This window comes from Leguminivora glycinivorella, chromosome 20 (assembly GCF_023078275.1).
Source record: "Leguminivora glycinivorella isolate SPB_JAAS2020 chromosome 20, LegGlyc_1.1, whole genome shotgun sequence".
In the NCBI taxonomy this organism is placed as follows: Eukaryota; Metazoa; Arthropoda; class Insecta; order Lepidoptera; family Tortricidae; genus Leguminivora; species Leguminivora glycinivorella.
The window spans coordinates 8,083,122-8,148,724 of NC_062990.1; the positions used below are offsets into that span (position 1 = coordinate 8,083,122).

General features: G+C 39.3%; 4 protein-coding genes and 1 long non-coding RNA gene across 6 annotated transcripts; 4 read left to right on the top strand and 1 right to left on the bottom strand.

Annotated features, from left to right (window-relative positions):
* The first annotated feature begins 1,151 nt into the window (after window positions 1-1,151).
* On the top strand, window positions 1,152-5,373 carry LOC125237041. Its single transcript, XM_048143974.1, has 2 exons — window positions 1,152-4,216; window positions 5,126-5,373. Exon 1 carries the CDS (start codon window positions 3,611-3,613, stop codon window positions 4,157-4,159), a length of 549 nt encoding a protein of 182 aa, XP_047999931.1. The 5' UTR covers window positions 1,152-3,610; the 3' UTR covers window positions 4,160-4,216; window positions 5,126-5,373.
* A 437-nt stretch (window positions 5,374-5,810) lies between these two features.
* LOC125237197 lies at window positions 5,811-7,495 on the top strand. Its single transcript, XR_007178305.1, has 2 exons — window positions 5,811-6,175; window positions 7,374-7,495. It is a non-coding gene; the product is annotated as an uncharacterized LOC125237197 (long non-coding RNA).
* Window positions 7,496-7,869: 374 nt separating this feature from the next.
* LOC125237092 (thioredoxin domain-containing protein 5 homolog) lies at window positions 7,870-16,423 on the top strand. Of its 2 annotated transcripts, XM_048144048.1 has the most exons (9): window positions 7,870-8,508; window positions 8,866-9,040; window positions 9,423-9,542; window positions 10,480-10,553; window positions 11,167-11,341; window positions 12,559-12,681; window positions 13,472-13,536; window positions 13,916-14,090; window positions 16,070-16,423. In XM_048144048.1, the coding sequence occupies exons 1-9, from the start codon at window positions 8,444-8,446 to the stop codon at window positions 16,232-16,234; spliced, it is 1,137 nt and encodes a 378-aa protein (XP_048000005.1). In that variant the 5' UTR covers window positions 7,870-8,443; the 3' UTR covers window positions 16,235-16,423. The 2 variants fall into 2 exon arrangements, with proteins under 2 accessions (XP_048000005.1, XP_048000006.1); XM_048144049.1 differs by lacking the exon at window positions 12,559-12,681.
* An 833-nt stretch (window positions 16,424-17,256) lies between these two features.
* Window positions 17,257-33,490, bottom strand: LOC125237143. The gene is made up of 10 exons (XM_048144119.1): window positions 33,444-33,490; window positions 32,712-33,110; window positions 25,451-25,619; window positions 23,046-23,165; window positions 22,348-22,412; window positions 21,229-21,403; window positions 20,039-20,161; window positions 19,043-19,086; window positions 18,326-18,500; window positions 17,257-17,804 (listed from the first exon to the last, which is right to left on the bottom strand). Exons 3-10 carry the CDS (start codon window positions 25,508-25,510, stop codon window positions 17,595-17,597), a joined length of 972 nt encoding a protein of 323 aa, XP_048000076.1. The 5' UTR covers window positions 25,511-25,619; window positions 32,712-33,110; window positions 33,444-33,490; the 3' UTR covers window positions 17,257-17,594.
* Window positions 33,491-33,663: 173 nt separating this feature from the next.
* Window positions 33,664-37,149, top strand: LOC125237144 (thioredoxin-like). Its single transcript, XM_048144120.1, has 4 exons — window positions 33,664-33,851; window positions 34,601-34,801; window positions 35,693-35,864; window positions 36,914-37,149. The coding sequence occupies exons 1-4, from the start codon at window positions 33,808-33,810 to the stop codon at window positions 37,112-37,114; spliced, it is 618 nt and encodes a 205-aa protein (XP_048000077.1). The 5' UTR covers window positions 33,664-33,807; the 3' UTR covers window positions 37,115-37,149.
* Window positions 37,150-65,603: the final 28,454 nt, after the last annotated feature.

The window sequence follows — 65,603 nt, forward strand, 5'->3', positions numbered from 1 at the left end:
TTGGCAAGAAAGCTCATCTGATTGATGCCCACTATGCTACATTATACAAAATCGAAGCGGCAAAAAGCAGCGCAGAAGATTGTAGAAGAACTTTCAACGAGGTGGAGCGCAATCTTAAAATCCTAGAGTCTCTTGACGAAAACACCAACCACAACCATCTTCGTTTCATGATTTTGGAGAAATTTCCTTCGGATTTAATATACGAAATAAAGTTGAAAATTCAGAATGAGTCCACACAAGAACTCCGGGAACAATTGAATAAAATTATCACTGCAAAGGAAGATGCAGAGAGAATTGCTGGAAGGAAACGATCACATGAGGTAGATGACAGCACTGTCGGTACCCTGCATGTGAACGCAAAGCGTGCGAAGAGAATGCATCATTTCCAACAGGGAAATAATACCTCAAATACTCAACATTATCAAGGAAGTACTAATAGAAAAGGACTAAATAGAAAAGGAAAATTTCAAAGGGCCAATGAACCCAAAAAAGGAAGCAAACCGAGCGTATCTAATGTTGCAACATCTGCTAACAGATCTGCAACTGTTAACCCAAAGGAAAAAGGGAAAATCTTAGGTTGTATATTCTGCAACGGCAAACACCGCAATTATACGTGCCAGGACGCTTCTACTTTAGAGGAAAGAAAGAAGCGGTTGACCGGAAGATGCTTTATATGCTTTAGGAAGAATCATCTTGTAAAGGACTGTAAGGAAAACTGGACTTGTAGACTTTGCCCAGGAAAGGAAAGGCACAACATGGCCTTATGCCCTTCAAATTTTCCAAAGGATCCCAAAACAAAGAAACAGTCTTGACTATTTCAGAAAGAGGAATCACCACTCTACAGACAGCTGTTGTTTATGCTAACCCCTTAGGTGATAAGAATAATGTATTGTGTAAATACCGTTTAATTTTAGACCCAGGGTCTCAACGTTCTTATGTCACATTTCAAGCGGCCAAGGAGTTGAAGCTTCCAGTCGAAGAAGAAAGTCTCTTGACAATTTTCACCTTCGGTGAAGATCCTCCGAAGGAAATACATAGTCCTATAGTGATTCTACAGTTAGTAACTAGAACAAATAAGAAGATAGTTATACAAGCTAACTGTGTCCAACGCATTTCAAGAGGATTCATCCCAAATGTCAAGTTACGGGCGTACCCGAGTCTTATGTACTGGCGGATGATGGTTCTGTAAGCGGACAGGTGCAGATTCTAATCGGAAACGACTACTACTTTAACATTATTTATGAAACTAAGATACAACTAGATAGTAACTTGTTTCTAGTGGATTCTGCCCTTGGATGGATAGTCAGTGGCAAGACGGAACCACAGCTTGAAGAGGAATCATATGTAGTGACTTATGCTCAAACTTGTATTGAAACGAAGCTTCATCAACCAGATTCACCTCTTTGTGATGGAGACATTAAAAACCTTTGGGAATTGGAATGTATAGGAATTTGTGATTCACCTAAAACAACAAGAGAAGAAGAAGCTATTAAAAATTTTAATGAAACTACAGTAAAAATTAACAATAGATACACGGTAAGCTGGCCATGGATAACTTATCCGCCTGACTTACCTAATAACTTTGGAATCGCCTTTGGGCGTCTGTCAAGTTTACTGAAGCGCATGGACCAAGAAACCTTAATGTCATACGACGATACATTTAAACAACAATTAGCTAAGGGTATAATAGAAGTCGTACCCACATCAGGAACGTCAACTGGTAACGCTATTCACTACCTACCCTTCCATGGAGTACGTCATCGAGGAAAACCTATGCGAATCGTGTATGATGCTAGTTCCAAGAGTAACAAGAACACCAAGAGTCTGAACGAGTGCTTATACAGAGGACCACTCATGCTTGAAGACCTTACAGGGTTACTCATCAAATTCAGGACACATCACATAGGATTGACGTCCGACATAGAAAAGGCGTTTTTACAGATGGCATTACACGAGAAGGATCGTGACGTTACCAGATTCTTATGGCTTAAAGATACCTCTAAACCAGTATCTCAGGATAACCTACTTTACCTAAGATTCTGCAGAGTTCCATTCGGCGTGATATCTTCACCGTTTCTACTGAATGCGACTATTAAAGAACATTTAAATAATGCAGAAGATCAGCATGTCAGGCAGAAAGCGAATGACATATACGTAGACAACTTTGTTTCAGGCTGTAGTACTACAGCTGAAGCAATAGAGCTTTACAAAAGTTTAAAAGGATCTTTTCAAGATATTTCAATGTCACTCAGGGATTGGAGTTCTAACTCCGAAGAATTCATGAAGATGGTCCCTGATACATGTAAAGAAAACAAGATAAAAGTACTTGGCTTAGAGTGGGACATAAAAAAGGACACCCTCCAGCTGAAGCCCAACCTCCAAGAGGAAGCAGTCACAAAAAGAGGAATACTGAAGACTATCGCATCAATTTATGACCCGTGCGGTTACGCGGCACCTCATACATTATCAGCTAAACTTTTTCTGCAAGGACTTTGGAAGGCCGGAGTATCTTGGGACTCACCATTATCAAGCGAGCTAACAGAAGAGTGGAACATCATCCGACAGAACCTAGAAGTCATAGGAAAGGTATCGGTGGATAGATGTTACATGAAGACACCAACGGAAGCGAATTACCAACTGCACTGCTTCACAGATGCTTCACTACAAGCCTACGCAGCATCGGTGTTTCTAGTCTGTGGCTCGAAGAAAAGCTTTATCATGGGTAAATCCCGTCTGATACCAACCAAGGATCAAGATAACCTCAAGATACCCCGTCTAGAACTTCTGGGAGTACTGATAGGCTGTAGACTGATGAAGTTCGTCCTTAAGTTTCTGCAACAGAAAATAGTAAGACAAGTCTTATGGACCGATAGTCAGATTGTCATCGAATGGTGTAAGTCTAACAAACTACTTCCTCCCTTCGTTGCCAGACGAGTAGAAGAAATCAAGACAAACAAAGACCTGGAGATAAGATATCTACCATCAAGCTTGAACCCAGCAGATGTAGGCACAAGACCCCTTCGTGCAGAGGAGGATAAGGAGAAATGGCTGAATGGTCCGCAGTTTATAACAGAAGATCCACAGAAATGGCCAACCACATCCGGCAGTGAGCCAACCAGTTCTCTTCTGACAGGGGAGGGTCTTGGGTTCCAAGAAGACATAGAGATGGTCGATAAAGAAGATCCAGTTGTTAATGTCAACCCGATGAAAACGGAGGAAATTATAACACCAAATGAAGTGATAGGAAATAATCAGTCAACAGACGACAAGCTTCATAAATTAAAAGAAATTCAAGCTAAATATTTTCCTCTAGAGGTAGAAGGAAAAGAAACCAATCTAAGTCGAAACTTAGGAGTATTCAAGGACATTGATGACCTATTGAGATGCAAAGGTCGTATGAAAAACGCAAACTGGTCGTTCGACAAACGATACCCTATACTCATACCAAAAGAGTCAGATTTCACGAAGGAAATTATAATGAAAACTCATCAAGAGAACAAACATGTAGGTGTCAGCCACACGCTTGATAAAATAAGAGAAATGTATTGGATTCCTCAAGGAAGAAGTAAAGTCCAACGGATATTAAAGGGATGCCCTGAATGTATGAAACATGATGGAGGACCTTATAGACTACCAGAAACCCCTGCTCTTCCTAAAGAGAGAGTCAATTACAGCTCTCCTTTTACGTACGTTGGAACAGTGTAAACAAACGTCACATGAAGAAAGCGTAGAAGAATCTGTACAGGTTCCTGACGTCCCACATCCAACAAGAAGGGACGACGTGATGAAAGAATCCACTAACGACGTTCTTAAGACTTCTGAGCAGAAATCTTATCAATTAACAGAATTAAACGAGTCAGAAGAAATACCGTCTGATTCAGTCTTATTAGAGCCTGCATCTAGTCAGTTACACGAGCCTGAGCCTAAGTCCATACCCGAACCAGACCCACTCGCAGTCAAAGACATGACGTTCTGCGAGAACACTGATCCTGAAACGCACCACCTAGAGAACATCGCGTCGGCTGAACATCACGACGAGTCCAGACCTAAGAGAGCAGCGGCGCTTCGTGCTCTTGAGAAGATTAAGGAGTGGACCAGCAACTTAGTCTCAGTTTTGCTGCCTGTAGTGGGGAGTGTCGCGACCAACGCGAAACTATAGAGCCCCAAGAATATTCCCCTGCGGCAACACTGGCGGCGCCCTCTGGGTGGAGCCATAGTAAGTATCTCAAAGTTGTCAAACTACGTGCCACGTAGACATTCCACGAGGCGCGAGAAACGCGCCAGTACTTAAAAGTGTAACACACAGTGAAGTGATCCACGTGCTATCCAGATATTGCAGAGACGACTAAAGCTAAGTATTTATTTATACTTGGTGGCTCACAGTGGTGTAATGGTATCTCTTACAATTGTTTCCATATCTAACTAAAGGCTATTACCTCGATTATCTTAGTAACAGACAAGGCGCACTAAAGGTGCCGGTAAGTGACAGGTAGACACACTTAGAATAAGCATGCATGCTCAATCATGGTGAGACCGCGGCGTGCTCGGCTCAGCCCGGGGGTCGAGGTCGCCGGGGGTCGAGGGGCACGTCGGCGGCGTACCTGGCTCAGCCCGGGGGTCGAGGTCGCCGGGGGTCGAGAGGTACGTCGACGGCTCACTGTTCTCAATCCTGGTAAGACTAGATCGCCAGAGGGTGAGGTGCAAGTCCACGGCGTGCTCGGCTCAGCCCGGGGGTCGAGGTCGCCGGGGGTCGAGGGGCACGTCGGCGGCGTACCTGGCTCAGCCCGGAAAGACGAGGTCGCCGGGGGTCGAGAGGTACGCCGACGGCCCTCACTGTTATCAATCCTGGAAGACGAGTTCTCCAGAAGAGTCGGTATGATAGGTACGAGGGTGTTGACAGTTCAGCACGTCCTCACACCCGCCGAGCTCCAGACAGACGTGCCGTAGTGTGGCGGTACGTCTCGACTATCCACTTGGGCGTGTAGGCGTCCGAGGAAGATGTATTTGGTGTACCCTGTCAGGTTGAATAAGATCAATCCTTAGTATGAGTAGTATGACGATGATGTATGTTCTAAGGGACGGTTGTTAGGAGAATACCATATTCATGAGCACTTAAAACCCACAGATCACGGAGTGACAATCAGCCGCCGTAACATAAAAGCAAGCGAAGCAGATCAGAGGCTCACCTGGCCCCGAGAAGGTTGGGACAGCGTGAGCGTGGATGAGGAATCATCTATAGAAATGTCAGGTATGTATACCATGCATTCTGTTTGGTGGTCAGTATATATATTGACCACACACACACAAATAAGTTGCCATCCTTCTCCTTTACGGACTCGTAAATGTACCGTAGGCGGCTAGGAGAGGGGTGGCGACAGTCTTCGTATGTGCAAATGTGATACACTGACAAATAAGTAGGTACCTAAAATCAATCAAAAGTCGCGAGGTCTGTAGAGCCCTAACAAAACGCAGTAACATCTGGCAACACAGACTCAGGGAATTACCCCAACATCACTATTCGTAGCGTACTCTGGCAACACTGACTCGTGGAATCCCCTAGCAGTGTAAACATCAAGCTAGGAACATACTACGCGGACGTCCGTCGTAAATCGACCGCGACCGCGACCGATCAGTGTGCACGGAATAAAACATCCAGCGAGCCAGATTTCGATCGGACGTCCATGCGCTCAAGGCCACGTCCACGTCCGTCGACCGATAGTTTGCACGGTTATATGTAATTTCATTGTCCAGATTCCCGTCCGCGGTCGATTTACGACGGACGTCCGCGTAGTATGTTCCTAGCTTCATTGCATAACAGAAAATAGGTTCATAGTCGATCTTAACCCAAACATCATTGTATTTACGATTTCTAGGAAGTAACTTAACAACGTGTTATTTTCAGTATTTCTTGAATTTTGGTCTAAGTACATCGTCCTACGTATACTTTTGCCACAATTACATCATGGGCAATTGTTGCGCAGCATGCATTGTTCAGTGCGTGGCCGGTTTCGTTGTGTACACCGGGAAGGGATTATGGTTATTGGCGAAACTGGGTTTCATAGCTACTGGCGTGGTAGCTGGTAGTTTAGCAGCCCTTGCGATGTCGTTCTTTGGAAATGTGGAGGCCGGGAGTGTCATAGCGGCTGCTACATCGATTGGTATGAAGATGTGACAGGTAAGGTGCTTAACTTCGTTTATATTTGGTTTGGCCAAGGATTTTTTTCATTTTCATTTATTTATTTATAGGATGTTTTATATAGGATTTACAATCTTCATACTAACAATCGTACCTCAATTTTTTAGCGCCACCTATTAAATACTATCATAACTACACTGATGATGCCTACAAATTTACTTTTTTTCAAAATATGTATTGACCTGATATCATGATAATTAATTAAAGAAGCATGTCATTTGTTCTTATAAAAACATGCAAAAATATTTGGGGAAAACATGATTATGGCCACTTCCAGGCTGCCAAACAGCGCCATCTAGTTTTAAGCCTAAAAAGCCCATTTTGTATGGTCTTTGTCTGTCCCGGTATTATATCGTCCTTGGTTTGGCATAATTTTGTTCAATCGACTACAAAGAGATCCATCCACTTTTTCACCTTTCTGCATTGTAATAAATATCTTTTCACCACATCAACCGGTAAAGGCTTACTTTGCTATTCGAAAACAGATAGCAAAATTGCATTTTATCCACAAGAGTGCAAAGTAATTTCATACAAATTTTAACTTGATGTCTTGAGCTGGCTGGTATAATTTACGTGTAAATGATGATTTCGAATCATAAATAATTGATTAGATTGATAGATTTGATTTAGTTTGATGTTTTATAGTCAGTAGGTATTTTGTTCGTGTTGGTGTGGTGAAAAATTTTGTGTTTCACTCGGTGGCAAAGTTTGTTTAACCTACGTGCCTTGAAACCCTCGCAACGCTCAAGATTCCACTTTTTGAACCACTCGCTACGCTCGCGGCTCAATATTGGAATCTTTCGCTTGCTCGGGTATCAATATTGGCACGTGCGGTTAAACAACAACTTTGCCCCCTTGTAAATGCAAATAACTATTGTCGGTTGTACGCTTCGCGCATCTTATTTAACAACAACTACCTAATAACGGTTAAATGACAACTTGTAAAACAAATAACGATTACAAGTCAAGGGGGCAGTTGTTGTTTAAGCGCACGTGCCATTATTACGAATATTACGATACCCGAGCAAGTGAAAGATTCCAATAGTTCAAAAAGTGGAATCTTGAGCGATGCGGGGCTTTCAAAGCATTAAGAATAAATAACAACTTTGCCCCCTTGTAAAACAAATAACTATTTTATACTCTGTCATTTTTTTAAAGATTATTTTCATTGTTTCAGAAATTCCCTTCACAAACCGTGGAAAATCATTTAAGCCTATTTTAGCTAACATAAATAAATATGTCAGCTGATATGTTGCGGCTAGTTTTTCATGTACTTAATAAACTTGTGTTTAAGTGTGAGATATTTCTTATTCCGCCTCTGTTTCTCTTTAGACTACTGATGTGCCGACGGAAAGTTTCCAAAATTCTGAAATTTTCACATAGGAAAACTTCGGAAACTTTCCATACTTTCTATGGACAATACCTAGTACTTATGGATGGAAACTTTCCATTTCATAAATTTAAATTCCCTTTATTTTTCGTGAAAGTTTCATGAATTTTCCAAGAAATTTAAGATTTTTTTGGAAACTTTCCGCAACTTGTACATCACTACTTTAGACTAATACCTACACGATTAGATAGCAATAATATAGATTATTTAAAAAAAACAAACACAGTAGGTACCTACAGTCGATTACAAAGAGACGTATCTACCTAATACATAAAAAAAAACATTTAAAATTATACATTTTTTATGGCACATTTTGAGATTAAATGGTATGGTGGATGTAGGTAATCTTGCGAAACCACATTTCAGAATCTCACTCACTCGGGATGGGACTCAAAATAAGAATCGAATCAAAACTAACTTCAATCTCTCGTTGCACAAATAATCTACTCTTCTCTACATGGTCAATGCTTATGTAATGAAACTATATTTTCAAACTAAAGATCTTACAAGCCTGTCTCATGTTCTGATGTTGACATAAACTATATGACAAGAACAAAACTCGTACCACTGGTGATCTGATTTTTCATAACATCGGCGGACATTTATTGAGTACAATTCGTTACAGTCGGTAGTAAAATAGTTACCCTCCTGAGTCACCTACGTTTTGTTGTAGGTACATTTTTTTTAACTGTCATTAAGTAACTGAAAGTTAATTTTGAAACAAATGCTTCAGGGTCTCATAGACTATTAATAAATTTAGAAAAATGTTGTCAGTGGCAGTAAGTTAAGTGCCTAAATTATATAAATAGCTATAAAGTGTTCCTTAGTGTTGAAAGTAGTTTAAATTTAATTTAAAAATGAAGCGGGAAGTGTTACTGATGGTCCTTATTTCGTACGCCGTGGCTCAGCTTATGATAAGACCGTAAGTATTTTAACACTTTCATTATTTTATTAATCACTTTCTTATTTTAATACATTTTATATTAACCTAAGAAGATGCCGTACATCTAGCTTAAAATAGAGGTATTTGTGGCGTTGTATGCTGGCAAAATTCTCTAGATGTATCGCAGCTCTTCAATAACCAGTTAAGTGACCCATGTGCTAAGTGGGATCAATGTGGAACGGAAACAGTGACCCTCCTGCACCCCACTATTTGGGTAATTGTGTTATACATTAAATCGAGTGAGCCACTGTATCCGGCTCTACACCGAGCCACTGTTCCCTCTTTAACCTGTAATTTTTGCGTAAGTAAAATATGAATTCTTACGTCACCTTTCAGAATCAAAGTGTTAAATGTAGAAAGCCACTCCGACTTACACGCAAAACTAAAAGATGCTGGAGACAAACTGGTGGTGATAGGGTTCCTCCCACGCGCGTGCCCGCACAGCGTGAAGATCACTCCACAGTATGAGAAACTGGCATTACAGTATGCCCACTTCGTCGTGTTTTTGAGGGTAAGTTGTTTCTTTTTCTAATGATAATAGTTGTTGTCTGTGGCAAGCTGGTGCTTATGTTCAGTTGCTCAAAGGCTGGAAGAAATCTCTTCAAGGTTAAAGTTCGCCTTTGTACACACTCATTGTATTCTCTGTGTTTTATGTAGGTACACTATAAAACTACTTGAAATTCACTGTGAGCTGCTGATCGTATCATAACAATATCAAAATATTAAAAGTTGTTAAATCAGAATTGGCTTATGAAATAAGAGTATAATTAATTTCAAATCAAGATCCAAATATTGTTCATCTGGATACGACTTACTTAGATATGACAGTGTTGTCAATTCAAAAGTAATGTATTTGTATCTGTGCACCTTTAATTTTGCCCCATTTTCCCCAGGTATATGAAGATCATGATGACATTTTCGTCAAGTATGACGTGAAGTCGGTGCCAACCTTCATCTTCGTTAGGAAGAATGAGCCATTGAACAAACGTACCAGTAATATTGCTGATATTATAGTAAGTATGATCAAATGTATAACTAGAATATTATATAAGGTCCTAATTTATTAGATGCAGATATTTTTACAGCTGATAGTACTCGGTCTCTGGAGTATATTAAACCGTGAAACATTATAGCTTTTACGATTTTTTTTTCTGAGAAAACGGAAAAACAAATTTGCTACGTAAAAACACCCTGTTTATGTGATTATTAAATGAAAACTCATTGAACAGATTCTAGTACCTCTTTTACGTACCACTTAACTGTAACTGGCCACTTCAATGACATGTGCAGTTTTCCCGTCGAACCTTTATGACATTTACAACAAACAATTGTTGACATGACAGACAGTGTTATTGTGACATGTGATAATGCACATGATGATTTTTTTTAGACGAAATTATAATTAATTTTTTTGTTAGGAAAATGAAATCAAAAAAGTTACATGAAAAGATTTCTTAATTTATATTTAAAGTTAATTATTTTAATGTAAAGTATCATGTGTTAAAATATCTGCAACTAATAAATTAGGACCTTATATAGTCATAGACTTATCGGCGTAACACAAGACAGGTGTGTAACACTGTACATATAAAAGAAAAAGAGTAGGACCCAGAATACTACCTTGTAGTACGCCGAAAGGAACTGACGTCAGATCACTCAGGTGTTCACCGATTTTGACAATTGGCTTCTTTCCGTCAAGTAGCTTGTAAACTATCTCAGTGTTATCCCTCGAAAACTGTACACTTCTGGTTTTCTCACTAATATGGGGATCGAGACCGTATCGAAAGTTTTGGCTAAATCCAAGAAGACTCGGGCACAGTTGAACCACTAGTCAAGTAGATTGAATAGGTAATTAAATAACAAAAATTTAACACACACGTTAATCTTTTAACTATTCCGTCTAATAGTTTTTATGGAACAGCCTGTACTTTGAAATATGTTTGATTTCAGAGTGTAATAGAGGCAGTGAAGGCAGAAGACCAACTGCTTAACACGCTTAACACGACACAGACTTTGGACAATGGGTAAGATCGCTTTCGTATTTTATTCAACTAAAGGGCTCCACAGACGTACATAGCCGATTACTTGCATGCCTACTCATAAGTGCTGAAGGTTAAAGGAAGCACAAGATCGGTTCAACAGCATCTTGTTCTTAGGACAGACTAAAATTCTCACGCCCTTAAATCTCATACTAATATGCAAAACCAGCATCATTATATGTTATTATTATTACAAGAACTGGTGAGACTCAGTCATTTTGGAAATTCACCAGTTAATATAACTTGGAACTGTTGCCGTTAAAGTATAAGTAATTTTACGGGAGACGTCGCTACAGGTCCCATTGACCGTGGTGGAAACCATTGCTAGCTTGGTTGAAGTCTTGGTGGCTCTGTTGGCAGAGCGCTGGATTATTGATCCAGAGGCCTGTTCAGTGACATCGATTTCAGACGTTTCTACTTGTCAAAAAGTTAAATTACAAAAACTCTTTCAACTTGCTAGTAGGTACCCAGAAGGGCTTGAAGTATGTACTTAGTAAACATGTCTGATTCCAGGATAATTTCCCTTGGATCACTGAAATGAGATTGCTAGTAATGGTAGTTTTAAATTTAAAGTAGATCTATGTAATCTGTTTTCCAGTGGCGTGCTATACGACGTTGAATGCCACGATGATATGAAAGGTCGGCTCGCAGAAGCGAAGGACAAGCTTGTGGTGCTAGGGTTCTTGCCGAGCTACTGCGCTCACAGCTATATGATGATACCGGAGGTTCAGGAGCTTGCTAAGAAGTATGCTAAGACCACGTCGTTCCTTAGGGTTAGTATTTTAAATGAATCACTCGAGAAACGCTTGAGGTTAACATATCAGTGCGTCTCCGAATCTTTAACATTAGCAAAATTACCGGCAAGAACGCAGAACTGTGTAGCATCTAGCGTTATTTGGCTAGTTTTTAGTATTTTAGGTAATGAAAGACCAACCATAACCTACTGCCTAGCTAAGGAGAAGCTTGCGATGCTAGGGTCCTGTCAAGCTAACTGCGTACACAGCTATATTACGTATACCAGAGGTTCAGGAGCTTGCTAAGAAGTATGCTAAGACCACGTCGTTTCTGAGGGTCAGTATTCTATATGTATCTCTTCTTCTTTAAATCCTGTTACCCTCTGCTGGGGTGTAGGGCTCGAATCATATTCCTACACTGACCCCGGCCTTGTTTGGGTAACCTCCTCCCACCCTATCCCTGGATATCAGGATTCCTGAGGATATGCCCAATCCAAAGCCATTTCCGTTTTAGTAAGTATATCCCAGCTTTCATAACTTCCTTTCTAGAGGGAAAACCATACTGGAGTAATGACCCTATGATTCATGAAATTATACTGTGAATCCATATTAGTTTTGGACTATTACTTACATAGAGCCTGTTCGGAAAGTGAAGAGTCATGGAGTATATTGGTCCCCATACATTTCACAACTTTTTTTCTGTACTGACTAATGATATTGAACTGGTTCAAAAAACAGACTGATGATTACTGACCTTTCCTCCTGCACTAGATATTATAGGACTACTACAGGATTAAGCTCAATGACTTATTTTATAACAATTATACCAATTACTTATTTTATACTTAATGACTTATTTTATAACAATTATACCAATTATATTTACCTTCTTTTTAACCGATTTTTTTACCCAGAACAAAGAAGATCAATTTTATTGTACAGAGTTACTATCAAAGTAAAATATGTGTAATCACAGTGCACAGACTGCCATCTCTCGACACAGGCTTAAAACTTTTAAACCTCCGTTTGGACAATTTGGCCCATATTCTTAGCTTGATATGTGCATATGTGTTAAAATGTCAAATATTAATATTCGAGGCCATCTAGCCGAGCGTCCCCCAAAGGTGTAACGCCGTCTAGGCCACCGTACCTTTTTCAATATGGTTCTGAGGTATTTTTCTTAGACTGTAGCTGTCTATACCGAGTTACATATGTCTTTGCCCAGAAGAAGGTTCTATATTTGGGTTGTTTTTCAGATCAAGGAAGACCATGACGACATCTACGAAATATTCGGCATCCACACAGTACCGACGTTTATCTTCTTGCAGAACAAGAGGAAACTGCTCGTCCGTACTGGCGCCAGCGTCAAACAACTCGCGGTCAGTTCTCTAAACATTTGCGGCAAACAAGCATACGGCTCGTCTGATGGGATCCAGAGTCCATAATCTATGGTCGCCTGCAACTCCAGTGTGCGTAGCTGAATGCACAAACGCTCACGATAATATCTGTTTCGTAGCTGTCTATCTCTACCGCTCCTGCGTATTGGCGCGACAGAGGTACAACTGCATTTCTTTCGGCGTCTGGCGTCGACGATTGCCATTTGTCCACGCCGATAGAGCTTACAGGTTTACAACCCCAGACAGCTTACAGCAGTTAGCATCAAATGGGTTACTAGTGCGATAATTAGCACATTTATTGCTGCACAAGGGTAGGTACTTAACCAACGTTGCCAACGGCTATCGCTCTTCTGTAGGGGCGTAACGAAGTCTGTTCCGATTGTCACGTAGCGTCAATGATTTTCACTTCGGCTAGGTCGGCCGGTTAATTTCTCTGATATAAATATGTACAGCAGAAAAGTACGTGAAGCGATTGAAATTAGAAAGCATCGAAATTTCAACCAAAATGAGGGGCAGGGAATTTCTTCTTTGTGGAATCCAGTAATAATAGCAAATGTAAGCGTGAAAAAACACCTATTGACACACCGGCTGATATCGTGAGTGTTGTAGTGTGTAGGCAAAGTGACAACCCTAGCGCAAAAGTGAATAATCAAGAACAAGTGCGGGTAGTTCGAGAAACTCGCGCGGCTAGAAGATGTTGATGCAATTCCTCGTCAGTCTACCCGTGACCACGAACATAATGTGATGTGACAGTGTTATGTCCATCTTACAGGATACGGTGGAGGGTATTCTAACTGGCGACTACACTTCGACTACAACTACCACAGAGGCGCCAAAGTAAGTCACATCATTGTTTATCACTTGACTTACAACTTTCTCAAAATGATACAATATTATATACATCCCCCAAAATCCCAGAAAAAATCTCGCTCTCTAAAGTACGCCCGTGTTTGCATTTTTTATTCGGTATGGCCCATTTGACTCGGCCCTGGACCTTCCATACGAGTATCTACGTGCTTGCACCTAAATGAATATGACATCATCCTGGACACACATTTTCCCTAACGACAATACATACATATATGTATAATTGTATATAACTGATAGCCAGCTGGTGAGCAGAAATATGAGATGTGATATCACATGTCTAGAATGGACCTCCATTTTGGAAGCTACCACACCTCAGTGCTTATTTTTCTCTTCAATATCTTTTCAGGAGCCACATAATCGACGTAACCAGCCCTCAAGACTTGAGGCAGAAGATAGCAGCCGCCGGTAACCAGCTGGTCATCCTCGCTTTCATGACCAAATGGTGTTCCAAGTGCAAAAAGATACACCCCAAGATTGAGGCCATGGCTGATGAGTATTACGGCACGGTGACATTTTTGAAGGTTTGTACTAAATTCATCAGCGTATTAATGGACTTATTCCGCTAAGGGCATGTGGTCTTATAGTCATAACCAAGTTATTATAAGGCCTGAGTCCTCCTCCTTGCGTTATCCCGGCATTTGTCACGGCTCATGGGAGCCGGGGGTCCGCTGTGACAACTAATCCCAAGATTTGGCGTAAGCACTAGCTTTACGAAAGCGACTGCCATCTGACCTTCCAACCCAAAGGGTAACTAGGCCTGTCTAGGGTTGAGTGTCACATATGATGTGTAAGTGTCTACTTGCACATCATATGTGAGAGAGAAAAAACATATCTTCTCGCTCTCACGTATGAAATTCTTTATCTGTGCAATGCAAGTGCAATGGACTAATATGGTGGCGCCATCTGTCATAACCTTTGAGAGTGCCTCCTCATTGAAGTTCATACAAGTGTCCTGAGTCGACGCTGCATAGGATGGACGCACGCCGCCCCGCCGCACGTCCCACGTGGACCCTAAAACTATTTAATCCTTCTTCTTCTCTTCTTCTTCCTCCTACCCTTATCCCACGTTATGTGGGGTCGGTACAACACGTCTTCCTCTTCCATTCTCCTCTATCTTTCGTCATCTCAACACTCACATCTTTCTTCCTCATATCCTCTTTCACACAATCCATCCAGCGTTGTTTGGGTTTACCCCTCCCTCTCCATCCATCAACCTTCATCTCCAACATTCTTTTGCCTATATGACATTCATCCCTCCTCATTACATGACCGAACCACGCCAACCTTCCACTCCTCATCTTTTCCGTTATAGGCGCAACTTTCAAACTTCCCCTAATATACTCATTCCTGATCCGATCCATTCTGGTCACTCCACACATCCATCTCAACATTCTCATTTCCGCTACGTGCACTCTCCTTTCATCCTCCACCTTTGTCGCCCAGCATTCAGATCCATACAATACAACAGGCCTCACAATCGTCTTGTAGATTTTCCCCTTAAGTTTAAGGGGCATCCGTCGATCGCATGTTGTCCCTGAGACCTGTCGCCATTTCATCCATCCCGCATTTATTCTATTTTTCACGTCACGGTCGATGCTTCCGTCATTTTGGAATAATGACCCAAGGTACCGGAAGTCGGAGCAGACTGGTAGGTATACACCATCTAAGGCAATAGGGGAAAAACTGGATAGACCACCGAAATCGCAGAACATATGTTCAGTTTTGGTTCTACTGATTTTCAGTCCCACACTTTCCAGTCTTTCTTGCCATTTTCCCAGTCTGCTCTGGACCTCAAGTGCATTTTCCCCAACAAGAACAATGTCATCGGCGAACAGCATACACCAGGGTGCTTCCTCCTGTATGTCCGATGTCAGAGCATCCATAACCAGGAGGAACAAATAAGGACTTAAAGCCGACCCCTGGTGTAGACCTACCGCCACATTGAACTTGTTGGTGACTCCAGCTTCAGACCTGACGTGAGTACTAGCTCTATCATACTTAATCCATACTAATATTATTGCCTGTGTGGTGACGGTGCCTGTGTGGTGACGGGTTAAGAATTTCACCACCCCCTTTCTTCCCGTGGGTGTCGTAGAAGGCGACTATGGGATATGGGTTAAATTGTGGCGTAGGCGAGAGGCTGGCAACCTGTCATTGCAATGTCACAGTTTCGTTTTCTTTCAACCCCTTATTTGCCAAGAGTGGCACTGAAACTTTAGTAGTTTCATGTGTTCTGCCTACCCCTATATGGGATACAGGCGTGATTGTATGTATGTTGTATGTATGTATGTAATATTATAAATGCGATAGTGTGTGTGTGTCTGTTTGTTTGTCCGTCTTTCACGGCAAAACGGAGCGACGAACTATCGTGATTTTTGAAGAGGAGATAGTTGAAGGGATGGAGCAATGGAGAGTGACATAGGCTACTTTTGTCTCTTTCTAACCCGAGCGAAGCCGTGGGCAAAAGCTAGTTTACAATAATTCCTTTTGAATTCCGCAGATCGACGACGACATTAACACCAGAGACCTCTACGCAGAGTATAGAATCCAACGCGTGCCGACATTCGTCTTCATAAGAAACTCGAGGAAAATCAACCAGTACGAGGGGACGATGTACGACAAAATTAGATCGAGGATAGAACTGCAGGATTTCTTGAATTTTTGAGACTGAACATCTTCTTCTTCTAACTTGAGAGCTGTGCTCTTTGGAGCAATCTCCAACTCGTCCGGTCCTCTGCCAACTCCTCACCTTCTGGTACGACACGACCTGAACCTTTTCCTTAATTTGGCTGAAATAGTTTCTCCTAGGTCTTCCTCTTGCCCTCTTTCCTTCTACTTTTCCTTCTACGATGTTTTTGAGGAACAGGTCGTGTCGTAGCAGATGTCCAACTAGTACGCCTCTTCTGTTTTCTAATATTGTCTCTTTAATCCTATCTTTGAAGATAAGAACTTTAGAGATAAGACTAGCGAAATTATTATTAATTCAGGGTATATTGTTAAATAAAATTTGTATTTAAAAAGTCCTGGGTCATTTATTATTGGTGCTACGATGTTTTTGCCCTTGTTAGGCCTTTGGCATACTTTCCCTCCCTCTCCTCGTCGAATTCTATTAGGCACAGTATAACAAAGACTACCATCGTACAGTATGGCCACTCCCACTCCCCGCTGAAAGAGCCGCGCACCCCCTCTCGGTTACCTCACAGTTACCGCCTGTCAAAAATGCGAACAGTCGACCTGTCATATCTCACTCATACAAGCATGGTACGCGTTCACCTACACGAGCTTAGAACGTGTGCTAGGAACGCGCCTTTCACATATTAGATCGCCAGTGTCCGAGATGTGCTCTAGGATGTGTAAAAGCAGACAGAACACAAAATCATAAGTCATAACCCTCTTTTTTTGCGTTGCCGAGTCGGGTAAATAATATTCAATGGTGAGGTGCCATAACAATACCTGAATGATATCTGATTTTTAAGTTTAAGTGACTTGTGTGATTTGTGATGTGATTTCATTTGTGATGTCTCTAAAGAGGTTCCTCTCTCCATACATCTACTATGAACGTTGAATTCTATTCAACACATTGCGGTGAGCCTAATGGACGCCAGGCTTTAGAAGCTTGTACTATCGATGTAATATGCCAGGCTTTCAGTGTCTTCATTATTTTCAGTTTTCAATAATAAGTGAACATTTTTATCACAAAAACTTTAATAAACAATAGTTACAACTAAGTAAATGCATTATGTATATGGGCGTTTTCCAAAATAAATCTCGAAAATCGAATTTCACCAGATCTGGACGTGTTTGGGCCTTGGGCTCATTCTTCTCAGAATCACGCACTGATTCAATCCTGACGATAAAAAAATGTGGACAGGAAGGTAATTTAACTCTTTAAAATACTGCACGCAATTTTTGTTGACGCCCTCCGGCATATCCACCAGTGAATATTTAAATGTAAGTATTTGTTTTTTTTGCCAACCGTGCCATTTGCCACGAAAAGTGCACCTTGATAACGATCTTTAAATTAATTAAATACACCTACCAAAATATTTCTTAGTCAGCATACACAAATTGAGATAGATCTTAAAGTCTTGAAACTCTATATGCGTCTGGATGTTCTCATAGTTCGTGCCGTTGAACGGATTAATCTTCTTAGAGTTCCTTACGAAGATGAAAGAAGGCACGTGTTTGATCTTGTACTTCGTGTAGATCTCGTTGGTGAAGGTGTCGTCTTCAATCTACAGAAAATTAAGATATTAGAGCGTGAGCGTATGGGTCGTACTGACAGGGTCGCCATGTACGTAATGGATAGGCCAACACTTATCTCAGTGGTATGGGTTTCTTCTGATACAAATGGGCATTTTCGCGAAAAAAGATTCAAAAACTTTTTTTCTAAAATAGGTAAATTTAATGTTTTTCCTACTCCGAATTACGAGCCCTTTTCATCCCACTAGGTGAAAAAAAAGCGTCCCAAATTTATTTTTCCACTTCGTTACCATTTTTCAAACACTTTGTACAGCGGTTACAAAGTGGAAAGTAAGCAAAATAATAGAAAATTTTGGAACCATTTTTTTGTCTCTTGCTTTTTGTCCTAGATCGAAAAGGCTCGTGATTCTAACCAGAAAAAAGGTGATTCTGACTAGGCGAAAATGCCCAAATAATGCCTAAGAGTGACATGACACAGTGGGGGCAGGCCTTATGACTAAAGGAAGAGTTTTTTTACAGTTACAAATTATATAGGTACTCAATCAATACCAACCTTTAAAAACACAACAGTGCCATAATACAGCTCGGCCATCTCCTCAACCTTCGTGATAATCTTCCTACACTTGGAGCACCACTTGTCCATGAATGCCAGGATCACCAGCTTGTCGCCAGCCGTGTGGAACTTCTCCTGCAGGTCTAGGGGGCTACTTATGTCTATTATGCGACTTCTGGAATTATATTTTTACTGGTTAAACCCGATAAGTTGAGCAAACTGTTTTTTGAAATTCGAACTATGTGCAATTTCCAAAATTTTATTTCAAGGACAAATTAGCTCGATTTATCGGGTTTCACCATTAAACCCTCGAGTTCTTGTCTCGCGTAAGTTATGATGGTAGTCACATTACACCAATATAAGGTTCATCAATAGGTTGCTTCTGATGCCGGAAAGGCAAGCTTTCCAGACTAACCAGACTCAGAAATCGAGAAAAATTGAATGTCATATTCAATTATCATTCGCAGGAAACGGCGCAGGGTCGAGAGAAGTGGCATGCTCTCGTTTTATCGCAGAGCCCTCTCTTAGAGCCAGTTGCATCAACCACATTTGACAGACACATCATCGTCACGCAGCACTCGCAGCAGATGTCTATGGAACTTTCCATACAATAAAATTTAACGATTTGACGGTGACAGACGGTTTGATGCAACTGGCCCTTAGTTAGTTAATTTAATAATATCCACGTTTAACTTTTATCGCTGAAACCGTACTCACATCGGCGCCTGTGTGGTAGTAATCAGCACAGCATCCAACGTTTCCTGTAAACAATTCAAGATACCTACAACATTTTTACAGACACAAGTTTTCTAATAAACTTCTAGATTCCACTGAGACGAAAATCAGAGAACCTAGATGTGTTGAAAATGTACCGTGGTTCACAATAAAGATATTCTTATTCTACCTTTTTAGGCTTGCCACAGACAGTCTTAAAAATTCATAATCTTAAAAAAAAATTGTATGCAATCTGACAGTTCAAACTGACACTGACAAGACACTGACAGATCTGTCAGTGTCAATTTGCATACAAATTTTTTTTAAGATTATGAATTTTTAAGACTGTCTGTGGGAAGCCTTAGTCCGGGTTGGTCGTTCTCAAATTATATCGACAGCTTTTAGATTTGACTTCGTCAAACTTTATACATAGTTTTATGGAGTTTTCCCCTCACTAGCTCGGAAACACGTGTTTTGTTCTTTAATACTAGCGGGTAAAAACGCATTTTATCCACTAGTGGGTAAAGTAATTTGACCTTGAATAAAGTCAAATTAACTGCTTTAAAATTGATAAAAGTAGGTGAATCTAGTAATAAAGTTAATTTACCACCTGTGGTACTACTGGAAGCAGTGATAAACGCATTTTTTGCGTTGTAGTTTCCTCGCTATAGTGAGGGGAAAAGTTATGTGTTACACTCGGGTGCAAATGTATTTTACTTCTCGTGTGTTAAAAAACTCGCAAGTTCAGGATTCTATTCTCGAACCACTCGCTTCGCTCGTGGTTCAACTATAGAATCCTTTCACTTGCTCGTTTTTCAATTCCACACTCGGCGTTAAAATACAACTTTGCCCCCTTGTATAACAAATAACTATTAATCACACGCACAAATCTACCTGGCACTTGTTTTGAGATGCTGACTGGTCTTGTTTTGAGACAGGCAAGGACAAGACAAGATGGATATGCACGTGTTTTATAAAAAAAAATAGTACGGAACCCACCGTAAGCTGTTTAATGTTGGTCGCAGGGCGCACCGGGACTTTTTCACTATTTTGCATGAAGATAAATGTCGGTACTTTCCGAACGTTGAATTTGTCGTATAAGTCGTCATGTTCTTCTTTAATCTAGAAAAGAAAAAGGCTTATACGATAACTGTTTTAGCTTTTACATTTTTAGGGTTTCATACCAAACAAGGTACAAAAGGAACCATTTTGGTGCGACTTTGTCCATCTGTTTTTCTTGGCAGCATAATTACGCAAAGTAGACAAAAATTCACCGTAGTAGCTGCAAAAGTAACTGTAACTATTGCCTTATACCTAAGAAACACTGAAAGAAGGTCATCTCCTGGTAGGTCCAGTAGGCGGGAAGTAAGTCGTCACTACTTTTAAAAAGACTTGTATCTTCGTCTGTCAATGAAAACAAAATTGTAGTAAGTAGGTATGTATGGAATGCATATAGACTTACTGCGTTTTAACTTTGAGGAGCAGCGTGAGATACGAGATTTTTTTCAAAGTAGTGACGATGTGTGGGTAGATGAATAAGGATTCAGTCTTAGAATCAGCTTACGTTTGTTATTTACTTCTCCGTCTCAATACTTTTACATGGCGCAGTCGGTAGGATACATACATTACTGGGAATGACATCGCACAAAAAGAAGACCGTAAAAGTATCTTTTTTTTTATTAAATATAAATGGGCTTACTCTTGGCCACAGACTAGCCAAAGGCAAAGACGTGGCCTACGATGGAGTGAGCTCGCCCAGAAGATGCCTGTTCACTCTTGATTTAAAGGTTGCCGGGTTATATGAGCTCGGAAATATAGCCGCCGGCAAGGAATTCCACTCCTTGGCAGTGCGCATAAGAAAAGATCTGTCATAATCTTACTTCTGGAGCCCTGAGAGCGTGTCAGATATTTATGCGATGTTACTACCGCTGCCTGTCCGTGTAAATGACAAAATGTGTAGTGTGATTGCACGCGACTCACAAAATTCATATAACTAGTGGTATATATCGACCGATTTTGGCCACAGCGACTGTATGTTCTAGTGCAAATAGGGTTATAATTTAGATCAAGTCGCCCTCACCCGGCTCGCGTATCCAATCTTTCTGCTGACTACTCGCGCGCATTTAGGACACGTGAGAGTGAGAGCCACCTGTATAGTTGTAGGCGATTGGCTAACTACTAGTACCCACCCTGAGGAACAAAGTGGTGTCAGCATACTTCCTGGCCAGCTCCTGGACGGTGGGAGTCATGAACAAGCCTCTGGAAGACTGTCTCGGCAGGAACGTGAGCACCACCAGCCTGTGTCTCGCCTCTGTCAGCCACCGTTTTAGGTCGTCGTGGCATTTCACGTCGTACAAGTAACCTCTGTAATTGAAAAACTCGCCACGTTGCAGATTCCACTTTTCAAAGAATTAGTACGTGTGGTTAAACAACTTTTTCACATCACCCATTCAGTAATGTTACTTTTTTCCCTGTTACGAGGGAACAAAATGGCACTTTTCTGTTCAAGGACTTTGTTGCCGGCATAACATAGTAATGCAACGAAGGAATTTGCACGTAATACAATGTAAGTATAAAAAAAATGTCTCGATTAAGTGTAAATAGGTACCTACCTACACCTAATATTTTTACAACTGCGATAATTCATAGTTTTTGGGATTTCCTGATAATTAGGTGATGTGAAAAGCAGTAGGTATGTATCACATGGTAGCAATAGTTATTTGTTTTACAAGGGGGCAAAGTTTTTGTTTAACCGCACGTGCCAATATTGATACCCGAGCAAGCGAAAGATTCCAATATTGTGTGAAAAAGTGGAATCTTGAGCGTTGCGAGGGTTTCAAGGCACGAAGGTTAAACAAACTTTGCCACCGAGTGAAACACAAAATTTTTCACTACACCAACACAAACAAAATACTGACTATAAAACATCAAACTAAATCAAGTCTATCAATCTAATCAATATTTATGATTCAAAATCATCATTTACACGTAAATTATACCAGCCAGCTCAAGACATCAAGTTAAAATTTGTATGAAATTACTTTGCACTCTTGTGGATAAAATGCAATTTTGCTATCTGTTTTCGAATAGCAAAGTAAGCCTTTATTAGTTGGTGTGGTGAAAAATTATTTCTATGGGGGTTAATTTGTATTTGAATCCACTCAGTATTCATTTTCTGAATCCTTTGCTTCGTTCAGGATTCAACGAAAGCCCTCCCATTAAATATTTATTTTTGCTCCCTTGTTAAGAATCTACTATGCGCCTTATAACTAGGTAAAACAAAAAATTTAATATTGTTACATATTTACCCAGGACGCGTAATCTTGAGATTTCTAAGACGTCGATCTTCCGCTTTCACCGATTCTATTACACACTAAAAAAAAAACATGCAGGAATTAGTTAATTATGTGACTGGTGCATTATGAGAGGCATTAAAACACTCGTGCTATCTTATTATGAAACTTAATTGCCTATGGCTCGTTTCATAAAACAACACTCATGTTTTAATGCCTAATTATACTGTACAGTAGCATTCATATAATAAGTTTGCAGTACAGATGGTGTTTTTTTACGCACTAGTGCGAGAAGTGGTTCATTATATGCCAGGTCGAAACTTCGGAGGCTCATCTGTACTGAAAAACGTCGTACGATACACGTGCGAAAAGGAAATGCGTAACTCGTGTTGGGAGTGTTATAATTTATCGCCACTCGTTTCGAACTTCCTTTTTTACGCACTTGTATCTTCATGTACTATTTTAGTACAGATGGTGCTTTTTTACGCACTAAGTAGTGCGAGAAGTGATCATTTCTTGTCAGGTCGAAACTTTAGAATGCCATCTGTACTGAAAAACGTCGAAAAAGCGCAAAGGAAATTCGTTCGAAACTCTTTTTTGCACTTGTATCGTAATGTACTACCTATTCTACAATATGTACAGGCTCCCTAGCCGAAATGACAATCATTGACGCTAGTTTATGTTCGAAAATGCCACTTTTTTTTTGACAATACCTCAATATGGCTGATGTTGCGCGTGCGACGGTCCAGCAACTCGGAATGCCTAACGAAAATGAACGTTGGCACCGATTTTATGTTGTACTCGTTGAAAATTTCGTCGTAACCTTTGTAAACCTGGAACAAACATAAATGTAACGGCACATTTAAGCAAAAGGCTATAATAATAATAATAAAATACTTTATTGCACACTACAGAAGAAAAAACAAACATAATTCAGAACAGATATAACGTGGTAGGTAACAACAGGCGGTCTTATCGCTAAAACAGCGGTCTCTTACAGACAACCTTCAGATAGTCGAGTGGCGATCGGAATAAAATTTACGGGTGGTGCAAAAAAAAAACAGAAGGCTAGTACCTAAATGTACAATATAATAAAATAAAATACATATACTACAAATATAAAAGCTATGATAGACTACATATACTAATAAATACAACAATATATGAGATATGACTATGGAGACAATTTCAACGACATGAAATTTCTTGGAAAACAGAAAGTTTATGAAGTAGACAAATAATGATCCTTCAACAACTTTTTAAAAATGGGTAATGAAGTTGCACGTCTAATATTATTGGGCAGATTATTCCACAGTCGAACCGCACGAAAACTGAAAGAGTTGGTGTAGAATTTTGAAGTGGAAGCTATATTGTCGCTTAAGCATTTAGATTTACCACCTGTGGAACTACTGGAAGCAGTGATAAACGCGTTTTTTGCGTTCCTCGCTATAGTGAGGGGAAAAGTTTTGTGTCACACTCGAGTGCAAATGTATTTTACTTCTCGTGTGTTGAAAAACTCGCAAGCTCAGGATTCTATTCTCGAACCACTCGCTTTGCTCGTGGTTCAACTATAGAATCCTTTCGCTTGCTCGTTTTTCAATTCCACACTCGGCGTTAAAATACAACTTTGCACTCTTGTATAATAAATAAATATCAATAGACTTTTTGTAATTATACGCTTCACCTTACCTTGGTCTAACCTTCACCATTTTTGGTGCCTTTAGGGCTTTATGCCTTACGAAATAATAGTTATTTTCCCCTCACTAGCTCGGAAACACGTGTTTTGTCCTTTAATACCAGCGGGTAATAACGCATTACATCCACTGGTGGGTAAAATAAAGATGATTTACCACCTGTGGAACTACTGGAAGCAGTGATAAACGCATTGTTTGCGTTGTAGTTTCCTCGCTATAGTGAGGGGAAAAGTTTTGTGTTACACTCGGGTGCAAATGTATTTTACTTCTCGTGTGTTAAAATACAACTTTGCCCCCTTGTATAACAAATAAATTGTATAACAAACAAATAAATTGTTATTGAGTGTAACACAAAACTTTTTCCCTCACTATAGCGAGGAAACTACAACGCAAAAAATGTGTTTAACACTGCTTCCAGTAGTTCCACAGGTGGTAAATCATCTTTATTACTAGATTCACCTACTTTTATAAATTTTAAAGCAGTTAATTTGACTTTATTCAAGGTCAAATTACTTTACCCACTAGTGGATAAAATGCGTTTTTACCCGCTGGTATTAAAGGACAAAACACGTGTTTCCGAGCTAGTGAGGGGAAAAATATAAATCGCTCGCTCTCTCAGTTATAAGAAAGACGAAGGAGTTATAAGAAATATTAAATATCAATTGACTTTTTGTAATTATACGCTTCACCTTACCTTAGTCTAACCTCACCATTTTTGGTGCCTTTATGGCTTTATGCCTTACGAAATAATAGTTATTTTCCCCTCACTAGCTCGGAAACACGTGTTTTGTCCCTTAATACCACCGGGTAAAAACGCATTTTATCCACTAGTGGGTAAAGTAATTTGACCTTGAATAAAGTCTGCTTTAAAATTGATAAAAGTAGGTGAATCTAGTAATAAAGATGATTTAGTCGTAGTTACCTACTTTTATCAAAGGATAAAACACGTGTTTCCGAGGTAGTAAGGGGAAATATAGCAAAATTATGTTTTCCCCTCACTAGCTCGGAAACACGTGTTTTGTCCTTTAATACCAGCGAGTAAAAACGCATTTTATCCACTAGTGGGTAAAGTAATTTGACCTTGAATAAAGTCAAATTAACTGCTTCAAAATTAGGTGAATCTAGTAATAAAGATGATTTACCACCTGTGGAACTACTGGAAGCAGTGATAAACGCATTTTTTGCGTTGTAGTATCCTCGCTAGAGTGAGGGGAAAAGTTTTGTGTTACACTCGGGTACAAATGTATTTTACTTCTCGTGTGTTAAAAAACTCGCAAGTTCAGGATTCTATTCTCGAACCACTCGCTTAGCTCGTGGTTCAACTATAGAATCCTTTCACTTGCTCGTTTTTCAATTCCACACTCGGCGTTAAAATACAACTTTGCCCCCTTGTATAACAAATAACTATTAAAAAGTCAACTTACCCTCAAAAACACAACAAAGTCCTCATACTTTCGAGCCAGCTTCTCCATCTGTATGGACATTTCGCTGTGTTTCCAAGCTATTGGGAGAAAACCGACTACCACCAGCTTGTCTTCAGCTTTCTTCAGTCTAGCTATTAGGTCCAGAAGGTTTTCCACGGTGAAAATTAATCTGAAATGAAATAAATAGGTAAATATTATATACATGTACACAGATTCACTGAGTCCCACGGTAAACTAAAGACTCGTTGTGGGTTCTCAGTTAATTACTTATTTTAAGTCGTCATCTACTCGTATTAGAACGTATTTGGACTGCAGTTGCGTTTATCGCAGTAGGTATTTATTTCATTTATCTATAATTTCCCAAGATAAATATTGGGGACACCTTACACAGATCATTTATAGCCCCAAACTAAGCAAAGCTTGTACGTGGTGTCGTTCGCAACGAATCATTAGCAATTGAGCCCTTGTTTAAGAACCCTGTTTCGATCAGTGGAACCTTGTGTTAATAATAAACGTAAAACTTACGGTCCTAGCATAAGCTGAGCCACTACGTAAGAAATCACCACAATCAGTAAAACTTCACGCTTCATTTTTAAGACTCCTTATTCCTTAGAGCGCTCATCAATTTCACGAAACGGCCATCGATAGATGGCGTTGGCGCTCGGTACGTGAGCACCGGCAACTCAACGCGCGTTTCAACGCAAACACGAATAATCTTGATAGTTTTGAATTAAATTGCTAATAACATAATTTTCAATTTTATATGGGGACTCTTTATTTAATTTCATATTCATGGTATGGTAGTAGTAAATAAGGTATATGAATGTAGTAAAAGTATAGTATTAGTCTACATATACATATATAAATTCAGGTTTCCTAATTTATTGATTCAACAACCAACACCGCTGAGCCGAAACTACGAAAGCTAGAAAGTCGAAATTTGTATAGATTGCATTAACACAATTTCGAAGAGATAAGAATCGATGATGAAAATTTACACCCTTAGTAGAGGGAAAAAGGGAGTGAAAGTTTGTAGCGGGATCAATTTGTTTTTTTTTTATTAGGAAAATTTTAGTTAGGAACTTGAAAGTTGAAATTAGAGACTAGTTTAATAGTGGTTTCTGTTTTTTAGGGTTCCGTAGTCAACTAGGAACCCCTATAGTTTCGCCATGTCTGTCTGTCCGTCCGTCCGTCCGTCCGCGGATAATCTCAGTAACCGTAAGCACTAGAAAGCTGAAATTTAGTAACAATATGTATATCAATCACGCCAACAAAGTGCAAAAATAAAAAATGGAAAAAAATGTTTTATTAGGGTACCCCTGCTACATGTAAAGTGGGGGCTGATTTTTTTTTTCATTTCAACCCCAACGTGTGATATATTGTTGGATAGGTATTTAAAAATGAATAAGGGTTTACTAAGATCGTTTTTTGATAATATTAATATTTTCGGAAATTATCAAAGTTATAGCAGGGGCAGCTCACTCCGCGATTCTATCGCCGCGCTACAAGTACATGCTGGCGGCCGCGAGTTCGCGGCCTAATCAGGGGTGGCGCGCGTTCTCACGGAACGCACGTTTGCACTTTCTATTGTTACTTTACGTTGCGAGTTTTTTTTTTAAGTTTTATATGCGATGTCCGCGTGTGAATGGCTAATGCTTAGTTAAATAAACATCATGAATAAAATAGGAGAATCTTACACAGATCTACTATTGATTAAGTCCCACGGAAAAGTTAAATAAGCCTTGTGATGTTGGGACTTAAATAAAAAATATAAATACTATATATATACCTAGAAAGTACCCAAGACTAGAATATATAGTGTAACATTTTATCTGAGTATTAATTCGTTTTAGTCCATAGGCAACCCTATCGTCCGACGCTGCGCACGTGCGGCTCGTTTCTTTGTTATAATTTTGTAGGCATTTAAAAGGCGGCATTTCGTGAACATCAAAGCAGTGGGCCTTCTGTACTTGTACTATTATATATTCTGTGGTTATAGTGACTTTCATATTTTTATAAGAACAGCATGCACTTACGTCCAGAACAGTGACATTTGGTGCATTGGAACTGCTCATGATGTGTCACTTTTTAACCGTCGCCTCAAATCTGAGAGATTTGAGGCGAGGTTCTCAATTCGTCTGTATGTTTATTTTTTTTTTCATTTTTTTATGTTTGTTCCTCGATATCTCCGTTGTTACTGGACCGATAAAAAAAAAATATTGAATGTACATGAATACAGATTGGTCCCATTTTTCTCAGAACCCAGTTCTGATGATGGGATCCTGGAGTAATCGAGGGAACTCCTCGAATCTGAAAGGCATACGTATGGTGATTTTTGTATTTTTAAAGGAACAGCATGCATTTAGGTACGGAACAGTGACATTTGGTGCAGTGGAACTGCTGATGATGGCCAGAACGGAACTTCTCAAATCTGAACGGCACGCTTATAGTGACTTTGGTATTTTTATAAGAACAGCATGCACTTTCGTCCAGAACAGTGACATTTGGTGCAGTGGAACTGCTGATGATGGTCAGAACCGATCTTCTCAAATCTGAACGGAACACTTATAGTGACTTTGGTATTCTTATAAGAACATCATGCACTTACGTCCAGTCCAGAACAGTGATATTTGGTGCAGTGGAACTGCTGATGATGGTCAGAACACTTAGAACCAAACTCCTCAAATCTGAACGGCACGCTTATAGTGACTTTGGTATTTATATAAGAACAGCATGCACTTACGTCCAGTACAGTGACATTTGGTGCAGTGGAACTGCTGATGATGGTCAGAACCGAACTCCTCAAATCTGAACGGCACACTCATAGTGACTTTGGTATTTTTGTAAGAAAAGCATGCATTTAAGTTCAGAACAGTGACATTTATTTAGTTATGTTTGTTAAGCATACTGAGTTTTCAAGTCAAAGTTTATCAAGCTTCGATTTCTTATAATCGGATTCATGAGGAATTGAGAAACTCCTCAAACCTTAGCATTATACGTATATTGATTTGTGTTGCCATCAAATAATTAAAGCATTAAAAGCAGTTTTAAAAAATACCTACACATTTCTACATAATCCAACATTCGCAAGTAGCTTTCACCAGAACCCGAAAGGCGGCGGTTTTTTTTTTCTTAAAAAATATTAAACGTTTTTTTATGGGATAGGAGGCAAACGAGCAGATAGTCTGCCTGATGGTAAGCGATCACTGCCGCCCATGGACACCAGAAGCACCAGAAGTGTTGGAGGTGCGTTGCCGGCCTTTAAGATGGATGTACACTCTTTTCTTGAAGGTTTGAAGGTCGCATTGGTCCGGAAATACCGCTGGCGACAATTCATTCCACAGTTTAACTGTGGATGACGTGACCAAATTTGCAAAATATTGCGTCTTAGAAACATTTTAAAGGGTGAAAATCAAAATATGTACATGTTCGTTCTAAAAGTAGCTGATCAAACATCGTCGGTTTGGAAAGTCTGCGGTAAAATTTTTGCTCATTACTATACATATTCGATTTAGAGGGTTTTGAGATTTAGGAAATAAAACAACGCTTCATTAGATTTAATTTAATAGCATTATGTAATTATAATGTCAATGTAAGTGCAAGCAGTCTTATTTACAACAAACTTACAAGCGGAAAGAAATATATGCAGAAAGAAAAAAAAGAAGCTGTCAATACTGAATCCCCTAGGGTGGCTATGTATGAATAGCACAGAAAAGTATTAAAATAAAATAAAAACCGGCCAAAAGCGTGTCGGGCCACGCTCAGTGTAGGGTTCCGTAGTTTTCCGTATTTTTCTCAAAAACTAACCTATAAAGTTCAAAACAAGTTTCAAAGAAAGTCTTTGTAAAGTTCTACTTTTGTGATTTTTTTCATATTTTTAAACATATGGTTTAAAAGTTATAGGGGGGGGGTCGCACTTTTTTTCCTTTAGGAGCGATTATTTCCGAAAATATGAAAATTATCAAAAATCGAAGTTAGTAAAACCTAATTCATTTTTAAATACCTATCTAACTATATCACACGTTGGGGTTGAAATGAAAAAAAATATCTGCCCCCTCTTTACATGTAGGGGTACCCTAATAAAACATTTTTTCCATTTATTATTATTAACGACCTTCCACATATTTATAATGAGCCCAAACATGATGGGGTTATGATGAGGAGAATAGCAGTTCTGTTGACCACCTCCTGACTCCATTATGAGAACCTGGACCTCGTCTAGTTCGATGGTGCTCGTCAGCCCAAATCTAATGAGCCCGAACATGATGGGGTTATGATGAGGAGAATAGCAGTTCTGTTGGCCACCTCCTGACTCCATCATGAGACCCTGGACCTCATCTAGTTCGATGGTGCTCGTCAGCCCAAATCTAATGAGCCCAAACATGATGGGGTTATGATGAGGAGAATAGCAGTTCTGTTGGCCACCTCCTGACCCCGTCATGAGACCTTGGACCTCATCTAGTTCGATGGTGCTCGTCAGCCCAAATCTAATGAGCCCAAACATGATGGGGTTATGATGAGGAGAATAGCAGTTCTGTTGACCACCTCCTGACTCCATCATGAGACCTTGGACCTCATCTAGATCGATGGTGCTCATCAGCCCAAATCTAATGAGCCCAAACATGGTGGAGTTATGATAAGTAGAATAGCAGTTCTGTTGAACATCTCCTGCCTGACTCCATCATCATGAGAACCAGAACCTCATCCTGGTCCCAAAATATAATAATAATTCAAACTCTCAACAAACTTCACGTATAACTTAAAATCCAAAATCATATAAAAAGCATGTCGAATGCTAAAATTGCATAAGGTGTAAAAAGGATCAACATTTGTTTAGTCGCAGTTTACGGCACTTCTCGGAACTATCGAGCTGCTTACGAAAGCTAGGTGCGCCGGACGATCAAACGCAGGTCCGTTGTCTTCGAGCGCTCGGCGCAGACTGAGCGGGCTCGCGTTAGCACAGTGTCTTTTATTCGAATTTTAAGGTGTTTTAAAAACATATCTATCGACAGAAAAGTATGTCTTATATGTATGATTTTTTTGTTATAGGTCAATAAGAAGTTCTAGTTTAGGATAATATTATTTAAGAGTTACAAAAAATGCAGGAATCGCAGGAAAAATACATAATGTAAACCTCTTTTTATCGAAAAAATGGGGAGGATACGGAAGGTTATTTATCCACCATTTCAAGTAAATCTTAAAATGTCAAAGTATTAGCTAACTCGTACAGGATATAACAAATAGGATTGTGATCATTTATTACCCCAAATAACATTTTTAACAGCACAATCACGATTCTAAACGAGCTATCCCACTACGAAATTTGAAAACGTCTTCCGAAAAAACTGATTTTTCGGAAGTATAAAAAGACATATTTTAAAGTAGTACCAATTGACTTTCTAGCTTAAGATATGTACTTTTAGAAACATTATCATTTTTTTAATAATCATTTATAGTTTCTTTATAATTTTGAATGAAAAAGGTTCCATTTTGCAAAAAACGCTCGTCTTTAGGAGTAAGGCCTCTTAAAACACCACAAAATTCACACCACTGATGTTGTGGAAACTCAGATCTCAACTGACACGTACATTTATAGTTTATATCAACATTAGAGATGGGCCGAATACGGACTTAGCCGAATACGAATATTCGGCCGAACATTCGGTTCAGCTGTTACCGAACCGAACATTCGGCCGAATATTCGGTTGCGCCATATTTTAGATTTCGGCTTAGAGTTACACTACTTACACACACACGCACGCACGCACGCACGCACGCACGCACGCACGCACGCACGCACGCACGCACGCACGCACGCACGCACGCACGCACGCACGCACGCACGCACGCACGCACGCACGCACGCACGCACGCACGCACGCACGCACGCACGCACGCACGCACGCACGCACGCACGCACGCACGCACGCACGCACGCACGCACGCACGCACGCACGCACGCACGCACGCACGCACGCACGCACGCACGCACGCACGCACGCACGCACGCACGCACGCACGCACGCACGCACGCACGCACGCACGCACGCACGCACGCACGCACGCACGCACGCACGCACGCACGCACGCACGCACGCACGCACGCACGCACGCACGCACGCACGCACGCACGCACGCACGCACGCACGCACGCACGCACGCACGCACGCACGCACGCACGCACGCACGCACGCACGCACGCACGCACGCACGCACGCACGCACGCACGCACGCACGCACGCACGCACGCACGCACGCACGCACGCACGCACGCACGCACGCACGCACGCACGCACGCACGCACGCACGCACGCACGCACGCACGCACGCACGCACGCACGCACGCACGCACGCACGCACGCACGCACGCACGCACGCACGCACGCACGCACGCACGCACACACACACACACACACACACACACACACACACACACACACACACACACACACACACACACACACACACACACACACACACACACACACACACACACACACACACACACACACACACACACACACACACACACACACACACACACACACACACACACACACACACACACACACACACACACACACAGTACCTACACTTTTCAATCATTGCTAAATGGGTACCTACATTTATCTTACTAAAGCTCTTAATGTTCCTATAATTTAGTGCATAAGAAAATTTTGGATTTTGTTTCTTAAACTACGTTGTTTTTACTTTTTTACAATATTATTGTATTTGTATTTCAACGCATTTTTAACTCCCTTTGGTAGTTCATTAGAATGCTGAAATAGGATGTCATAATCCGATGAATTACGAAACAACTTACGCTATGGAAACGGATTAAATCGCGTATAATGAATTTAAAATACATCCCGACGTTTCGAACTCTTTACAGCGTTCGTGGTCAACGGGTGACTGAGGAAAAAAAAATAAATAAATAAATTCATTATACGCGATTTAATCCGTTTCCATAGTTTTATTTCATGAGTAACTATCGCGGTAACCGAAGACAATATTATCAACTTACGCTATTTATTTACTTTGTTAATTCGGTAAATATTCGGCAATTTCACCGAACTATTCGGCCGAATACGAACATTAAAAATCTTGCCGAATATGCCGAATACCGAATATTTACCGAATATTCGGCCCATCTCTAATCAACATTATGAACTTGAGACGGAAGCGAGATCGTGGGATCCATTTACGTAGTTTCATACTTATTCACTTTCATAACTTATATTAATCATGTACCTTGACTTACTTGACTTAATGTCCTATGTCCTCTAGATGGGGCAGAGGGCCACAGTACGTCGTCATCCCGAAGGTTTTGAGCTTCGCGGTTTACTTCGCTCCAGGTCATCCTTATCATCTTCGCTTCTGCAATGATCGTCCGCCACCAGGGGCCTACTGCATACCATTTTACAATTTGTATTACAAGTGGTTGGGGACTGCCGCAAGGCCCCAGGTCTGCTTAGGGCGGGTTTTCGCTTTCCTTGGGGATTCCAATCTAGGGCTTGCCTCGGTATGTGGTCGGGGTCGTATGACCAATCCAGTTCCATTTGCGGCGTTTGATCTGCTGGTCGATCGGAGTCTCACCGCAGAGTTCCCATAGATCTGCGTTGGAGATTTTTTCGGGCCGGAATACGCCAGTATACGATACCTACAATATGTTAATTTCTAAGAGTTAATCTCTTTTCTGTACAACCAAATTGTTATTAGGTAAGGTTCAGCGGGGCAAATCTCGACTGGGGGACAATGTAGAACTCAGAAACATCATAGCTATGATGTTGAGTTCTACATGTACCCACTGAACACGCCTACCATATACAACCGGTGGACACTCTATTTAACACTGAAAACATTGTAAAACATGGAAAAAATGGACCAGTTATATTTGTCCCCCAGTCGAGATTTACCCCGCTGTACCTTATGTATCTATAAGTGGAAACTGTATTGGTTAAATAATGCAATATTTTTAAAATGATATACTTACCCCGGATGAAACTTCTTGAACTTTTGTGCGGAAATCGAAGTTTTCTATGATAATGATAAACAGTCTCCCTTGACTCCTAACCATGCACACATTTTACCTATCATTTTGCTTATGTTTCTATGGAAACCTGACATAAATGCAAATTACACTATGGTAAGATTTTGGCATAACAATGACGTAAATGACTGCCCTATGACAGTATTGTCAAACGAAGAAAATATGGCAACGACAGCTACAATTTAAATTTTCACAAAATCCCAAATTATTCCATCATACCCAATAAACAGGAAGAACAGGATATAATGGAATAATTTATCTATAAATATCCCCTTTCATAATACGGCAGCAGAACCAGAAGTCACCAATGTCACAGTTTGCGGCGCGATGTCTTCGCGCACTCAGTCTAAGGTTGGTGCAAACAACAGTTTTGCATTCAGCCGATACAGTAGGCCACCAAAGAACACACCAGTAGGCTTAGCATGCCTTGCGTTGTCGCGCGCCATTTCATACATCAAACGCGACTTCGAGTATGGGCTCGCGGACGAGAGCGCAAGTTGTGCTAGACCGCCTAGTAGTATGATGTACGAGTATAGGGATGGTTCTGGAATATAATCCCGGTTCCGGAATCATCAGCTTACAGGGTCACTAGTCATTACCTACCCACTAGGCCAACAGGGCGACAAAATGATGAAAATCGCTGATCAGGGTACGTAGCCGAATGGCACAAACGCTCACGAAACGAAACGCTCGTAGATATCTATCTCTATTGCTCTTGCGTATTGGCGCGACAGAGCCAGACTACCTTTAGCGGAGTTTCGTTTTCGTTTCGCGTCATATAAATGCCATTCGGCTATGGGGCCTGGGCAACAAAAACATGTGACGTGAAAGCTCTCAGAATCTCTGATCTAGACTTGTGTCCGATTTTTTGTTCGCTGTGAACTGATTCATGTGGGTAGCAAAATACGCCATATCGATTTCAATATATAATAATTTGGTTTGTAAGTCCTCCAACATAAGCTCTGAGTTATCCAAAAGTAGTGTGCAAATTTCAAGACTAGCTTTTGTAAATTCGGTTCTGTGATCATGAATCAGTCAATCAGCCAGTATATTCTAGATTCAATGGATTCAGTATTGATATATCGTCTTGTTTTTACCAGGGCTACCAAAAACATGAACATGATCAGACAAGCACCTCGCCGCGCCGTCGAACAAACAAGACCAATCAGTCTCCCACTTCAGGCGCCTTCGCAAAACTTCTGGTTGCTGCTGACCACAGTATTCGCGGCTTCTCTGGATGAGCGTGATGAAGAAATCGCTGAACCACCGCCGGCCAATTTTGCAACCACTTTTGAGTCAGAGTAAGACTGATGTCACATATCTACTGTTAATTATTAAATTGGCTCGTTGGGTGGACGACATCCGAAAAACTGCGGGGCACTTCTGGATGAGATTAGCCCAGGACCGGGATAAGTGGCGTACACGAAGGGAGGCCTATGCTCAGCAGTGGGCGATTAATGGCTGAAATGATGATGATGATGAATTATTAATACGGCCCCTCGTGTGATAAGGTGTTCAATATTTCGATTGGTGACGTAGAACTGGCCCCGTAGGCTAATGGCAATTCTGCGACGCGAAACGCCGCAGAAATGTAGCGCCAATACGCAACAGCGATAGAGATAGATAGCTAGAGATATTACCGTGAGCGTTTGGCATTCGGCTACGCACACTGAGCTGATATGAGCTCATATGTGGCTTATGTGGTCACAACATATCAGGCCCCGTAGCCGAATGGCATTTCTACGTTCTACGACGCGAAAGGAAAACGAAACGCCGCGAAAGGTAGTCTGGCTCTGTTGCGCCAATACGCAAGAGCGATAGAGATAGATATCTACGAGCGTTTCGTGAGCGTTTGTGCATTCAGCTGCGCACGCAGGCTACGTAGCCTGCGTGCGCTACGTAGCCAAATGCACAAACGCTTACGATAATACCCGTTATCGTTAGCTATCTCTATCGCTCTTCCGTATTGACGTGGCAGAGCCACACTGCGTTTAAGTAGTTTCGATTGGCGTCTATCGACAACGATTGTCATTTCGGCTAAACTTGAGCACTTTTATGAGCTGCCTATCCCTTTAAATACAGGTATAAGATTCAGCAGGTACTATCCAATTTATTAATGCCACGCAAACTATTAAATTACTCTTAATTTTTGCAAAAACTTAACCTAGCTAACCTAAGGATTTGTCTTCCAGAAATGTGACCACCCTAATGAAAGTGTCCGAGCTGGAGGCCTTGCTAGCCGACGCCGGGGACAAGTTGGTGGTGATCTTCTGCATGGTGCGCTGGTGCCCTTTCTGCAGGAAGATCGCTCCCACAGTCGAGGATATTGCTGCTAAGGGGTCGCAGAATTTGGTCATGCTCAAGGTTCGCTATGTTTTTTGAAACTTTAAGCTTTCTTTCTAACTGCTTGCGAAGTCATTCATTGAATACGATGTCTGAATTAAAATATTGACCACCATTTTATATGGAATTTGATAGATGACAACCCACTAACCCTGAGTTAAGTGGTTGGTGCAAGTGGGCCTAATTGTGCTTCGCCCACTGAGATACTATTAATATCGATGTATACAGCTCAGTGTACCTAACCGACATCAGTGATGTCACATCACAATCGCATAGGCTTCGTTAATCGTTTCAATCTTTATATAGACAGGTGTCTCAGTACAACATCTCACTCACACTGCTACACCTCACTCTAGATATATAAGAAGCCACTATGCAACTTAAGTGAGAATAAATCTATATTCCATACAAGCGAGTTCTCCGTTAGTCCCCACAAATCATAATTGTCATGGCGACCCTGCCAGTGCGGCCTTGCGCTGCACTGGTAGCGTGCCCGCCGCGCCAGCCAGTACGTGAATTCATTTAATAATCCAGTGCATTAAAATGTGAACAGTGATAAAACTTTTACAAACATAGGAGGTAGGGCATAGCGAATGATATTCCGCTCTGTGTGATAGGGCACAGCACAGCGGATATCGTCTCGCTCGAATCTAGAGCAGAGCTCAACTGGGGAAGTACCTCCGCCTTACAGAAGACCGCAGCCAAATAGCACTAGACCCTACTCATAGTGTTGTGTTCCTGCCGGTGAGTAAGGCCGCCAGAGCTCAACGAGGGTGCGGTGTGCTGACGACAGGAGGACTTACGGAACTAATTTGTTCCGTCTATTGTCCTTTGAGTCGTCGGCAACCCGAACCCTCCTTGGAACTTGTACACTCCTTTTTGCTGTGTACTTATACAACACAGCAAAAGGGAGTGTACAAATGTCTAATGGGATGACAACGCGCATGTGACACTCTTTGAGTTGTAGGAATCCATAGGTTATGGTGACCGCTTTCCATCAGGCGGACCGCATGCTTGTTTGCCACCGACGTAGTATATAAAAAAAATTAAAATGCTTTATCTTCTCCCAGCTGGACATGGATGACCGTGAAGCCGAGTCTTCCAAGATCCTCGCTCGCTACTCGGCGTACCACATGCACCACGACCGCTACGCTGTGGGGCTCCCCACCTTCGTGTTCCTGAAGGACGGCGCCAAGCTGGAGCACTACAGCAGCGCCGACGACGAGCGCCTGCGCAGCGCCGTCAGGAAATACACCGGCTTCATGGCGTGAATCATATGGCAATACTATTAAACAGTACAACTATCCGCATTTTGTTTGTTTGTAGACATTGTACCGCAAAAGAGAAACTGAACTCGTAGGCTATTTTTCAACTAGGACAGTGTGCGTCAGCCGAATATACAAACGCTTCACGAAACGCTCACGAATCGCGTCCTATGGCTGAAAAGCCTAGTCGACATTAAACAATTAAACAGAATCATATGACAATTTAATACAACGATCCCTAAACATATATTTTTTAAATAAAATAGTTATTTGTTTCACGAGCAAGCGAAAGATTTCAATATTGAACCGCGAGCGTAGCGACTGGTTCAAAAAGTGGAATCTTGAGCGTTGCGAGGGTTTCAAGGCACGAAGGGTAAACAAACTTTGCCTCCGAGTGAAACACAACATTTTTTCACCACGCCAACACGAACAAAATACTGACTATAAAACATCAAACTAAATCAAATCCATCGGTTAATTCAATATTTTTATGATTCAAAATCAATTTATAGGTAAATTCTACCAGCCAGCTTAAGACATCAAGTTAAAATCTGTATGAAATTACTTTGCACTCTTGTGAATAAAATGCAATTTTGCAATCTGTTTTCGAATAGCAAAGTAAGCCTTTACCCATTGGTGTGGTGAAAAAATAATTAAAATTGGCTAAGCCATTCGCTGCGTGTTCCATTTTCGAAAACTTTACCCTGTGGCGGCGAACAACTTGAGGCGTTGTCATACGCCACACTTGGTTTAGTAAACTCAGAATGGCATTTCTGCGACGCGAAACGTAAACGAAACACCGCGAAAGGTAGTCTGGCTCTGTCCCACGAGCGATAGAGAATTAGAGATAGATATCTACGAGTACTGATGTGCCGACGGAAAGTTTCCAAAATTCTGAAATTTTCACATAGGAAAACTTCGGAAACTTTCCATACTTTGTATGGACAATTGTACCTATGGATGGAAACTTTCCATTTCATAAACTTAAATTCCCTTTATTTTTCGTGAATTTTTCAAGAAATTTAAGATTTTTTTTGGAAAGTTTCCGCAACTTGCACATCACTATCTACGAGCGTTTCGTTTCGTGAGCTTTCGGCTATGTACTACCAGTCAAACGCAATCGTTTTTCTAATGAGCGTACTTAATCAGGTTACGCACGCCAAATAATTGTTTTTAAGGGACGAATAAATTTTTACCATAGGTACCTACATATTTTTCTCATAATTTATAGCTAAAACAATAGTAAGTATATATTTTACACGGGGGCAAAGTTGTTGTTTAACCGCACGTCACGTTCACTTGCTAATATTGTCACGAGCAAGCGAAAGATTTCAATATTGAACCGCGAGCTTAGCGAATGGATCAAAATGTGGATAATTGAGAGTTTAGGTGCTTTAGTACTCCCAAAGACATAGGCAGGGCCCGTAACTTTCATGCCGATGACATAAATTTGACGTCACGTTATATATAGTGTAACAGAACAAGCGTCTATGACGAGGAAATGGACTCGTTATTACATATAAAACTTACGGCGAATCAACTTTTCCTTGACCAACTTTTTGGTGCATATTTCCTTCGGGATTTCATTGAATATTTTAACAAATAATATCTTTGATGGTTAATCACATGTTTAGTTACGTCATCACTGATAAAATTCACTATTATTTAATGTAAAACAGGTTGGAAAAACGTATTTATCAACAAACTACGTTCACATGGACGAAATACTGACATTGACAGTTGTCAACTGCATAGCGTTCCGATATTATGTCTTGGTTTCATTTACAAGTCAAAGAAATAATAATGACTAATATTGGTTATTATGCTTCCTGAGTATATCATTCAATGTAACAATTAATAACAAATGTGATCTTTCATTGCGAAGTCACTTACTAAATTGATTTAAACAGTCTTTCACAAAATAATATTTACGTAAAAATATTTACGGAACACTCCACTATTGGACTACATAGGTATCAATACCAATAGCTCTGTCTCTCTCTAAAACAGCTGCAATCTGCACGTGTTGATAAGCGAACGTCCGCGTGATGATCGTGAACTTTATTACGTAGGGCGTATGACTTAGTAAACAAAGCATTTATGATCTTTTTCTTATGTGCGCGATTTAATAGCCGCCTAGTCGGAGATAAGTTGGAGATAGGTCGGATGTCGGAGATACGTCGGAGATAGGTCGGAGATAGGTCGGATGTCGGAGATAGGTCGGAGATATGTCGGATGTCGGAGATAGGTCGGAGATAGGTCGGAGATATGTCGGAGATAGGTCGGAGATAGGTCGGAGATATGTCGGATGTCGGAGATAGGTCGGATTTAGGTCGGAGATATGTCGGATGTCGGAGATAGGTCGGATTTAGGTCGGAGATATGTCGGATGTCGGAGATAGGTCGGATTTAGGTCGGAGATATGTCGGATGTCGGAGATAGGTCGGATTTAGGTCGGAGATATGTCGGATGTCGGAGATAGGTCGGATTTAGGTCGGAGATATGTCGGATGTCGGAGATAGGTCGGATTTAGGTCGGAGATATGTCGGATGTCGGAGATAGGTCGGATTTAGGTCGGAGATATGTCGGATGTCGGAGATAGGTCGGATTTAGGTCGGAGATATGTCGGATGTCGGAGATAGGTCGGATTTAGGTCGGAGATATGTCGGATGTCGGAGATAGGTCGGATTTAGGTCGGAGATATGTCGGATGTCGGATGTCGGATTTAAGTCGGAGATAGAGGCTATAAAAGGGTCGAAGCGAGCCGACGCGCGTCATTCTTAAAATATCTACAAGACTAACAGTGTCTCTGGCTTTCGTGTGTTATACTGGTGAGTGAAGTTGTTCTGCTATTATTTCTCTGTTTGTTTTTACTTGGAAATTATTCTAAGTGATTGTAAACATTGAAATTGTGTCTCTGTTTGATTGTGCGGGGAATATCGTCGTAAAATATCGTCGTACAGTTGAACTTAGACCTGTGGTGGAATTGCTTTACTGTCAGTTGTGGGGTTATTTTAGTGTCCTATTTATAGTGTAGTGTTACATTTCAATTAAGGTGTATAGTGAAGTTTTCTGTGCTTTGTTTCATGAGTGCCGTCAAGCAATACAAAGACTGGGTCGATGTATGGCTGGAGCTTGGAGATAAGTCTGTGTTTGGTTTTGTAGGGAGTAATTCTTGCAAAACTAAGCTTAGATTATAGCACGTAAAGGAAACTTCATTCGTTTATTTAGTTGGTCAGTAAAATTGAATTTAGTAATTTTCTATGGGGTTATTTTGTGAAAGTTATAAGCCAGATCATTGTTTGTGACAGACTGTTGTCCGGCTAAGCGCTTTATACCTTGCGGTGTTAAACATAAGGCGTTTAGGAGTCTTTTTGTTCCAAGTGGAGGCTTGGACGCTTTTCTATACTTACAAAAGCGTATTTTCTCACCGGTCTCAAAGAGTCCAACTGTTAGATGGAAGTGAGGACTTTCACGATTGACGAAAGACATTAGGAGTAATCCTTGCTCACTGAAGTCGGCAGTATTTGAGGCTGGGGTCCTATATATATTTATATTTATTTACTCGGTGCTCTAGTCCATGCTGGCGTTGGTCGCTGGGGATTTCGGTTGTGATCGATCCACATCTAAGTAAAGTTGATCGCAGCTGGGTCTCTCATGTGGCTGGTACTGGTGTGTCCTAGAATACTGGATATATACACGGATAGGGCGATCTACTCTCTGCTACCCTAGCCCGCGGGCAAGAGCAGAGGGGGGGATAAGAACACAAGCCTATAGGTTGCCTATCTCAGCTTCGCTGGCTGAACTGTACAGTTCTAGTAGGGATACACTTGTACATATTCTGAACACAAGATCTATGGTAAGTGAGGGTCTGTGTTTCAGATATGTTAGAGTAGGAAAAACAATAGGATTAGGGTAGAGTCACACACTATTTCTATGAAAGTAGAGTTCTGTTATGATTGGTCTTAAATTATAATTGGTCAACGTGTATTGTGGAGAAATAATTTAACTACTACTATTTATATGGTTTAAATGGACTTTAAATGTGATGTTTACTATCTTAAAATATGTGGTAAAACTGGTAATTTATAAAAACTCTTATTACTTAATTTATTTGAGTGAAATTAATAATTGTGGTAGCAATTTCTGATTTTTCGGTGTGGCTGCGGGACACTTAGTGTTGCTAACTGGTTTTTCAAGGTAAATTCTATCAAGTTGGTTAGGGGAAACAAACTATTCTTTGGAATAAAAAGCATAGGTTTGTTATAGGGCCCAGTGGCATGCGAGCGCCGTCCACTGATTGAAAGTCAAAAGCTTAGAAAAGTTAGTAGACTTAGTTCTTATAAAAGTTAGCAACTGCTCGGTGTTTCGATAAAACATTAGAAAGATCGAGAAGTTATGGTCTATTAGCAGTATTGGGGAAAAGGGGGGTTTAGCTAGGGAAACAGAAACAAAACAAAAAAGGGGTTAGTTCGTAGATAGATAGCCCTTCAGGCTTACTTGCTTAGGATCCTGATAAAGTGGTTTGATCAGGTCAGGGGTCCCATACCGTATCGCAAGCCCTTGCCCAAGCCGGGACCACTAATAAGGCGTAGCGGATGATTACCAAAATATTTTTTAATATTTATTTCATGTATGTTTCACTCACTAACTTCTATACTAAAAATTTCTTCATTACGTCATTAATTTTCTCACATATAACTTTCTAGCCATAAATCTGATAAAATACTCTTCTATAACACTATATTATTATGCTACAATAACCTTTATTCTTCTTTAAAATATAAATAAATAAAATTTTAAAAATCAGTCAAAAATACAGCTGATACTCATTAAAGGATCTAGGTTATCGCGGTTCACATCGAAGGGTTCTACTTATTCACGCTAGACGATCACAAGGCCAAATTTACGGGGTATATTTAAAGGGGGGTTAACTATACTGTTGGTTAGTCAAGTAAGTAAGTAAATAAGTAAGGTGAGCGGAGGTTTAGTTACATTTGGTTCCGTGCCCAAGGGATCTAAGATGTGCTCTGTAGAACACATCTTGGATACCAAGGTTTATAAATAAATAATAGGAATTAGCCTTACCAGGCTACATTTGTTGTTGTGAAAACGAGTGGGTGTGCTGTATTTCTGACTTATTTCATCTCTAAATAAAACTCATATACCTAATATTTTTATTCAATCGCTATTTCATAAAAACAAAAATAACTTTATTGTTAATAAACACGTCTGTAGTATTTTCTTCCATTGTTAATTCTTGACGCGTTCCGGGCGAGGTCATGCATCGATGCGGAGTCGATTGTATGTTCATTTCCTACCTCTGGATTCTGAAAAAATAAAATAATAAAATTAAAGTAGCGTAGTAAACTAAGACAAATTTATTTCTAGGAAATTAGCTCATAATCGTAGTAGTTGAACTAAACATCGTCCCAATTAGGCCATTCGGTTGCATTGCTATGTAGCAATTGTTGGCATTGGCGCATCTTGACGTTCCCTTGCGCCTGTGCGTAGTACTATTATTTACTCTGTGTCTTAATGTATGTTTTTATAGCTGTTGTATAGGCGGAGCAGGTACTGGAAATACTAGGTACTTATATATAAAAATACCCATGTATCTAAAATAATAGAAGGCGCGGAACTGTAGCATTTTAGAAGAGTTTGCCACCTAGTGACGGAAATTGGAAACATAAGTGTGTGAACTATGTACAATAGCAATAGAATTTCATGTTAAAACAAATAGTTCTCTATATGTCTAGTCCATTTTCATAGCAGGCTCTGCCATCTTCAGGGCTATTTTGAAAGCCCACATCACGTTTGCACTTCACACTGGAGATCGGATAGCTTCGATGCTGTCTTATATAGTCTATGAACACTCTGAGAAGCCTGGAGAAGCCTGGCAACCCTAGCCATGTAAACATTAGTATCGGGAACTCCTATGCATTTTAATACGAAATAATTACTTACAAGTTTAAAATCTAAGTGGTAGTGTATTCAACGGAAACATAGAGGCACCAAGCACTGGATGTTTACACAAAAACAAGTCACTCAAGCACAAAATATCTATGAGATTCACCGGTAAGCCCAACATATTATCCGTTAAACACTGGACTTTATTTAAAATAAATAAAAACCGAGACCTATTCGTTTGTTTTCGGCAAAAATAACGGGACCGGTCGCAGATGATTGGAACATTATATGACAGTGACAGTCTGACAGCTGAAGAAAACGTTCCGTACCACGCAGACTCACTACTTAGTGTTGCCAGCGCCAAAACAACCACATTGCAATCGATAAATCGATAATCGATTTGAAGTAAATTAAAGAACCAACTAAATACTACCTAAAATGGCATCCAAAACAAATTGTGTAAAATGCGGTAAGGAAATACTAGATAAACACTTTTTAAAGTGTTCAATTTGCAAAGGCTCATACGATTTAACCTGCGCTAAGAGAGGAAAACTTTATGATTTAATGGACAGAACGCGGAAAAATGCATGGATTTGTATTAAATGTAGACCGAATCCTAGTATTAAAAAAACTGGTAAGAAAACTAGTACACCAAAACAAGATATTGCGTCTCACTCTTCTTCTACATCCTCAAATCAAAACAAGAAAAGACAAACTAAAAAAGCTGAGGGCAACTTGACAAAATCTTCACCCAAGCAACAGAAGCCATCTGACAACACATCATCGACAAAGTCCTCTCCCCAGCAAGAGCATAAAGCTAACAACTCATCTAACAAGTCTTCTCCCCTGCAGCAGCGACCATCTAACAACTCATCGTTGGCAAAATCTTCGCCTCAGCAGCAGCAACTATCTGATAACTCGTTGAAAAATTCTTCTCCCCAGCAACAACCATCCGATAATAATTCATCTTTGAAAGAATCTTCTACCCAGCAACAACCATCATCTAATAAGTCACCGGATAATGTCACTGTACGAAAACGTCAAGTTCTTGTGCAAAATATGGAAGCAAAAGAAGTCGAAGACATCGTGACTATCGTGAGTCCTGCACAACCGCAAGGACATGAACCACTAGACAATTCGTCTTATCAATATAATGTCCCTGTGCATAATTCGTTCAACTCGTTCGACTCTTATTCTGAGCAATCTGAAGAGGAAAGTATTAATAATTCGACATATAGCAATAACCTTAATAGAAGCTGCCCTGATCTATTTAAAAATTATAGAGATGAAGTAGACGTCTTGACCGAAAAGTTAAAAAAGGTGGAAGAAAAATTGGAAGTAGCCGATAATTACATTACTAAATTACTACTAGAAAATAACGACCTTAAGAAACAAATATCAGGCTTATCACGTAAGACTGACCGGTTGAAGATTATTTGCAAAGCATCACCTAGAACGAAGAAACAACATACAAAAAGCATTATTCGGACATCACATATGAGTAACTCTCGCTTTGAACCCAGAAAAGAAGTAAGCCAGCCCGAGGAAAGCAACCCCGGCCCAGAAAAAGAAAATATTCAGGAAAACGCCACATCAATTGATAATAGTGCGAGTTTTTCGGAATTAAGAGCAAATCATCAAAATATTCATTATGATAGAACTAGGAAAAATATTTATATTTTCGGAGGTGAATTATGTAAAGGATTAGCTTCAAAATTACTCCATTCAAGGAAAGACACCGTATACGGACAATACAGAGTCATTTCCATCATAAAACCAGGTGCGCGATCCGAAGACATATTAAAAATGGAACCACTAAATGCTACTACAGAGGACATCATTATTGTCAACGTTGGTGATTATGATAATAATCCCACGAAGCTGGAAATCGAACTCGATTTCTTCTTAAAATCACACCAAAATCCTTTTATTATTGTGACAGGAGTAAAAAACAGCGTATATTTAAGCGAGGCAAAATTAAATGCCACCTTACAACTTTACTGTAAAAATTTTAAGAATTGTACATTTTTGCCTGTACATGATATAAACAATGATGTAAATTTTATGAAAATAATGTCCTCTAAAATTAATTTTCTAATAGATTGTAAGTACTATAACGATAAGTATCTGGGTTATAATAAACAGATTGCCGCAGTGCGGAAACATGTTTCTCAATACTGTTATGAAAATTGTACACCTAATAAAATTACCGGGCATAAGAAGTCACTGAAACAAAAATATATAACAGACTATTGTCCGCTGCTTACAAACACCAAGCATACCTCTAAAAAGCTATTAAAACAAAAATTTGTAACTGACTATTTTCCAATAAAGTTTTTTCGTTAAGCAGGCTGTTGATACCTGTAATTATAACTGTAATGATAAGTTCAGAGTTATGCACCAGAATATAGGAGGGGTTTTAAACAAAATAGATTTTTTAGAATTAGCACTTCAGAACTTTTCTGATAATCAACAGGAAATTCATGTGCTTTGTCTAAGTGAAACTTTTTTAAAGCAAGGCTCTGAAAAAAATATAAAGCTTAGCAATTTTAAACAAGTAGCTTCTTTTTGTAGAGAGAAAAGTCGAGGAGGAACTGCTATTTTTGTTAAGAAGTCATTAGATGTAAAACCTGTGCAGTTTCTCACTGATTTGTGCGAAAACTTCTATTTTGAATCATGTGGAGTGGAAATATTGGGCATTAACTTAATCGTCATTGTTATTTATAGAATACCGGAGCAGACTCAATCACATGTTGGTAAATTTATAAATAAAATGAATACACTTCTTTTCCGTCTCAATGAGAAGTATAAGAACAAGAAAATTATATTGTGTGGAGATTGGAATATTGACATTCTAAAAGATAGTAAGTTCTCAAACGAACTTTTTAGCGTATTTAACAATCACAAGTTTGTACTGCACATAAAGTCGCCTACAAGGATTAATGCATGCTTAGATCAAATGGCCAGCAACATCAAGCAAGTTCAACCGATGACCCATAAACTTTGTCTGTCTGACCATGACATGGCTCAAACTTTAACCATTGAGGCTAAAAATTCTAAAACGATTGTAACTTGGTTTGAGCACAAGAGGGACTACAGTATAGACAACTTTCGAAAGTTTCGTGAATGTATGGAAGCCCTTTCATTTTCTGACGTTTTAGAAAATGATGATTTTAATGATGCATTTAAAATTTTTTACGACCTAGTTTGCTTATTATTTAATTTATGCTTTCCGCTAATAAAAGTAAAGGTTAGCAACAAATGTAAAGGTATTAGATGGATAACAAAAGGCATTAGGAAATCCTGCCATGTTAAACGCATGATGTGTTATCAGCATCAAAAAAATGCCATAAATAAAACTATAAATAGGGAGAACTTAAAACTCTATAATAAAATTTTACGAAAATGTATAACTGCTTCTCAGAAATATAGCAATAATAATTATATATTAACTCAAAATAATAAATGTAAAGCTACGTGGAAAGTTATATCTTCGGCTACTAGTAATGATATTCATAACAGAGACATTTCTCGTATTAAATCAAATGGCAAAACCTATTGCGACCCACAGGACATATGTAAAATTTTAAATGACTATTTCATTGACATCATTAATGATAATATTCCTAAAAAAGAAAATTCAAATTCTGGTTTAAGTAATTGGTCTCAAACAATATTTTTGAAACCTGTAGATGAGGATGAAATTTATAAATTAATCATGAAACTTAACAACACCAATACATGTGGTCCAGACAATATATCGACCAAGGTGTTAAAAGCAAATGCTAAAAGTTTAAGTCGCCCCTTAACTCATTTAATTAATTTATCTTTTAGTCACGGTGTGTTTCCTGAGCAACTTAAAATGTCCATTGTTAAGCCTTTGTTTAAAGCCGGGGATCGCGAAGATCCGAACTGCTATCGGCCTATCACAATTGTTCCTATAATCTCAAAGATAATTGAAAAGGCAATGTACTCAAGATTATGTGACTTTTTGACAAAACACAATATATTAAATGCTGAACAGTTTGGTTTTAGAAAAGGATATTCTACGGAGTTAGCATGTTTTCATTTTGTTAAGAGTGTAACGGAAGCTATTAATGACAAAGTACCAATAATGTCCATTTTTCTGGACATGAGCAAAGCATTTGACTTTGTAGACCATACGTTACTTATGTCTAAATTAGAATCCTACGGTATTCGAGGAAGGGCTGCTGAATGGTTTCATAGCTATTTGTCTGAAAGGAAACAATGCACTGAAATTACTCGTATAGTCACAGGAAATAACAACTACTTAAGGGAAACTTACAGGTCACAATTTCGAACGATTAAGTCAGGCGTACCACAGGGAAGTATTTTAGGCCCACTGTTATTCCTGATATACATAAATGACCTACCGCAGTCAACAACACAAAAATGCATTCTTTTCGCAGATGATACCACACTTATAGTAAAAGGGGATAATTTAATTGATTATGAGTTAACTATTAATAATGCTTTATCTGACATTTATACGTGGACAAAAAATAATCGACTTAATATTAATTTAACGAAGACTAGACTTATGCAATTTCGATCCTATAAAAGTAAGCATAAGAAACTCAATATTAAGTATAATAATGAAGCTGTAGAAGAGAGTAGCTGTGTAAAGTTCTTAGGGTTATATATAGATAGTCATTTAAATTGGAAAAACCACATACAAACAATTCGTTCGAAACTGGACAAGTTTGTATATGGTTTAAGGAGACTTGCAAAAACTGTGTCTACAGAAGCTGCTGTTACAGCCTACTATGGTTATGTGTCTTCTGCACTAAACTATGGTCTTCTTCTTTGGGGAAATTCTGTTCATGTCAGTGATGTGTTTAAAGTTCAAAAAAAGTGTGTGCGAGCTGTTGCAAACGCTTGGATAAGAGATAAATGCAGACCTCTTTTCAAGAAATTTAACATTCTGCCACTAGCATGCATGTACATCAAGAAAGTTTGCTTGTTTGTCAAATCTCACATGGAGTATTTTAGATTACGGTCAGACGTTATCAGAGGGAACTTAAGAACCCAATATCAAAACCTCCTCTATCAGCCTCGTTGCCGTGCTGATATCTATAAACGGAACGTATGTTATAAAAGCATTGAAATTTATAATAAGCTTCCTGACTGTATTAAATTATTGCATGATTTAGAGTTTAAGACAAAATTAACGAAATGGCTTCAGGAACATTGTTTCTACTCTGTTAAGGAGTACCTTGACATGTAAATATTTCATTATTACCTAAGAATTCAGGGATTTATTTGTATATAGTTACCTACCTACCTAATGTTAATTTAGGATTACTGCAAACATTTGCATGCCGCATGGCTGAATATTGTTACCATTTATACCAATGTCACACCTTTTCTGCACATATTCTTGCAAATAAATAATTCTTTCTTTCTTTCTTTCTTTCTTTCTGATGTTATGTATGTTCCTGGAAGGCGTCTGTTATACAGAATTTCATTTATAGGCAGGATAACTACTAGTTAGGACAGTAAGTAGGTTGTTATCATAATCTAGATGTAAGATTATATTATCTCAGATAACCTAGGATACCTAAGCCCTAGATTTAAGACCTAGTAATACAAGAAGATAGGCTTTAGTCTAATTGTTATGGGGGCGCGATTATTCATTGTCGCGCTGAAGTACAATATTATATGGGGCGTCCCGCCATTTTTCTATGAATGCTGAATAGCTACACGCATGTGATACTATGACAAGTACATCCTTCGATGGATGGTTTGTTTGCATTTCAGTTGTAACTCTATAATCTACAAATTGGCTCACAGGATTTCATACATCATACAATAATTTGGCATAGTCTTGGTATCAAATATTCTCACTGTAGCGCAGCCGTGAAAATAAAAGATTTGTCTCTTAGGTATTAATCATGTCAGGACTAATTTAGTTCATTAGCTTATAAGTCATCATATATTTTCATATTACATCCGTGGTAAACAAGTATATGTCATCGCTTGACGGTAAGCGGTCACCGTAGTCTATGTCTGTCAGTAATTTCAGAATAAATTAAATGTACCTTGTGAATTTCCACTTTCTATAGGTATATATATTTATGCTGTAGTACAAACAAGTATGTATGTATGAATAACTTGAACAAGATTTTCAATAGGTGCATATGACATGAGTTCGTTATCTCACGTGATAAGCTTTAGGCTAGTCTAATAAGTGTAAAACCATACAATCATTATGTTCGGTGTATGTACACAGCTTTTATACGGAACCCTAAACTGTCGCAATATTTCACAAGTCAGGAGTATGCCAACATACTGTACTTCATTACAACCATGTCAAACATATCCTACAAAATATTAGCATTACCAGCATCTGGGAGGTCGTACCTCGCCATACCCTAACTCCACTACTGCTTGATCATTGTCACAATTTCTTAAATAATTTCATGAAAATTGATTAAAATGTGTAATATTCCAGTTAAGTAGGCATAGATAATAAGCACTATTATCATTATAAAACCATATTTTACTGAGGTTCAGAAATAGTATGTAGTATGTGGTACGCAGTAGGTATGTAAACTTACCTAACATGACCGGGTCCGATCTGATCGTCGGATTACTTTGTTGTTTAGTAACGTTGAACATAAGCTGGTGGTGCAGATCAGCGGGTTCTTAGTACACTGAAAGGAAACAGTCAGACATTAGAAATTTTTATATATTATAGATAGAGTAAGAAAAGTGTTTTGTTTTAGAGATGGGTTCTGCCAAATAGGGTTCCATATTATTTCATTTATCTACTCACGGGGGTGCGTCGCTTAATTTTGGAACTAAGGCACGCCCGTGAGAAATATTGTGTCAGAAAAAACAACGCATACAACAAAATTTACAAAAGAAAAAAAAATATATTAAAAAGTTTGAGAACCCCTGCCTAGCAGTTCATATCTACATGAGCTAGGACATAAATTAGTAATAAGTTTGCTTAGCCAATAAAATGATGATGAGTCAGTTAAGTTTGATTTTTATCCGGTCGCTCATGCCTCGCCGTTTTGCTTTACGCTTCACTTCAATTTTCTAGATAATGATGCCATGAGCTGTTCACTTTTAAATTTAATAATTAGAACGTGTTATTATAATAAAACATAAGTACCTTTCATTTATATGAAGTCAGTAGATATATGGAAGACGGTCCAACCTGAAGCGTGGCCTCTCGGGTAAAACCTGAAATTGTACATATTGAAAAATTTGTTAAAATAGGGTGTATGTATGTTTAAGGAATCTTATTTGTAAACATGTATCATTAAGATTGTTTATATTTATCTACTGCACTCACAGTTAGAAAAAAAAAGGACCTACCATACCCATTTTTCTAAGTCATGTAAGATTTCCTGCCGAGTCGTTTTACTCACTAAGTAGGGTTAATCAAGTCTAAAAGTAGCCTTTGGTGGCAATAATTTTTTGTACTTACTTGGGAATTGTGCTAAGACAGAGTACAGTCCATAAAAGACACACCGGAAAATTCCTCAGTCCACCTGCACATTGTTGACAGCTAAGTGTTCAACGTCAAGCCTTATCTTTGAAAAATACAAAATTAAAATAAGGACAAGACTCAAAGCATCCTACCCGTTTTTAGATGACACTACATTTATTTAAGTCCCTATAACTATTGCTTTCCATAATCCATAAGCTAGCGCCTTAGAAAAATAATTAAGTCATTTCATTGTTTGGAACCGCAAAAATTTTATAAATTCCAAGTACAGTTAGGTAGCCTAGGTCAAGTAAATTAATCGAAGATATATTTTTGATGTTTACTCTTTAAACGAGGTGTGTTCAGGAGTTTCGTGTTTCATGACAGATTGAAGAGTAAAAACAAAAGCTTACCTTTGCTGTAAAGTTAAGTATCCAGTTTATTTACGTCCATTGCACTAGGCTAGATTTCACTAAGTCTACTGTACACCTAACACTTATTGCAATGAATTAAAATAACACGTTTTCGCCTGATTTCCTAACGAATTTATAGGTTATAAAAATTAAAACTCACTTAGTGACACAAACATATTTTACATTGATCTGAAAGTTTATTCTTCGGACCACATTTGAAATATTAAATGGAAAACATTTGTTTTAAGTTATTACAGATTCATGTTGTAGGCAGTATAGCGCTAAAATGGTCCATACATAAATAGATCTGTCATTTTTTCGCGGACAAAGCGGTTTGGCGGTAAACATGAGATAGATTAGAGAAAATAATTTAGCCACAGATAACATATATATACGTTTTTCCCCGCCAAAAGGTGTTCTATTGGCGACATTACTCAAACTGTCATTGTTCTTAAGTTGGTATGCTTGATCGTCATACAATTTTGTAGCAGATGAATTATGATTAAGGTGTAACATGTTGTCCAATAGCTTGCGGTTAGTAATTACTTTATAAAATTAAATATAGATGAATGAATGACCCTTTATAAATAAAATGAAATTTTCTTTGCCTTAGAGTCAGGGTAGTGTGGGGTAAAATGGGATAGGTAAACTTTTAAAATTATTATCTAGTTTCTATTTCTATTTTTATTATTTATTTTGATTACTTTTAAAAGCGTTGACTTTCTGTAAACAATCGAGTGAAAGCGTAAATGAGGAGGAATGAACGAGTGTATGTGTATAATTTAGAGGTGATGAATGCTTATAGATGTATGAATGTTTTGATAGATTGAATGGCTGGATATGATGGATGTAAGATATGAAGGTTGTCTCGAATGTTTTTTTTTATGGAATGAGTGGATTGATACAGACAGACAGCGCTGGAAAGTAGTCAAAACTAGTTTGGTCGGAATTTGCGGGAACAAACAAGGGGGGGAATTTTGGGAACACATTAGTCATAAAATTCTTATTGGTTAGGTTAAAATCCAATGGATTCGACCCATTTCAAGGGTAGTTTTTTGTGACTACTACTACACAAGGTAATAAGACCCATACGAAAACCACACACCTCATCTTGAATGGGATGTATTTGACAATCGACATATTTAAGGGCCGATAACCGTCTAGTGAGAACGAGGCTCTTTTCAATATTTGGTTCCTTGTTATGTGTTCAAATATGTGAAGTTTAGTATCATCAAATCATTTCTTCATTTGATCATGATATGGTACCGAGTTGAGGTACATGCTTATGTCATTTAAGGTTTGTTTTATAAAAAAAAAACACCCCAGCAAACTTTAAGTCGGTATATTTTATTCAAGTATGAGACATGCGCCAAAACATGTGGCTGGAGTGATTAGGTAGAGAAATTGGTTTGAGTTCCGACAATGGAGATTGAAGGCTCTGGACTTATAATGAGAGCTCTAAAGGTTTCTTCGTAATTGCGTGGGAAGTTATTGTGAACTCGTTGAAATTATTACGGTAATTATTCCGGTCCAACAGTGTGGATAGAATGAATATTCGCCGCGACCGGGGAACGAGCTAGCAAGAACGGGTTAGTAGGACCTATCAGATTCACAACCTGATATCCCTGGCGATGCGTGGACTCTGAGAAAGGAGTTATCATGGTTCATTGTCGAGATTCAGATGAGCTGATTTCAAAACTGAGTCGCTAGCAGTTGCATAGTATTGGAATACACACCACACGATTAGAAATGGGGGGATATTTCCGACTGATCTAGAGATATTTTTCTTTTATTCAATTTTATTGCTTCTTTTACTAAGTGAGATTGGATTTTTTTACAAACCACTTTGTATTTTATAAAAGAAATCCAATCTGGGGGCGAGTTGTAACAGAACAAGCGTCTATGACGAGGAAATGGACTCGTTATTACATATAAAACTTACGGCGAATCAACTTTTCCTTGACCAACTTTTTGGTGCATATTTCCTTCGGGATTTCATTGAATATTTTAACAAATAATATCTTTGATGGTTAATCACATGTTTAGTTACGTCATCACTGATAAAATTCACTATTATTTAATGTAAAACAGGTTGGAAAAACGTATTTATCAACAAACTACGTTCACATGGACGAAATACTGACATTGACAGTTGTCAACTGCATAGCGTTCCGATATTATGTCTTGGTTTCATTTACAAGTCAAAGAAATAATAATGACTAATATTGGTTATTATGCTTCCTGAGTATATCATTCAATGTAACAATTAATAACAAATGTGATCTTTCATTGCGAAGTCACTTACTAAATTGATTTAAACAGTCTTTCACAAAATAATATTTACGTAAAAATATTTACGGAACACTCCACTATTGGACTACATAGGTATCAATACCAATAGCTCTGTCTCTCTCTAAAACAGCTGCAATCTGCACGTGTTGATAAGCGAACGTCCGCGTGATGATCGTGAACTTTATTACGTAGGGCGTATGACTTAGTAAACAAAGCATTTATGATCTTTTTCTTATGTGCGCGATTTAATAGCCGCCTAGTCGGAGATAAGTTGGAGATAGGTCGATGTCGGAGATACGTCGGAGATAGGTCGGAGATAGGTCGGATGTCGGAGATAGGTCGGAGATATGTCGGATGTCGGAGATAGGTCGGAGATAGGTCGGAGATATGTCGGAGATAGGTCGGAGATAGGTCGGAGATATGTCGGATGTCGGAGATAGGTCGGATTTAGGTCGGAGATATGTCGGATGTCGGAGATAGGTCGGATTTAGGTCGGAGATATGTCGGATGTCGGAGATAGGTCGGATTTAGGTCGGAGATATGTCGGATGTCGGAGATAGGTCGGATTTAGGTCGGAGATATGTCGGATGTCGGAGATAGGTCGGATTTAGGTCGGAGATATGTCGGATGTCGGAGATAGGTCGGATTTAGGTCGGAGATATGTCGGATGTCGGAGATAGGTCGGATTTAGGTCGGAGATATGTCGGATGTCGGAGATAGGTCGGATTTAGGTCGGAGATATGTCGGATGTCGGAGATAGGTCGGATTTAGGTCGGAGATATGTCGGATGTCGGATGTCGGATTTAAGTCGGAGATAGAGGCTATAAAAGGGTCGAAGCGAGCCGACGCGCGTCATTCTTAAAATATCTACAAGACTAACAGTGTCTCTGGCTTTCGTGTGTTATACTGGTGAGTGAAGTTGTTCTGCTATTATTTCTCTGTTTGTTTTTACTTGGAAATTATTCTAAGTGATTGTAAACATTGAAATTGTGTCTCTGTTTGATTGTGCGGGGAATATCGTCGTAAAATATCGTCGTACAGTTGAACTTAGACCTGTGGTGGAATTGCTTTACTGTCAGTTGTGGGGTTATTTTAGTGTCCTATTTATAGTGTAGTGTTACATTTCAATTAAGGTGTATAGTGAAGTTTTCTGTGCTTTGTTTCATGAGTGCCGTCAAGCAATACAAAGACTGGGTCGATGTATGGCTGGAGCTTGGAGATAAGTCTGTGTTTGGTTTTGTAGGGAGTAATTCTTGCAAAACTAAGCTTAGATTATAGCACGTAAAGGAAACTTCATTCGTTTATTTAGTTGGTCAGTAAAATTGAATTTAGTAATTTTCTATGGGGTTATTTTGTGAAAGTTATAAGCCAGATCATTGTTTGTGACAGACTGTTGTCCGGCTAAGCGCTTTATACCTTGCGGTGTTAAACATAAGGCGTTTAGGAGTCTTTTTGTTCCAAGTGGAGGCTTGGACGCTTTTCTATACTTACAAAAGCGTATTTTCTCACCGGTCTCAAAGAGTCCAACTGTTAGATGGAAGTGAGGACTTTCACGATTGACGAAAGACATTAGGAGTAATCCTTGCTCACTGAAGTCGGCAGTATTTGAGGCTGGGGTCCTATATATATTTATATTTATTTACTCGGTGCTCTAGTCCATGCTGGCGTTGGTCGCTGGGGATTTCGGTTGTGATCGATCCACATCTAAGTAAAGTTGATCGCAGCTGGGTCTCTCATGTGGCTGGTACTGGTGTGTCCTAGAATACTGGATATATACACGGATAGGGCGATCTACTCTCTGCTACCCTAGCCCGCGGGCAAGAGCAGAGGGGGGGATAAGAACACAAGCCTATAGGTTGCCTATCTCAGCTTCGCTGGCTGAACTGTACAGTTCTAGTAGGGATACACTTGTACATATTCTGAACACAAGATCTATGGTAAGTGAGGGTCTGTGTTTCAGATATGTTAGAGTAGGAAAAACAATAGGATTAGGGTAGAGTCACACACTATTTCTATGAAAGTAGAGTTCTGTTATGATTGGTCTTAAATTATAATTGGTCAACGTGTATTGTGGAGAAATAATTTAACTACTACTATTTATATGGTTTAAATGGACTTTAAATGTGATGTTTACTATCTTAAAATATGTGGTAAAACTGGTAATTTATAAAAACTCTTATTACTTAATTTATTTGAGTGAAATTAATAATTGTGGTAGCAATTTCTGATTTTTCGGTGTGGCTGCGGGACACTTAGTGTTGCTAACTGGTTTTTCAAGGTAAATTCTATCAAGTTGGTTAGGGGAAACAAACTATTCTTTGGAATAAAAAGCATAGGTTTGTTATAGGGCCCAGTGGCATGCGAGCGCCGTCCACTGATTGAAAGTCAAAAGCTTAGAAAAGTTAGTAGACTTAGTTCTTATAAAAGTTAGCAACTGCTCGGTGTTTCGATAAAACATTAGAAAGATCGAGAAGTTATGGTCTATTAGCAGTATTGGGGAAAAGGGGGGTTTAGCTAGGGAAACAGAAACAAAACAAAAAAGGGGTTAGTTCGTAGATAGATAGCCCTTCAGGCTTACTTGCTTAGGATCCTGATAAAGTGGTTTGATCAGGTCAGGGGTCCCATACCGTATCGCAAGCCCTTGCCCAAGCCGGGACCACTAATAAGGCGTAGCGGATGATTACCAAAATATTTTTTAATATTTATTTCATGTATGTTTCACTCACTAACTTCTATACTAAAAATTTCTTCATTACGTCATTAATTTTCTCACATATAACTTTCTAGCCATAAATCTGATAAAATACTCTTCTATAACACTATATTATTATGCTACAATAACCTTTATTCTTCTTTAAAATATAAATAAATAAAATTTTAAAAATCAGTCAAAAATACAGCTGATACTCATTAAAGGATCTAGGTTATCGCGGTTCACATCGAAGGGTTCTACTTATTCACGCTAGACGATCACAAGGCCAAATTTACGGGGTATATTTAAAGGGGGGTTAACTATACTGTTGGTTAGTCAAGTAAGTAAGTAAATAAGTAAGGTGAGCGGAGGTTTAGTTACAATAGGATGATTCAAGAGTTTTATCTATATAATATAAAGCTACAACCCGACTGACATTTTTCAAAAAATAGGCCGAAGGAGTTTTTGCAGGTGGCAGTGTTTGATGTGGTCGTATAGAGTTTGGTCCTGCGACCCCGGATGGATCAGACCGTCGGTCTACCGGTTCCGGGTAAAAAAATGTTGGACGGCCTGGCCAAACGGCTGGAGTTAGCCCGGGAGTGTTCGACCAAATGTCATAGAGGACCCTGGACAGTTTTTGACGCCACCATTTTTTTTTCAAAATGGCCGACTTTTTTTTTTGACAATTTTTCAAATTTATCGTGGAGTGCTCAAATTTTGGTCGTAGAATCTCCAAGCGGCCTTGATTCGAATGAAATAAAAAAAATTTGAAAAATGCTACAAATGTGAGAAAACTGGCCACTTTTATTTTGTATGGCAACTTTTAAACCGTAAGAGATAGCCGGGGGGTGCTCGACCAAATGTCATACAGGTCTCGGAGTAGAAAAAAGTTGCATTAAAAAAAATTCAAAATGGCCGACTTTTTTTTTTGAAAAATTTCAAAATGGTCTTAGCGCGCTGAGATTTGGCACGTGGGTGGAAGGTCGCCCCAAGATTTGTATTCAAAAAGAAAATTTTGAAAAATTCAAAATGGCGGCCTTTGAGGGCCAATTGAAATTTGAATGGAGGTTTTTCTTTTAATTACCATAGCTCCGTAACGGTACAAAGAAGTGAAAAGTGCTCAAACAAATGTTATACAGTCACCCGAGGTCCATCGAATGGCGTTAAAAAAAATTCAAAATGGCCGACTTTTTTTTTTTGAAAAATTTCAAAATGGTCCGAGCGCGCTGAAATTTTGCACACGGATAGACAGCCACCCCAAGATTAGTATACAAAAAGAAAATTTTGAAAAATTCAAAATGGCGCCCTTTGAAGGTCAATTGAAATTTGTATGGAGGTCTTTTTTTTTAATCCCCATAGCTCCGTAACGGTAGGGAAAAGGTTAAAAGTGCTTGAACTAATGTTGTACAGTTATCTGAGGTCCATCGAATGGCATTTACAAAATTTCAAAATGGCCGACTTTGAAATTTTTTTTTTTTATTTTCGCTCCGAGCGCGTTCAAATTTGGCACGTGGTAAGAACGGGGGCCAAAAATAGAAATGAGAAAAAAAAAATTTGGAAAAGTCAAAAACGGTGGCGAGAGGGGACAAAGTCAAATTTCCCTACCAGTTTGTATGGAGGTTTTTTTTTTAAATCCCCATAGGTCCGTAACGGTAGGAAAAAGGTTAATAGTGCTTAAACTAATGTTGTACAGTTATCTGAGGTCCATCGAATGGCATTTACAAAATTCCAAAATGGCCGACTTTGAAATTTTTTTTTTTTTATTTTCGGTCCGAGCGCGTTCAAATTTGGGACTTGGTAAGAACGGGGGCCAAAAATAGAAATGAGAAAAAAAAATTTTTGGAAAAGTCAAAAACGGCGGCGAGAGGGGACAAAGTCAAATTTCCCTACCAGCCTGAGGGAGCGTTCTACAGCCCGACGGTCATTGCTTCGGTCCAAGTTCCGAGCTGCGTACAGACAGTGCTCCCAAGCAAGAAAATATAAGTAAAAGTGTCTAAAAAGCGACGCGGCGGGCCGGAGGCCGCAGGCCGGAGGTCCAACTTCCCTACAAATCTTACAATCCCCACAGTAACTACGCGGAGGGCCGAAGGCCCGGGCGTGTCTGACAGGCTCCCAAGTACGCGAAGGCCGCAGGCCGAGCTGCGGGCAGAGTGCTCCCAAGCACGCGAAGGCCGCAGGCCGAGCTGCGTGCAGACTGTGCTCCCAAGAAAACAATAACAAAAAGTATCTTAACAAGCGAAGCGGCGGGCCGAAGGCCCGACGCGGAGCTTCGAAACCCAGCGAAGGCCGAAGGCCGAGCTCCGCGTAGGGCCGAAGGCCCGGAGCGTCCCTGATCGGCTCGCCGGCGGACCGGGAAGTTGGAGCTTAAACACGACCCAATAGTAAAAGTGTCTTAGAGAAGCGAAACGACGGGCCGGAGGCCGCAGGCCGCAGGCCCGTCGTGAGCTTCTCAAGACACTTTTACTATTGGGGCGTGTTTAAGCTCCAACTTCCCCACAACCCCCACAGTAACTACGCGGAGGGCCGAAGGCCCGGAGCGTGTCTGAGAGACTCCCAAGCACGCGAAGGCCGCAGGCCGAGCTGCGGGCAGAGAGTGCTCCCAAGCACGCGAAGGCCGCAGGCCGAGCTGCGTACAGACTGCTCCCAAGCGAAACAATAACAAAAAGTATCTTAACAAGCGAAGCGGCGGGCCGAAGGCCCGACGCGGAGCTTCGAAACCCAGCGAAGGCTGAAGGCCGAGCTCCGCGTAGGGCCGAAGGCCCGGAGCGTCCCTGATCGGCTCGCCGGCGGACCGGGAAGTTGGAGCTTAAACACGACCCAATAGTAAAAGTGTCTTAGAGAAGCGAAACGACGGGCCGGAGGCCGCAGGCCGCAGGCCCGTCGTGAGCTTCTCAAGACACTTTTACTATTGGGTCGTGTTTAAGCTCCAACTTCCCTACAACCCCCACAGTAACTACGCGGAGGGCCGAAGGCCCGGAGCGTGTCTGACAGGCTCCCAAGCACGCGAGGCCGCAGGCCGAGCTGCGGGCAGAGAGTGCTCCCAAGCACGCAATGGCTAAAGCAAAAAAGCAAACAAGCAAAGCAATAAATCAAAAAAGCATAGCTCAAAAACAAAAAGCAAAAGCAAAACACAAAAACAAAAAGCATAAGCATAGCTCAAAAACAAAAAGCAAAAACAAAAAACAAAAAAGAACACCGCGGGGCCCTCGGGCCCCGCGCACCTTTAAAAAACTAGTTTAATAATTTATTATTATTCATCAATCATTTTAATCATGACTTCAAAACAAATCTATTCATAGGTACATGAAATAATTAATACTTACTTGATACGTGAAAAGTAATTTTTTTTTTCATGCATACATTTTATTAAATAGTTTTATTACCATATTTCAATAAATTATTAAAACAAAACAAATTGTTTCCTTTTCGTTTCACGTATCAAGTAGGTATTAATTATTCCACGTATGAATAGCTTTCTTTTGAAGTCATTTGTACATGATTAAATTGATTAATGAATAATGATTAATTATTACAATAAAACTATTTGAATCGTCCTATATGCAACGTGACGTCAAATTAATGTCATCGGCATGAAAGTTACGGGCCCTGGACATAGGTAACTCCTTATAGACGGATAGTCTAAGAAAAAAACGTAACTCAAAGCCCTAGAGAAAAAGGTACGGTGGCCTAGATGGCGTTACACCTTCGGGGAACGCTCGGCTAGATGGAGCTAATATTAAAATTTGTAATTTTAACACATATCAAGCTAACAATATGGGCCAAATTGTCAAAACTGAGGTTCAAAAGTTTGTGTCGAGAGATGGCAGTCTATGCACTGTGATTACACATTTTACTTCGACAGTAACTCTCTATAATTACTCGATCCTCTTTGTTACTTCCGTGCGTTTAGGGCTGCACGAGTCGTGCACGTAGCTAATAGGGCCCCATACATTTCTTTCCGCACAAACTCTAGCTAGGGAGAACCTATATACATAGATTAAATATTGTAGATTAAAAAACAGTTCTTCGTTCAAATGTTTCTTTATTATTTACATAAAATAATTAAGTATTGAGATAATTTCATGTAATTGCAATATAATATTAGTTAATAATTTAGATTTACATACAAATTATAACATATCGGTGTGTTGTTAAATACAAGGAAGATATCGCGTCGGCTAATCATAAAACTTGGCTATTCATTTTGTGTACAGTCAACACCAAAAATATGGAATAATCCAATTTAACTTAGTATTATGCGACTATGGGATATGGGTTAAATTGTAGCGTAGGCGAGAGGCTGGCGACCTGTCACTGCAATGTCACAGTTTCGTTTTCTTTCAACCCCCTATTTGCCAAGAGTGGCACTGAAGCTTTAGTAGTTTCATGTGTTCTGCCTACCCCTTTATGGGATACAGGCGTGATTGTATGTATGTATGTAACTTAGTATTATAAAACTTTCAGGCACTGGTCCCACCAAACGCGAGTAAGCCATGACCTATCCGCGATAGAAAGGAACAAAAGATAGTCATTCCCGTGTAAATAAAAGATACCTACAGCGAGCGATTTATAGTTCATCGCTTGGCGACGATCTATAACTCGCTCGCGTTATCATCGCATCTCTTTTTAACCCCCGACGCAAAAACGACAGGGTGTTATATGTTTGACGTGTCTGTCTGTGTGTGTGTCTGTCTGTCTGTTTGTCTGTCTGTGGCATCGTAGCTCCCGAACGGATGAACCGATTTGGATTTAGTTTTTTTGTCTGAAAGCTGAGTTAGTAGGAGTGTTCTTAGCCATGTTTCATGAAAATCGGTGTACTATGTCGCGGTGGGGGTTTTTTCAAAATTTTAATTTTGTGGTTAGGTTATATTTATACGAGAGAGACTAGCAAGCGCGGATCCAGCTTCGTGCCCAGGGGGGGGGGTCACGTGGTAAAGGCCCGGGGCCCCAGGGGGGGGGGGGGGGGGGGTCACGTGGTCTATTTGTATGGCCAACTTAGGCTCCAGGGGGGGTCATGACCCCCATGACCCCCCCCCCCCTGGATCCGCGCATGGAGACTAGCTCATCGCTTACTCGGTTTTGGCGGGATCAGTGCCATAGGTTACGACTTGTATAAGTATAAAGTTATCATACCTACTATAGTAAACTGGTTTAGAAATTTATTAAAATAGAAAATAAACAATTTTCTTTCAAGGTATTAAATATAAATGCTGACAGAGTGCCAAAAATTTGTATACACGACGAAGGTTGATGACTTGACTGTGATAATGCAATTATGTAATTTGTAATTTAGACATATTTTTTATGTTAACCATACACTATATATTTCTGAGGCGTTAGCCATATTTGTTATATTTATATATGTGACCTCAATAGCCATCCTTATTATAACAAGGTGTAAAATTATCAAATACAGCAAATATGGTTACCGCCGCTTAGAAACTATTGTATAATTTGCTTATTTTATACAATGATTCCGTTTGGAAAGCAAATATTACTCTTTTAATTTAAAATCACTAGAAACTAAGCTTAAAACATATATTTACTATCCAATGTGATAAAAAAAGTAAAAAAAAAAATTATGTACTGTAAAAAATTTATTCAAATTTAGATATAACTAGAAATTATTGTCACTGTTTCAAAATTCATCAATATGAACATTCCAAAAGAATAAATTTGCTTTCCAAAATCAATTGAATAATTATAACTCCATCTTTCATTTTCTACGCGTAACTGTATAGATGGCACCTAGTATAACAAGCTTTAGGCACTGGTCCCAGCAAAACAGAGTAAGCGATGACCTATCAACGATAGAAAGGAACAAAAGATAGTCGCTCCCGTGTAAATAAAAGTGAGAGCGAGCGATTTACTGTTCATCGCTCGGCGACGAACTATAACTCGCTCGCGCTATCATAGCGTCTATTTTTTTTTATTTATGGGATAGGAGGCAAACGAGCAGGCAGGTCGCCTGATGGTAAGCGATCACCGCCGCCCATGGACACCCGAAACACCAGAGGTGTTGGAGGTGCGTTGCCGGCCTTTAAGATGGGTGTACGCTCTTTTCTTGAAGATTTGAAGGTCGTATCGGTCCGGAAATACCGCAGGCGACAATTCATTACACGGAAGCGACTGTCATTTGTTATCGCTTACTCTTTCGGTGGAACTAATGCTTTAGTCAAAAGCAGTCTACATTAATTTGTATATATAGCTAAATTAGCTATTAATACAAATAAATATAGATTCTCAAAGCAATAATCATTTTCGGCCGATACAACTGCTTATAAAATGCAATTTTATTGATTAATTTAGCAAAATCTACTCCTAATCGGTACAATTTCGTGGGATTATAAAAACTTCTTTAACAATACATTCCTTACGCTAGGATATTTTATATTCAACAAATTTTGAGATTTACATATTATTAGGTTATACACTATCTGCCAATGGAATTCAACTTTTCGAATAATTTTCTGTTATAATACTTATAATATCAATTGACAATAATAAGGTAAATGCGTTATGGAAATTATGTGTGTTCAGAACAACGAACGCGTCTGTCAGTACTTAGTCTATGACCACGCGTAAAATCAATTTATCTATGGTAGGATCGACTTCAAAGATAGATATACTCACCTGAAAAAAGGCGAAGATGTATACATATCTGCCAATATATATCCGAATTACATACTTCAATACATAATAATTATACACAATTATAAAAAAGCAATATACAATCAGTTCTTTCTGGTACAATTTTTTAAATATACTTTTAAAAAACTAATTTTACTAATTAAATTATTACACATTTCGTCAATACATGTCGAATAAAACAAGAATGATAGACAGATCTTTGGATAAATTATTCGTAAATATGTCCGTCGACTCATTAAAAAAAAATGTGTACAACTCGTTCTATATTCGAATTCGAAGCTATAGCGCCGCCATCTTGTCAATCATCAACAAAATGGCCGCCAACTGAATATAACGTAGGCTAAAATCTCATTTTCTCTAAGCAAACTAATGTTACCCTTAAAATAACTTGAAAAGACAAAATCATAGTCACAATAATACATTAGGGTCATACAAAAAGACTAGATTGTTAAAAAATAATTACATATTATATCTTACGTTTAATATCAATTAATACTATAATAACGAATTATAGTGACATTCTGATTTTATATATTGAGATATATTTTATTATACCATTTATGCATTTAAACTTAAAGTCCAATCTAAATAACTTATATATAAGTAGGTAAATTACAAAACTCACTCGAGGTTTTAGTAATAAAATCATAAGATGAAGCTAAAGTGCAATCAAATTAACTAAACTCATAAATTAGTGCATGCAATGGGCAATAGTTATAAGATAGGCTTAAAGATTAAAATGTGACAGTCATTTTGGTAACGGAAAAAATAGAAAACCGATTTTACCAACTTAGTAAATGTATGGATCCAACGAGTAGGTACTTATTTTATATTAAATACGCACGCCAGAGTAACATAATACCATTTTTTTAAACCATACACAGATTAATATCAAACAAAATCCCCTCATTTAAATATTAACAAGTTGGTAACATCAGCTATCCAGTATTTGTAACCTTTTTTATATGTTTCTATGGAAGTCTCGTGGAATTCATATTATTGTTTTATATAATTTAAAACTGTTACGGTTCCATAGTGGATTTAAAATGAACTGCACGTAATTCACCAACAATATGAAATAGATTATGATTGCAGATGAATTATGAACACAAGTTGAAATTCACAGTATACATGGAGTTAAAATGCAGTAATTGTTCGATACTCGTACTTAACTATCGCTAGCGCACGCTAAGTAAAGATTATTGTCGATTTGGACAGCCTGGGAACTATCCAAAGGTGTTCGACCTAGCGTGAAGAGCCGACAAAATTGCCGCCGATTACTGGCATGCAAGTATTTTGTACGTGGCAAGCCAGTTGTGAAAGCTACACGCATGTGTATCGCAGGCCTTAGATTTTCAGTTTAGTTCAGTCGGTCTCCGATAGCCTAAAATGTGAACCTATCGCAAACGAAAGTTGCTTGTCCATATCGTCTAGTGTATGCTCACCTTATGGCAGAAGCAATGCGGAGCAAAGTAATGCACAGAGCCGGACTTACGCCCACAAAAAGGCTTGAGCCTAGGAGGCTCGCGCATCCTGGCAATGATTTGACTTGATAAATGATTGTATGCATAGGGTCACTAAACCTTTAAATCTGGGCCTGGTACTACGTACATTCATCATCTAATATTTTTCGCATTGGTGTAATGGTACGGCTCATTGGAATCCGCGTATTTTTTAAAATATTTTTTATACGTCAGTCACTTATAACTTAATCTGAACGCAACGTTAAATGTTACTTCTTTGTAAGTATATAATTATTTGAAAGTACGTATATGTACAATACACTTATATAACGTCGGCAGTGTTGAAGTAAGACACACAGCAACTTTTCGCAGTAAACTTTCGGTGCCAGTCTTATAGGACAAAACATTTCGCCCGGCGACTTTCTGATACTGAGCAAAAATTAAATAAAGTTTCGATAGACACTACATTTTTAAAACCAAAAGTCGCTGTGTCTCAATAAAATATAAACTATTGACGTTCAAGCTACGACCAACAAAGCTGGTGATTAGACTTATTATAAAATAGAAGTTAAAATATAAATATTGCACTGTACATAATACAGAAATATTAACCTACTAACAATAAAACGTGTAAATAAAAATAATGTATGTTTTATACATTCGGCGGTACACAATGGTATTTAACAAGCCGCTCAGACACCATATACCTAGGTACGCAAAAACATTATTCTAAGCTCACTTTCGCTTTTGGCGAGGCAGTGACGTTTTAAGTTGTACAGCAGCCTTCCTAGCCGAAGTGACAATCGTTGACGTTACGTGGCTATCGAAACGCAGTCTGCCTCTGTCGTGCCATTACAGAAGAGCGATAGAGACAGCTAGCTGCGATACGCTTAGTTTGGTCGAGCGATTGGTGTCTGAGCGGTCATGGTAAGCTAAGCGAGTATTATCGTACGTTGCGCTAAAAGCAAGTAAGCCTCATCCACGTTCCCTTTTTTTCAAAAATCGTTATGTGAGCAGTTACGTCGATAAAATGCCTCTCACAACTCACAAGTATAATTACTGTTGAATTAAAAACAAATAATATATTACATTTTATCTGTCAGAATTAAATTACAGACATTGTTTTTGAAAACTGTAGATTATTTAGTGGCTCTGATAAAAATATCGTATATCTATTTTCGATTTCTGACTAATGAAAATAGCTACTAAAACTTTTATAATTTTTCTATCAACATAACTGCTCAAAAGTCATTATTTTTCCGTAACTTATTTGTATTATATTTTATTTCATATAAATCCGCGTCGACGGCGTTTCTATTCTAATTGACCTACAAGCCACTTCGGGTTATCAATCTATACACGGCCAAATTTTGCCAATAAGGTCGGACCCAAGGAAAACATATTAAAAAAAAAAACATTTTCTCTCGGAACAAATAATTTGTAAATATACAGACACTGGGTAAACTTTTTTTGCTGAAAATTAAACATATAAGGCGCTTATAGTCAATTTTTTTCTTTTACTTTGAAACTTTGTGCGAAAACTAAAATGTTTTGACACACTTATCTGCCTAATTTGTTATCAAACTCTGAGTCTTAAAAAAAATATCCATGGG

Bases quoted from the DNA above. Each gene is read 5' to 3' on its own strand.
- LOC125237041 (XM_048143974.1), top strand. From the start codon at position 3,611: ATGATGGAGGACCTTATAGACTACCAGAAACCCCTGCTCTTCCTAAAG.
- LOC125237092 (XM_048144048.1), top strand. From the start codon at position 8,444: ATGAAGCGGGAAGTGTTACTGATGGTCCTTATTTCGTACGCCGTGGCT. The intron at 9,041-9,422 runs GTAAGTTGTTTC...CATTTTCCCCAG, and splicing joins ACTTCGTCGTGTTTTTGAGG to GTATATGAAGATCATGATGA. The intron at 11,342-12,558 runs GTTAGTATTTTA...GTTGTTTTTCAG, and splicing joins AGACCACGTCGTTCCTTAGG to ATCAAGGAAGACCATGACGA.
- LOC125237143 (XM_048144119.1), bottom strand. From the start codon at position 25,510: ATGTCCATACAGATGGAGAAGCTGGCTCGAAAGTATGAGGACTTTGTT. The intron at 20,162-21,228 runs GTGGGTACTAGT...TTTCTTTTCTAG, and splicing joins ACACCACTTTGTTCCTCAGG to ATTAAAGAAGAACATGACGA. The intron at 17,805-18,325 runs GTTGGTATTGAT...AATTTTCTGTAG, and splicing joins GCACTGTTGTGTTTTTAAAG to ATTGAAGACGACACCTTCAC.
- LOC125237144 (XM_048144120.1), top strand. From the start codon at position 33,808: ATGTCACAGTTTGCGGCGCGATGTCTTCGCGCACTCAGTCTAAG. The intron at 33,852-34,600 runs GTTGGTGCAAAC...TGTTTTTACCAG, and splicing joins CTTCGCGCACTCAGTCTAAG to GGCTACCAAAAACATGAACA. The intron at 35,865-36,913 runs GTTCGCTATGTT...ATCTTCTCCCAG, and splicing joins AGAATTTGGTCATGCTCAAG to CTGGACATGGATGACCGTGA.